At 39.3% G+C, this 72,089-nt stretch overlaps 1 protein-coding gene and 1 long non-coding RNA gene across 2 annotated transcripts; one reads left to right on the forward strand and one right to left on the reverse strand.

The window, feature by feature from the left end:
- Positions 1-13,667: 13,667 nt before the first annotated feature.
- KBTBD8 (kelch repeat and BTB domain containing 8) lies at positions 13,668-25,426 on the reverse strand. Its single transcript, XM_007102156.3, has 4 exons — positions 25,326-25,426; positions 24,459-24,669; positions 19,718-20,832; positions 13,668-17,017 (listed from the first exon to the last, which is right to left on the reverse strand). Exons 1-4 carry the CDS (start codon positions 25,339-25,341, stop codon positions 16,554-16,556), a joined length of 1,806 nt encoding a protein of 601 aa, XP_007102218.1. The 5' UTR covers positions 25,342-25,426; the 3' UTR covers positions 13,668-16,553.
- Positions 25,427-42,588: 17,162 nt separating this feature from the next.
- On the forward strand, positions 42,589-47,522 carry LOC129391535 (uncharacterized). Its single transcript, XR_008615798.1, has 3 exons — positions 42,589-42,678; positions 44,098-44,377; positions 47,355-47,522. It is a non-coding gene; the product is annotated as an uncharacterized lncRNA (long non-coding RNA).
- Positions 47,523-72,089: the final 24,567 nt, after the last annotated feature.

The following is a 72,089-nucleotide window of genomic DNA, read 5'->3' on the forward strand; positions in this document are numbered from 1 at the left end:
CGTGAACACTCACATGCCTCCGGGCTCCAGCTCTGCTTAGTCTTGGGATGGCTGCCAAATCCACATCTTCGCTTGACCTATCACCTTCATTCAGTTTCCTGTCTCCAGGCCCATCCTGACTGTTTCCCTGCACAGCAATCTATACATAGTTATCCCACCATCACTTGCAACTTGGCTCTTCCAAAAGTGAGCTCACTCGTTTTACATCTGACACTGGCTTCCTTTCCAACTGTCTGCTGTCCTAGCACCAACATGTTCTGATTTTCAATAGAACCCATTCTGGCCATCCTCCTGGGTCCCCACTCACGAGGGACTGGGAAGAAATTCATAAATCCACTTTCATTTACAGCTACATTCTTATCCCATAAGTTTAACAATTACCTTTCAGTTTCTTAGTTTCTTTGTTTCTTCAACAGTAAAAACGGAGGCAGCGACAGATGACAGCAAAACCAGAAGCAGGATCTAAAAAGATAACATATACAAACGCGTTTCGAAAAGTCGAAAATGTCACGCAAGAATAAGACATCAGCCGGTGGCTCATAAATGTTAAAATATTTTTCACGTAGGAGGCTATTGTCGTATACAAGTATGATCAAGAGGTTCCACAGCCTTAAAATATAGAGTATGCCATGCTGAACAGCAAATCAAACTTGTGCAGCTCCGTGCCCAGGCAAGTGTGGATAGTATTTTATTTTTGGAGGAGTGACATGTAGGTTTAAGAGAAAAACAGAATCATCTCTTAGAAACCTTCATGGAAGACATACAGATATAGATGCACATATTTTGCTGTATATCACATTTACGTATGACTATAAAAGTATATATCCACGTGCCAAAATTGCCTCCTGTCTCTCCTGCTCCAGCTATCATTCTCTTGTTATTTTATCAACTGTGGACTACAAATGCTCCAGGATTAAACCCTCAGGCACGTACTGCACAACCTGGGGTTGAAATTAGAGAAAGTGCCCATTCACTGGGGGCTGGGCCTAGTGCTGGGTACCATCTCCTAGCCTCCCCGGCTGCTGCCCAGACGTGCTGTACAAACACTGTGTGAGAGGAGCTAGGTCCTCCACACCTTCACACATGCAGGCTCTGATTAGCTCATCAACTCTTCTGCCTGTGACTTGTGCCAACACCACAACCATCAAATTCTTTAGAAAACACAGGCTATTCGAGAACTTATCACAAACCAGATGTTTTGGGTCAGGGGTGGGAACCAGATTTGGCTCTCAACTGAATTTCATCTGGCCCGGGGCGAGGGGGGGGTGGGCAAAGTAGCAAGAAGTTGCAAAAACGGTTAACACTTGTATTCTCTGGCAGAGATGTGAGGCCACAAAAAGTGTGTCTGTTTCTTCTGGGTCAGTAGTTTTTTCCGTGGTTTTTCACTCCACTCCTATTTCTAGGAGTTTGTCTTGCGCCGATCCAGAGCTCAGCCTGCAGGTTTGTGTGTGTCCACGTCCTGTAGTTTTCATTACTTTGAGAGGGAACAGGAGTACTGCAGAACTCTCACCTGGGAACAGTCTAGAAATGGGATAGAGTATGATTTAAATGGGTATGGCTCATTCCCTGTTTTTATTGAAAAGGCATGGAGTGCTCTGATTTTTTAAACTCCATGTGTCCAGCGCCTCTGTTTCTGAGTCTTGCCACCTCCAGGCTTCCTGGGCTGAGCGCTTGCACCCTTACCCACTCACACCTTGAACCTGAACCTTGATTCACAGCAGTCCGATTTCTGTCCCTAACACTCTGCTGAAACTGCTGCCTCCTTTCCAGTCTTTAAACTGCCAGAGCCAGGAGCCTCTTTTTAGTCTTCCTTTTTCCTTATTTTCTTCGGATCACATTCTTGAAATTCTCTCCTGCAGTACTACTCCTTCCTGAGTCCCTTTCTCCTCTGATAACTTCTCAGTTGCCTTTCTTCTGCCCTTTCAACTGAATTTCTCAGAGTTTTGTTCTTAGCGAATTTTTCTTCTCCTTTTACAGTTTGTTTGAGCCAGTGCATCCATTCACTCAAATTTAACTAAAACCAGCTCTACAGATGTCAGGCTCCTAAGTTCCATTGCTAACCTTGTCCTAAGCTTTCAACCAATTGTCAGAGAGCATCTGTGGATTTCTTGTCATCTCAGAGGCTCACTGGTTACAAGGAAATGCCCCCCTGTGTTGTGTAGGCTCCTCTTGGCAGTGACCTTTAAAACTTGCCTTTGGCCACCAGACTCATGGAGAGGCCTCAGACATCCTAATTAAGTGTTGGTATACAGTACTTTGACCTTATCTTGTTATCCTTAAAGGAGCTTTAGAATCACCTATTTCAAGAACTGAACTATGTAACCTGAACTCTACAGATCCCTATCTATAAATGAGAACAAAGGACAGGATAAACTCTCAGGACAGACTCTTTTCTGTTCTTAGAAACAGACAAACAAACAAAAAACCCTAATTTTTATTATGCATACAGAAGTTACAAGCCTTGTATAAATTGCTTTAAGTACCGTTGGTTTAATTTCAATCCTTTACAAATGCACAGTGCAGAAGTGAAAGTGAGAACTGTGTGACTATAAAACTGTGCAAATTGTTTTCATGCGTGGATTGTGGGCACAGTCTCATTAATAAGAGTCCAAATGGTTACCCTTCTTTTTAGCATGTACCTTATATTAGCTATTGAGGAAATACTGTTCTACTAAGGGTGTGGTTTAAGTATATCTAAAAGACAGCAGTATAGCTGTGAATAATACTAACAACAATGACCATTTACAGTGTTTATTATGTGCCAGGCACTGGGATAAGAATTTTTCATGCTTATTTGATCCTCAAAAAAACTCTGTAAGGTGGATTATATTATTAGCCCTACTGTATATATGAGAAAATTAAAGTTCTGAGAGTTTAAGTAATCTGCCCAAAGTCACTCAAAACACTGTAATTCCTGTTCATAAGACCAATATAAAATACTTAGAAAATATATTACACATGTTCTGTTGGTTAATATTTATATCTAGTTTTTTTTTTTCCACCAAAACATACAGTTGTGCATATATTTGCAGAAGGGGAAAGAAAGGAAGAAAAGGATCTATTAATCTCATTTATTTCTAACAAAGTAATCAATAGAAAGTGTTCTGTATGTACATGATAAGGATAATTTTAAATGATTATGTTGTAATGTTCAATTTAGTTTTAATAGTATAATTAAAATATATCTCAATATGATTGAAAATTTTAATTAAATTATATAATTTTGATTTGGCCCTGGAAAGCTGGGCTATTAAGTACTCAAGAGTCAACAATCACTGAACTATATATTAAATAATTCTGTGACCATATAAATTACAAACAAAAGATACCTAAATAAGATTAAGTATATGAACATGTTTACTAAGTAAGACTAACTTTTTAGCTTATTTTTTATTACGAAATATATCATACATGTAAAAGAGGGCATATGATATTTATGTATGAGGTAAAGAATAACTCATTCACTTAGTAAACATATAGAAGCTTATTATAGGGACCTCCAGATTTAGCACTGAAATGTAAAGAGTTTGGAAGTTGTCACTCGCAATGTTACAATAAGAAAAAGCTATTCAACTGAGAATTAATGACTTTTCTTGGACCCATCAAATTAGGTTGCAGGGCAGTCACCCTGAAATCTAGAGTACAAGTGAATTCAGACAATTATAGTCAAGATCTGCTTACCTACACCAGAAGTCCCAAGAGCCATAAAGTAATAAGAACACTTATATGGTAATTTTGATGAACTCCTGGAAGCTGAGTGTGGAGTAGCAGGAGAGTGAGAAACTCCTGGGCCCCTGCACTTTTGTGGGCTTTACCAACAGGAACCAGGTTCTCATGGTGAAGAGCTGAGAAAGATTCCCTAGAGGCTCTGGCATGAGGGGAGGGGTAATAATTGTGAAATACGCCCAGAGCCTTTTCCATAACAAAGGCCTCCTCTCCAGGGAAAAATACTTTGACAGAGCTTGATTAAAAACTGGAAGAGGGCTTCCCTGGTGGGCAGTGGTTGAGAGTCCGCCTGCCGTTGCAGGGGACACAGGTTCGTGCCCCGGTCCAAGAGGATCCCGCTTGCCGCAGAGCCGCTGGGCCCGTGAGCCATGGCCGCTGAGCCTGCGCGTCCGAACCCTATGCTCCGCAACGGGAGAGGCCACGGCAGTGAGAGGCCCGCGTACCACCAGAAAAAAAAAAAAAAACTGGAAGAAGAGCTAGCCTTCCCGTCTCATCTAAGGGGAAGAGGAATTAACACAGTCAACAGGGGTCAGAGCTTCAAGGAAATAGATTAGGAACACTGCACCAGGGAAGGGAGGATGGGGCAAGGGAAAATAAAATCCTGTACCACCGGAGAAGGTCACAGCCCAAGATACAGACCCACTAAAATACTGAGATTTAATCATAAAACTTTAAAATGTTCTCCCTCACCCATACCACCACACCAGCAGGGCTGCAGATAATAAGAGTGGATTATAGCTGAAAGAGCCACAAGACACAAACTCTTTCAAAGAAGTACTTAAACAAGCCACCCCAAAAAAGAGGGGAGACAAAACATGGGAGCTATAGGAATTTGATGCCTCTGGTACCAATAGCTAGAGCAGTCATTAAATACAGCCCAAACTCCTAGCCATATTAACATAAATCCTCACATTAAAGGTCTGTTTACCTCAGTTCCTATTACCTGATGCATCATGTCTGGCTTTCAACAATAATTATGACATGCTAAAATAAGGCAAGAAAAACACAATCTGAAGAGAAAAATCAAACATCAGAACAAGACTCAGATATGTCAAAGATTTTGGAATTGTCCATGTGGGAATTTAAAATAACTCTGATTAACATGTAAGGGTCCTAATGTAAAGGGCAGACAACAGGCAAGAACAGATGGGTAATGTAAGCAGGGAGATGGAAATGCTAAGAAAGAATCAAAAGTAAATACTAGAAGTCAAAAACACTATAAAAGAAATGAAAAATGCCATTGATGGGCTCGTCAGTAGACTGGATATGGCTGATGAAACAATCACTGAACTTGAAGGTATGTCAGTAGAAACTTTGTAAACTGACATGAAGAGATAAAAAAGAATGAAAGCAATGGAACAGAATACCCAAGAACTGTGGGACAATTACAGAAGGTGTAACATGCACATAATTGGAATACCAGAAGGAGAAGAGAGAAAGGAGCAGAAGAAATATTTAGCAATGACTGAGAATTTCTCTACATTAATGAGAAACACCAACTTACAGAGCTAGGAAGCTCAGAGAACATCAAGCAAGATAAATAACAAAAACCATCATGTAAAGATATCATATACAAACTGAAGAAAACCAAAGAGAAAGAGAAAATCTTTCTTTTAGATGAGATGAAGAAAACACCCTACTTATGAAGGAACAAAAATAAGAATTACATTATACTTCTCTTTGGAAGCTATGCAAACAGTAAGAGAGTGGAATGAAATATTTAAAAGGTTGAAGCAAACAAACAAACAAGCAAAACCAGCAACCTAGAATTCTAGGTCCAGTAAAATTATCCTTAAAAACGAAGGAGAAATTTTTTCAGACAATCAAAATCTGAAGGAATTCATCACCTACAGATCTGCCCTGCAAGCCATGTTAGAAGTTCTTCAGAAACTGGTAAAACGATATAGGTCAGAAATTCAGATCTACGTAAAGAGATGAACAATGTCAGAGAAGGAATAAATGAAGGTAAAATAAAATATTTTACTTTTCTTATATTAATTGATCTAAAAGAATAACTGTTTGAAGTCAAAATAGTACCAATGTATTGAGTGGTTATAGCATAAGGTTCAGTGAAATGAATGGCATTGTTACAAGGACTGGAAGGGAAGAATCGGGAACTTTGTTGTAAGGTATCTGAACTCTACATGAAGCAGTACGGTGTTATTTAAAGGTAAACTTAGCTTTAAAATATATATTGTAAATCTAGGCAACAACTAGAAAAAAATGTTAAAGATGTATAATTGCTGTGCTAAAAGAGTAGACAAAATAGAATCTGTAAAATACTCAAAACCGAGAAGGCAGGAAAATAGATGAAAAAAAGAAACAAAGCATAAGGATAACAAAGAGAAAAAAACAGTAACAAATATGGTAGATATTAATCCAACTATATCGATAGTCACATTAAATGTGAATGGTCTAAATATACCAATGAATAGACAGAGGTTCTCACAGTGGATATCAAAACAAGTCCCAAGTATAAGTCATCTACAATAAATCCATTTGGGTTTAAAGATTCAGATAGTTAAAAGAAAAGGGATGGAGAAAGATATATCACAGTAACACTAGTTAAAAGAAAACTGGAGTGGCTGAATTAATTTCAGACAGGAAGTCTCTAGAACAAGGAAGATTATCAGGGATTACATAATTATGAAAGGGTTACTTCTCCAAGAAGACATGATAAAGATACTTTGTACTAAACAAAGTGAAAATGCAGCAACATATCAAAATATGTGAAATGTTACAAAAGTAGTGTTTAGAGGGAAATTAATAGGGTTAAGTGCATGTATTAGAAAAAGAAGAAAGATTTAAAATGAGTAACATAAGCTTCCACCTTAAGTAATTAGAGAAAGAGCAATTAAAGCATAAAGCAAACAGAAGAAAATAATATATATTAGAACAGAAATCAGTGAAATTAAAACCAGAAAACAATAGAGAAAACTGGTCAACCAGAATTTGGTTCTTTGACAAGACCAATAAAACTGATAAGCCTCTAGATGGGTAAATCAAGAAAAAAAGAGGAAGACACAAATTACCAACATCAGAATTTCATCAGAAATGAAAGAGGGTCAATCGCTACTGATTTAGAAGAATAATAAAGGAATACTCTGAACAACTGTATGCCCACAAATTTGATAATGTAGACGAAATGGACCAATTTCTTGAAAGACATAAACAAAATTCACTCAAGGAGAAATATATAACCTGAGTAATCTAATATCTATTTAAGAAGTTGAATTAATTAAAAAAAAAAACTCTCAAAAGGTAAAGCGTCAGGTTCATATCGTTTCAACTGTAAATCCTACCACACATTTAAGGGAGGAATTATACCAGTTTTCCACTATCTGTTCCAGAAAATAGGATCGGAGGGAAAATTTCTTCTTTTTACAATTCCAGCGTTACCCTAACACCAAACCCAGATAAAGACATTACAAGAAAGGAAAACAATTGACAAATATTTCTTATTAACATAGACATAAGAATCCTGAACAAAATATTAGGAAATCAAATCCAACAATGTATAAAAAGAATTATATGTCATGACCAAGTGGGTTTTATTCTAGGTATGTAAGCCTGGTTTAACATTTAGAAATCAGTCAGTATAATCCACCATATCATAGGCTGAAGAAGAAAAAGTATAGCATCACGTAAATTATTTAAAATGTATTTAAAAAAAAAAAAAAAAAAAGAAAAGCAGGGGAATTCCCTGGCCGTCTAGTTGTTAGGACTTGGTGCTTTCACTGCAGTGGCCCGGGTTCAATCCCTGGTCTGGGAAGTAAGATCCCACAAGCTGTGTGGCGTGGCCAAAAATAAATAAATAAATAAATGTAAAATAAGATAAAATAAAATGTATGAAACAAGTTCACCGAAGTGGGTGGGAGGGAAAGGCGCTGACCTAAACAACTCTAGAAATGAGTGGAATCTGTAAGAGAAGGGCCCAAGAACTGTAAATAAGCACTTTGCTCTCATTAATAAAGTTGTATGGGAGTGTGGGTTAACAATTCTGACACCACTGTATGCGTACACTAGAATTGAACAATTTAGTAAATGGATGGCTGATGCTTGGAGCTAGGCTTCTCACTGTCAGAGTGGGAGAGAAGGCAAGGAGTTTCCATGTAGCAATAGATTAGAGTAGGAGACATCAGTAAGAACTAAAATTTAGCCTCATATTGATGTAGTTACGTATAGGAATTTTTTAGACATGTGCATATAAAGCAGTTAGAGGACACACACATTCTTCCTTTTTCAGTCAGGTGAGAGGGTCTAGAAACAAAGACTTCCCAGTAACAATGAGCGCACCAAGTGCCCAGATCTCCAGTGAAAAGAACTAGAGATCTTTGGAGAAATGGCTGATCCCAGGCCTGGGGAAGGAAACATATGAATTAAGCCTGGAGCATCTTATAGGGTGGGAAAATAGGAACAGCTCATAAAATATTTAAAAAAGAAAAATGAAAACACTCACACTAATGGGAGTATGTCCAAGGGGAACAGGAGCCAACTGAAAGAGCTCCCGGTGGCCAAAGCTGGAACGATTTGAGCCACAAAGTAAAGTAGTAGTAGATCACAATCCAAAGTGTAAAAAGATATATAAAAAATAACCCAAAGTATAAAATGATTCCACACTGATATAAATAAATGATTGATCAATAAATAAGGGAGAAGAGAAAACTCTTTGCATTAGCATCCCGAATAACTTATGTAGATAACTCTGCCTTCAAGGAGGTGGTGCATAATTCTGCACTCCTTAAGTGGGAGCTGCACACAGTGACTTCCTTTCAAAGGCAAGAGGGGGAAATAACTTTACAGAGAAGTAACCTAACAAACACTGTCTCAGCCAGGTGATCAAGGCTAACATCAACAGAGACAAGTCATATTGAGAGTATATACCCTTGACATGATGATGTGGATGGCACTTTAGCTCTGTGGTCTTCCTTCCTCAAACACATAACCCCAGTCTAATCATGAGAAAAACATCAGACAAATCCCAGTTGCGGGATATTCTAAAAAATGTCTGACGATTACCCCTCAAAACTGTCAAAATCATCCAAAACAAGAAAGCTTGAGAAACTGTCACAGCCAAAAGGAGCCTAAGGAGACGTGACAACTAGTTGTTATGTATCCTGCATAAGATCCTGGGGCATAAATAGGACATTATGTAAAACCTAAGGATTTCTTAGTAAAGTATAGAATTTAGTTAATAATAATGACTCTATATTGGCTTATTAATATAAGATGTTAATAATAAGGGAAACTAGGTGTGGGATATATGAGAACTCTCTGTTCTATCTTCTCAATTTTTCTGGAAACTTAAATTATTATTTTTTTAACATCTTTATTGGAGTATAATAGCTTTACAATGGTGTGTTAGTTTCTGCTTTACAACAAAGTGAATCAGTTATACATATACATATGTTCCCATATCTCTTCCCTCTTGCGTCTCCCTCCCTCCCACCCTCCCTATCCCACCCCTCTAGGTGGTCACAAAGCACCTAGCTGATCTCCCTGTGCTATGCGGCTGCTTCCCACTAGCTATCCACCCTACGTTTGGTAGTGTATATATGTCCATGCCACTCTCTCACTTCGTCACAGCTTACCCTTCCCTGTCCCCATATCCTCAAGTCCATGCCCTAGTAGGTCTGTGTTTTATTCCCGTCCTACCCCTAGTCTCTTCATGACATTTTTTTTCCTTATATGCGAGACACTTTTCCAGGTACGGGCAAACATTGGATGGCAAATAGGCCTGGGCTCTGCCTTCATAGAGCTTTCTGTTTAGTGGGGAGACACCAAAAGTTGTGGGGAAAAAAACCACTTTGGGTGGTAAGATCTAGCATGACAGGGGCTTTTACTTTAGCTAGGATTGTTTAAACAAAAGTTTAAATACTGCAATAGGATTTAGTTAGGAAGATCTCTTTGAGACCTGAAAGATAAGAATGAAGTGGTCGTGCAAAGAGCAGAGGTGAAGGAGAGGCCGTGTTTCCAGGTATAAGAAACAGCATGAGCAAATCTCATCATATAGGAGCCTTGAGGAGTTGAAAAAATGGCCAGTGTCTTAGGTTGAGTTTTTGCAGAAACCAGTCATGAGCAAGGATTTCAGTGCAAGAACAAGGATTTGCATGCAAGTAGTTCATTAGGGGGAGGGAAAGTGGTCCCAAGAAGCATTGGTTGGAGAGTAGGAAAGTGAATTAGGGAAGATGTGGTTATCAAGCAGATATAATGGGCAACTAGGGCTTATCCACTTTGGGGAGCTCTAGGAGACAGTGTAGAATATGTCTTGCTTATCCCACCTGTGGGAAGAAGCTGGGGTCTTTATCAACCAACTCCCATCAGCTCCCATCAGGAACTGGCTGTAAGCTGCTCCTCAGGGGTAACTACCTGTAACTGGAATACCTGTATGGCAACTGGAAGCCATAAAGGTCAATACACATGGAAACAATGAGTGCCAAGTGTGTATGGGAGGAGCACCCACAAGGTCTTTAGATATAGCCAGTATATCTAAAGAATAGGTAGCAACAGGGAAAGTGGCACTGGACAAGGTTGGAGAGGTAAGCAAGGGGCCATTTATGTAGCACCTGACGATAAGCAATTGCTGCGTTCTACCCCTGGCAGTAACACAATACCATTTGTTGTCAGATCACTCCGGCTATTGTACTGGGAATGGATTACTGAGAATGTGGACACAAGTTGAAATAGGCAGAACAGTTATGCTGCTGCTATAGCAGTCCAGGCAGTAGAAGCTTGGCTTCAGCATAGGTGGGGTAGTGGAAATGGAGAGAAGTGGACAGATAAAAAATGCATTTTGCAGGTGGAGCTTTCAGGGGATGATGGAAAAGGAGGATTTAAAGATTTTAAGTTTGAGATGTCACCACCAACTCAACAGGAGCTATCTAGTAGGCAGTCGGATGGGAGCCTGGAGCCAAGAATAGAGATACGGTTTGAAAATATAAATTTGAAAGTCATCAGTATGCAAATGACATTCAATGCCAAAGAAATAGATGAGGTCAAATGAGAAGAGATGACAGAAGAGGACCCAGGGAGAGAAGGAGCCAGTAAAGGCAGGTTAGTAAGGAGAGGCCGGTAACAAGAGAATTTTCAGAACATGGTATCCCAGGAGCCCAGCGAGGAAAGGGCTTCAGAAAAGATATAATGTTCAACTGTGCCAAACATGTCTGTGAAGTCAACGAAGATAAGGACAGAAATGTGAAGAATGAATTTAGAGCTTAGTGTTGTTGGAGACCTTGACAACAGCAGTTTTGGTTATGAGGAGAATGGAGTGACTGGAGTGGTTGAAGAGTGAATGAAAGCTGCGAAATAGAAACAGCTTGTAGAAACAACCGATTACAAAAGTTTGGCTTTCATGGAGTCCAAGAAAAGGGGCACTAAGTGGAGGGAGGTGCTGGACCAAAGGACAATTTGTTATTGTTTGGTTTTGTTTTGCTCTGTTTTGCTAAGTGGGAGAAAATTACATTTTTTGTTTTATTAGAACGATCTGAGAGGGAATGGTAAAGGACCTGGAGCACAAAGCAACCACAGGTAGAAACAGCACACTTCTTCCACATATTTTAAGAGGAAGAGCAGAGAAGATTCAGGTAGATGGTGGGAGGAAAAGGGAACACCTGTGCAATGGCTGCTATCTTCTTGACACATCATGAAGAAAAGTAGAGAACTAAGAACCAAGAGGGATAAAAGATATATGTGGCAGTTTGAGAAAAGGTAAAAACTGCTCCATTATGTTGAGAACGCATGGGAGGTACATCATGTCAAAGAGAGTCAGCTTGACCATGGAATTTCTCCAGCGGTATTCCTCCACTCAGGGCCAGACACAGAGGTGGCTCATAGCTGGGATTTTCAGGGTTGGGGTGTTTTCAGGCGAGTATGGCAGTAGTAAAGAGAGGGAACTGAGGAAATGTAAAATGACATTATTTTGAATGGATCATGGAATTTAAGATGGGTAATTTCAGAAAAGTCCCCAGGAGGGGCTGATGGATAGTGGAAAAAGTCATGGGGTCAGTGGATTGGCATCTCAATGAAATCCAAAAAACTTAACTGCAGGATTCTTGGGCAAGTGAGTTTAAATAATAGAGGCGGTAGCTGGTAGGAGGCTTAAAGCAGGTTACAAAAAAAGGAAGGAAAAATCAGCAGACCCATGAACCGGATGCCCAACTCTCCAGGTTCTGGGATCTTTTACCAAAGAGATATAGGTTGTCAAAATGAAGTGTGGAGAATGAGAATGATGGACACATTCACTTGATATTTACTAGAACTGGTAGTAGTTAATGCTACCTCTTCATGTTTACTATTGAGAGCCATTTAAGTTCTGTCTACCAAAGTTCCAATTCAAGAAACTTTAGTATACCCTGGACACATTAAATGAGGGAAAATACTTTTTTCCCTACTTAAATCCATTATATAAAATTCCAAATTTCACTTCAAAAGACTAGCAGGTGTCATTTACAGCATTCTTCTGATGAGTTAGAGATCCCAGACCACTTATTTTTAATTTCCGTTTTTGTTCAAATAATTTTTCAATAAAAAAGTCGTACAGCCAAGATTTTAGAATGGCAAGTCATTTTAACTTCACAGAACCAAAATAACAGTACTCTAAATCAGTATTTCTCAAGGCTTTTCTTTTTTTCTTCAACTTGTTTGCGGGACAGAACTCAGAACAGTGGTATATTAGCATAATGATGGGGGTGCAGGATGAATAACTGAAGATATTTTCCTACCTCATCTACTCCCTTGTTGAGAATCAATCAGTTACAAATTACAGTAGATATTATAAGTAATAGTGTTGGGAAAAAGGTGGGACTCAGAAAAGGCAACCATTAAACACAAAATACAGAGCATCTGCCTTTGTATCAGCTTTGTTTAGAACTAATGTAGCACATAGAAACTAGGTTGAGGTCAAAGTGGAAAGCTTGGTTTTAATCCCGGCTGAGCCCCTCATTAGTTAGATGACCTTCAGCAATTCACTTGGTCTTTGTTTCTCATCTAATAAAATAGAGGCAATAGCACTGGTTCTACCACTTCTCAGGGTGCTCTAAGACTTAAACGAAAATCCAGTTTTTACAAACATTAAATGCCTAGGATGTCCGAGGCACTGAGCTGAGGGGAACAAGAAATAAAATAAATCCCTTGCCTTCATGGAACTTACATTTCAATGGGGGGAGATAGATGAAAAATAAAGTGGGAAAAGATGGGTGGTACTGGTGGGGGTGGAGTTGGAAGGCATCCTGTCTTACACGAGGTGGTCAGGGAAGGCCTCTCTGGAGCTTTAATAGAAACTTAAATAAAATAAATGAGTGGTCAGGGCTTCCTTGGCAAAAGACATGGCAAGAGCAAAGGCCCTGATGTCGGAGGGGCTTGGTGTGTCTGAGGAACAGCAGTCAGTGTGGCTGGAATGGAGTGAGCGGGTGGAATGGCAGCACGGTCCAAGCAGTGTGATTTAGGTTGATGGTGGAAGGAAGGGGTAAGGCTCTCATATGAAAGGAAATGGGAAGCCACTGGAGGGATCTGAGCAGAAGATTGTAACCTGACTTACGTTTTAATAGGATCACTCTGGCTACTGTGTGGAGGACAGAATAGATTACAAGGGGTCAAAGGTGACTGAAAGGAGACCAGTTCAGTGGCACAGCATTAAGGCAGACAGGGTAGGCTAGTTTAGACTAGGGTGATAGTGGTGCAAGCGGTATGTGGTCAGAGTCTAGGTGTATTTTGAAGGAAGAGGCAACAGCATTTTCTGATGGATTAGACATGAATTGTGAGAGAGAGGAGTGGGATACCAAGAGTTGTGGGCAGAGCCAACTCAACAAAGGAGCTACCGATATGAGTGAGCTTGCTTTAGAATTTCAAGAGCATTATATAAGGTGACGTTAACTAGTTCATTTTGTACCACAGACCAGGCATTTGATAGAATAAAATCTCCTTCTATTCTTGGTATAAGGTATTTCATGATTTTCACCCAGTGTTAATTCTGCAAAACTCACTAGTCAGAGGTCAATTTACGACAATGGAAGTTTTCAGTCAGAAAAGGTTTTATTATAAGAAACAATGCCATCCGATAAAAATGCAAAAAATTGTGCAATCATGGCAAAATGTTTAAAAATATCTACACGTTTGCCCCCAAAGGACTACAGTACTTACTACATACCTGAGCACTGAACATTTAATGCCATTTTAAACTGCTTCACGTAGGGAATCTGATTCCTTGCAGGTCACGTCCACTTTTTCTCATGCACCAATGAAACCAGCTTGATGCTTAAGCATCAACTTTGTAGGATAACAGAAAACAAAGATGGATAAGAAAGAATACAATTTCTACTTTCCTGAAACAGTTATACCACGTCCAGTTTTCAGTGTGTAAAAAATATATAGGAAAGTGCTACATACTTTCTTCAAATGCAAAAACAAAGGTCAAGTGGGACTGGCATCTGTCACCCCATATTTTAATTCTGTAGTACCCATTGTGCCTTTTACTTATATTCTCATCATACTATGCAAATGTACCTTAAATATCTAAACAAAGACCCACGCATATTACTAACCTTAGTTTTCGAGGACCTCTTCTGAAATCATTTGAAAAGTGGCAAAATATCCCAGCTATATAATTTAAACAAATAGTTCTTCATAGAAAATTCAATATATATTCTACTTCCGTAGCAAATTCTAAACCTTGGCTTTGACACACTATACTTAGACCACACCCTCAATATAGCAAAAGGATCAACTGTTGTGCAGATCAATAGAATAAATCGCCTGCAGAGTTAACCACAGTACGTTGTACTCCTATGCATCACACGGCACATTGTAAATTAACTCAATATTCTAACGTCATGGTTTCAAGTAACACGTTCTTCTAAATAAATACAGGAGATTGTCAAAAAGCGGCAGGAAGTCTTAGATATGCAACAAAGCTTTCAAAAATAAGTTACATGAACATCTCTTGTAAAACTTAGCTTTGTTTTTTTCCTCCCTTTGCAATGCAGCACAGTAAAGATGCTTCCAAATGCTCACAGAAATAGCCCCAAACCAGCAGGAAGACAAAGAAAAAATGGGGAGAAAAAACATAGGTGATTAGTTGACAAAGTTGATAAGGAGACTATAGACACACTACCAAGGCCAGCAAGAAGACAGCACGTATCCAGCTTCCCAAGACTAGATTTTTAAATGTGAATTCTCTAAATGCTGTCCGCTTTAAATTCGGCTTCAGGAAACGTTCCCTACTTGTATAGGGCTATGACAAGCAGTTTGGAAAGTTTCTGAAAAACGAGGTATGTGATGCAAAGAGGCAATGTTTTACATTTGTTTCACAGTATCACATTACCATTTGTGCAAGAGTTTTTAATACAAACCATGCCAGTTTGTTTTAACAGAATCAAAATGTTCCAGTTAAGGACAGACTCTGGGCTATACTTATATCCTTTATTAATTATTCCAGGCAGAGTAAAAAATAAGTTACTGATCCAAATAACTGCCTTATGTATAACACATGAGTTGATTTGTCCTCTGTTAATATTTCTAGCTAACTGTTAGAAATTCATCAGTTAAATATGAAAAACTATTTAGTACCTATAATGCTATGGTTCTATTCACTCACTATTTTCCTCCTCATTCACCTTCAGCTAGAACAAGGTTTTCAATGCAAAATTATTCATAACTGTTAAGTGCAAAAATTTAAAAAAATGAGGTTTTATTTGTTATAGTTAACGTAAAAGCCATTAAATGAGACTACCGCAGGAGTTTTACGTTTCTGGAAAACAGAATTTTTAAAATGGGAGTAAAACTTCACATTACGCTCTGTGCAGAAGAGAAATAAGTTACCTTTCATTGTACTGATACTGAATGGACAGGTAGAGGATAGGAAAGGGGGTTAGGCGACAAAATGGCCCATGTTAGTGCAAAATGAGTATAATATTCTTCTCACTATTCTAAGATTGAATCCAGTTAGACCAGTAACTGGCCATACCTTGCCATCATGCTAGTAGAGAACCCTGTGAAATCACAAGAGTTCAACAGGTAAAGGACTATGGCCATGAAACTAACATACCAGTTTGAAAGGTAAGCATAGGCTCAGACAATTTAAATCTACCTAACTATACACATGAATTAACTTATACTAGCACCAGCCACCTGTGATTTTGAGCCCTTTTCAGGATTTAAAAAAATGAGACAGTGTTAGCACTTGAAAAAATTGTCAACAGAAAACTGCTACTTTAAAACTTTAGCTTAACTTAAAGCAACATGGGAAATATAAAACAATCAAACTAAAAGCTCTTTCTGAGACTGATCTGTTTTCCCTTCAATCTACTCTAATAACAGAACACATTTAAATCCAGTACACTTGAAAACAGTACACAAATATACATATATTCAGAATGAGGATCTAAGTTAGTGCGTCTCTGTGGTAGAGAGGTCACAGCTAAAGTCCTAGTGATATTGCCTCAGATTTTTACCCGTATTTAAAATAAAAAGTCACATCAAACTATGTTGGATGTCTCTAACCCATAATTCCCCAACCACTCTTCTAAGAGTGCATAGTTGTCGATTCATCTGGTATCTCAGTGACTATTCATCACAGAATTCTAGAATGATGTGATTACGTTTATACCAGAAAAAAAAAATGCTGATAATTGCACTTTGTTACCTTTTGCTTACTGAAATGAAAACATCACAAGGATGAACAGAAATCCCCCTACACTCATCTTTAAGAGCACCCATCTCCATGTATAAACTCTCTCAGCTTTCTTAAATACTGACAGCACTTCTTGTATCATTGAAAGACTAAGTTTCCTCGAGCACAAGGTGCCAGTGAGCTCACTAAGGCCTGCCATTCATTAAAGTACTTTCTGAAGACACTGAGGATAGAGTTTAGCAACAGCACATTCAAAATGCCGGCCAAGGTCCCAGAGCCGATCTGGGGTCTCATACACTTTCATCCATTGGTCAGTGATGTCATCATATTGGTAAAGGGAATTTTTTCTGCTGGTTCTGAAGACATGTTCTTCAACGGTCACTTGAGTAGCTCGAACAAATAAATGGAGTTTATTCTGGAAAAGTACCAGTTTAAGGTATGGGTTTATGGACTCATCACAAGGAAAGTCCTTCTTACGAGTCCATTTATTGAGCTCAATATCATAGGCTTCTACAGTAAACATCCGCTGATGATTTCCACAGGTTCCAGCTATGTAGTAGATAGAGTTCTTGTATACAGCTGCTAAGCCCTGGATTCTAGGCACAGTCATGGGGGTTAAGAAACCCCAGTAGTCTTTCTGAGGCTCATAGAAGAGGAAAAATTCTCCTAAAGAAAGAAAAAGGGGGAAAAAAAAAGAAAAAACAATAATATGTACATTTACATGTCTCTTTTTGGTTGTATGTTCAAGACTCAAAGGTGTAATTCTCCAAATCTTTTACTTTCTAAAATATTTCTTTTATAATCTCCATAGATACATTAAATATTATGGTAGCTTAAAACATCTTCATTCCATGCACAACATAACAAAACATTAGAGTGAACCTGAATTGGGGTGTTCAAAATGGGGAAGTATGAGGCATTAGTTTGGCTTGATGGCAGTATAACAGTTAAGAGCTTGGTTTCATTTACTCTATCCAGTTGGGTATTTCAGAAAATTTATTTGAAGCCAGCTCTAAAAAAAGAGCATTATTACTAATGGTTAACCAGTAAGATGAAAATATGTATATAGCTTCAATCATGAGTAAGCCACTATAAATTTAAGTGCTAATTATTTAATTAGAAGATAGTACATAGAATTGTTCAGATTTGTGTCTATGGGCCACTAATGTGTTTACTTTAGCGTTGGTGTAATGCAAAGACAAATACTCAAGAGGAGAAAACATGACCTTAAGATGATAGAAAACATGCACATTATTTATGGGAATTGACTCTGAGTCGGTTTCAATTCTGTTTTGACAATGAAAGGGTGTGCTGAGTCAGACTGCCAATACAAAAATGTCTAAAAGAATTAAACTAGTGAAGATTTACAAGAGCTTGGTAATTATGACATTTGTAGAAAATCCTTGATATGAAAATCTGAATCCTTTATGAACAGATTAAATGATACTCCAATAGCCACTGACAGTAGAGCATAAGCTTCTGACTATTCATGTCAAGTTTATTTATATAAAGAGGCTTTGTTTAGATTATAAGTACCTACTTCCAGATTGAGCTTCCCCTTGAAAACTGTTTTGAACTAGGTTAACTCCTATCAACAAATATAACTGCCTACTTAATAAAAGTGATGCTGTAATTTCAATTTTTCACAAAAGAGCTTGTTAAAGTCCTAGCTTTTGCCTGCATATTACGTACGCTTATTGACTAACATATAACAGGATTCTTAATAAAGACAGGAATTAACACTTTCTACCATGTACTACCTCTCTACAAATTTCTTATAAAAAGGAAAGATAATACATTTTAAAAGTTGATTTTTAAAATCTAAAGTCTTCTTAATAAATTTAAACCAGTGGTGGGCAATTAAGAAAACCCTCAGTGCCTCAGATTTCTCTTTTATAAAATACGATCTCAGATTAAACGATGTTCATTCCAGCTCTGAAATTCTATTAATTCATTGTTACTTTGCCTTAGTATTTTACATTAATACACAACCTTTACATTCCCTTTGGGAGTCATCTAATTAATTCTGTCTCTATCAACTAACTGGTTAGCCAGTAAAACCCAAATATATAAAGAGAGAGCTTCATCATATGGGATGATATAACCTATTCAACCACACCTGATAGATTTTACATCCATTCAGGTACTCCATTTTTTGGCAAGACCAACAAACCTAAATCATGTCCATGCTTCTAGTCAACTAAAATAAGGCACTAGAGAGTACTACTCCCTCTGGAGAATTAACTTTACATTGAAGTTTAAACAAATGGGTTTAGGCATTTCTAGGAAATTTTAAGTCAGATAAAGGATTAGAGCAAAGAATATTTAAAAAAAAAAAAAACCAGAATGGGCAAAGACCTAAAAAATCACCTGTGTCTACACAGAAGTTGCCTCCTTTTCCTTGTTTTATTTGAGTAGAGTAGTCAGTGTAAGGAAAACATTTATATATAAGCAGTTAAGAAACACAAAAGAATAAGGATGTTGGTACTGTCAACACTGCATTCAGCATTTAAGCAACTAAGATAAGAATCCAAACACAAGGAAAACATTAGTTAGCACAAATCAGAACCTTGAATCAAATATCTTATTTGCTTTTACTAAGTTCCTCTTTCTACTTCTACTAGATCATCTTTGCCAGGATAATAGTCTTCAATCGTTTAAACAAAAATTTTTAAGCTAAGTATATTATCGTCCCTCTCATAATGTTAACAGTAAGAAAAAGGAGACATCTCAAAGTTTTTCAGTGGAAAAAAACTGAAAACAATGTTACGGATGACAACATCAACTGCAGTGAAATTAAAATCTTGAAGACTGTAATTGAAAACCCTTGGTAATTAAGTTTCATAACCTTTGCGATCGTAAGGCTTATACAAAATTCTTTGGCAACTGAATAGTACAACTGCAGTTGATGCTTTGTTCTTTTTTCTCTTTTAAACTAATCCAGTAAGTTCCATAAGAAAAGTAGGTGCTACGTTTCTTGATTATATATTACTGAAGAGCAAAAAAGTCATGTATCCAACTTGCTTTCTTGTTGGAAGTCTTAAAAATGGCTCTGAAAGAGTTTTTCCCAAATCCTGAACTGTTATTTATGAAAAAATATTTTCAGAAATACTTATTCCGCATGATGGCAAAACACAGTAAGAACATAGAACACAGGATCATTTTAGGAACCTGCCTTTTCTGATTGAAAAGTTTATTTTCTTTACTGGTCCTTTAAAGAACAGACTGTTCCAACAAATAGTTTATGATAAGAAAGCCAGAGGCATTCCTCAATGAACAGGAACAACTTATGTTTTACTATGAGTGGGTGAACCACAATTTGACCTGTTACCCTTTCATGAAGAACTAAATCACTTAGGCACCTACCCTGTAAAACATAGATCTTCTCTTTGTACTCCACAGCATTATGAAACTCCATCGCAACAGGCATGGCACAAACGGTCGTCCAGCAGTTCTCTCTGCTGTCGTAGCACTCCACAGATTTTAGGGAGTTTCTCCCATCGCCTTCATAAACTCGCCCTCCGATTGCATACATCTTACCACAGCAATACACCAGTTTGCAGCCTATTCTGGCTCGAAGCAAGGATGGTTTGGATAGCCACCTATTAGTGGAATGGTCATACATCCAGAAATCATTTTCTGCCTTGTGGTCGATGGATACCTCACTACTGCTTGGCCTGTACCCTCCTGCTATGTAAATATCATTATCTGGTGATACGAGAATCCCAACTTCTCTTAGATCATTTGGTGGTTTGCATAGTTTGAACACTCTTCCTGTGAATATATCTAGACAAGGCACTGTTTGCTTCTTTCCTGAGTGTTTGTGGGCAGCATCAAAACATATGATCATTTCCGATGCAGTCATTCCAAGTCTCTGTGTACAGCCATTGGTACTGGATGGTCCCTTTTCCACATAGCTTTTGGCTATAGCCTGTGCAAACTGAGGTGGAATTTTCTCTATAAAGGTGTCTTCCATCAGAGGAAAACGTATGCATTTGGCAAAAATTTCTGGAAGGTGCACTTCTCTTTCATTCTGTTCATGTTCAAACCACCGTACAATGCTCTCATAAACATGCTCTTCCCGGTCTACGTTTAAATCGTCACTGTCTAGGATACTTATCAGTTGGTCTTTCGTCAACTGAAGAAACTCTTGTTCTTTGGTGACACACAGGAACTTTTTACGAATGTATTCTTTAGATCGATCTCCGAGTTCCTGATGACCATAATGATCAGCAAAGATGAAGACTCCAATAGAATTCTGTGGGTCCAGATGACTGATCATGTACTTAGCACACTGGTCTTGGATGGAGGGAATCTGGAAGATGCTAGCTGCAGTGAACAAGGCTTGAACATTGGCCTCTGTCAGAACAACTCTGGAGGTATAGGCATAGTTCAACACTAAATCCATCGACTCAGCTTCAACACCGACGATTCGAACTTCTTTTTGAGTGCTTTCTGTAAGGCCGCTAGTGAACATGGATCTAGGAAGGAAAGAGTGGTGAATTTATGTGTGCTATAAATAAAAATTACTGTGGCAAATTTTTAAAAACATAAAGTTACCACAGAGATAACATTTTGAAACTGTAAAATATTTCCTAATGTGTTTCCCGATATCCTAAATATCAGGAAAACGGATAAAAGTTGATCATCTAGCAGAAGAATTTAGTCTGGCTAATCTTAAAAAACTCTATTCTCAGGACCAGTCAGTCCACTTTGTGCCAACTCTGAGAAAAGGAGCGTATACCTAATTAAAGCCCACCAGAAGGTGGCATGGAATATTCCAGGACATCTTATTTCCCTCGGAGCCCGATCGAGTCTTCTGGTCAAGATGCCTTAGGGACTTGAGATCTTCAATCACCAGGTCAGTCAGAAAGTTTAAGAATACCCTTAGAGTGTCAATGTGACACATTAGCATATAGAGACTGTCTAATAAACCTTCTCATGACCCAGTGGAAATTTACAAGGCAACCTGTGCTCAAAACATATCTTTAAAAATTTCAACTTAGAAAAACAAGATGTTCTTCAGAAGTTCATATTTTCTATCTACTCGTTTTTAAAATAATTATCCTTTGAATGCTTCCTTAATGATTATAAAGAATATAAAGAACATCAATTCACTTATCCTTGGATATTTTGAAAACCTTTGCTTGACTCAAAGTTACCATATTTTTACCTATTTATATTTGTGTATAAATAAAGATTACAGTAGGGTTAATATAATACCTACTTCTAAAGAGAGTTTAAGAATTAACTGATTCTTTGGAGAAGATAATGGTTTTCAAAATTCCAAACTTTTGTCTTTGAGACCAAGCTTTTTTCTTTCCTTTTTTTTCTTTTAAATTATCTGTGCATTTATGGTACTTTCTTGGCCAAAACATTAAGTAGCCAAAAGCCTGGCTCTTTATTTAAAGTGCTAGTCATTTATAAACATCATTTGCCTTTCTTTTCCCTCCTTTAAGATTTCTTTCTAGTCTGTTCTTAAAGTTAAATAAAAAAATAAAATCAAAAGGTCTTTTAAAATCCTCTTGAGAAAAGGACTGTGTGCCCTAGGTTGCTTAATAGATGTCTGTTGAAGACACCGACCTAACACTGCTGATAAACTTCATCATTCAGATCCAGACCCCTCCTATTTTATTTTTAAGTGTGATGTTATGAAAAAAATATCCTTGAAAGGGAAGATTTCCGGTCACTTTTAAAGTTTTCATCAAAAACATGAAATTAATTCAAAAATGCAATATGGAATATTGGAGGTATACAAGGGTACCTGGACCCAGCTTGTTGCCTGGACTAACCATCCTCTGAGTCCTATTTTTACTTCTACTATGTAAATTTTAAGTTTAATATCATGCAGACTTTTTTTTCTTAAATGACTAGAAACTAGATGTACCATTGTATGAGCTGGTTTTCAATTCCGGTGCTGAAAAACTCAGTTATACAGTTCCCAATTAAAAAGAAAAATAAAGCCCTTCATCAGGCAAAGATTAACTCCCAAAGGAGAACAGTACCACATAGCCCTTTATCATGCGAGCTACTACTGACTCGAACAAGCTGGTCTCACACACAGGAGCAGCGTGACACTCAAGTTCTCCTCTGTTCTAATAGGTTCTTTATGTAAACTCGATATGAAGTGGGAGTACTTCCCCACACAAAACCCTGAGCAGCAAAAAGTTTCTATTAATCATACGGATTTTACTTCTGACAAGTCACTGGGAGCAGGAAACAGCCATGCCAGATTTCAAGCTATTCTATTCTTCCACCAGTGATGCAAGACTTAGAAACTATTAAGTATGACTTTCTACAACTCACATAAGGAGCAACAATGGTACCAAGAAAGTTCTGTACAAACAGCTCTAGCAAAAGAGAGAAGAACCTAATCCTTAAGTCTTCTTGCCAAATATCTTCATTTGAATCCACATATCTTATGCTTAGAAAGTTTTTCAAGCATTTCCTTAACTGCTTGGAAATTAAGAAAATCTACTGTAGCCTACTTCTTTCCAAGTGATTTGTCAGGTCTTCAAAACTAATTTTAAGTAAGTATGATAGTTAAATGATATAAGCCAGAATATAGAATTACAGTGAGATATAGACATTTTCACTTTATTTCTTTTTACTATCCAAATCTAATATACAGTGAACACTTCTGTATATTAAACTTTAAAGAGAACCCACCCTTGTTCCTTAAAAGTCAGACAGTGACTAAGAAGCCTGGCTCTGGAATCAAACCCAGCCTCTGCCACTTACTAGTTAGATAGATGATTTAGGCAGGTCACTTAACCTCCTTGAGCCTCAGTTTTCTCACACGTAAAATGGGAATAACAACTATGTAGAGACAGGATTGTAAAGATTACGTAAAACAATGTATGTAGAGTGAGCCTTGCCCAGAGCTTGATAAGCAGTAATTGTGACAAATATTTAAACACATAAATGACCTAACCATATCTAATGGATAGCCTAGATAAATGAATCTCACCAGCAGTTTCCATTAGAGGCCCAACTTCATACCTTCTGTGTATACCAGTTTCTTCTTTTTTCTTTCCAGCTCACTGCCTCGTTATGGTTAATACTTAATAGTCCAATGACCTACCCTACGCAAGTCTAAATGGTTACATCACGAGCAGCAAACTGAAGTGACTATATTTAACACAGTATCCTGAGAAAGAGGAACCAGAAACTACTGTCTGGAACACTACACTGCTATATGCCCTATAAAGGTTGAGAAAATTATTTCACAGTCATTTCATGCACCATTTTTGAATACAGAAAGGCTTAAAGTGAGCACTTGAAGCAAAAGGAGAAGTTAAACTACTCAAACAGGAAATTGCCTTTATCACTGATCTTAGAGTATGAAATTATTTTTTAGACCCAAGTTTTGAAATTTTACTTTACAAAGTTTTATGATGTATAAAGATGAATGTAAATGAAAATGAAAACTTAGCTTAAAAATACTTCTGGAAATCTTAAGAAATAATCACTAGTCTGGGGCCTAAGACACATAGAAACTGTATTTCATTCATTTTCATTCCACTGCTCTTATCCCCAGGGCATTAAAACAATCCATTAAGTGGGTAATTTGTTTTAAACTCTAAAAGAGTTAATGTGCACGAACGAAATCCTGGATAAATTTTTGGAACAAATTTCAGATTAGCACTGTCCAATAAAACTTTCAGTGATGGAAAGGTTCTGTATCTGGGCTGTGCAATGTGGCAGCCACTACCTACATGTGGCTCCTGAGCACTTTAAATGTGGTTAGTGTACATGAGGAAGTGAATTTTTAATTTTATTTAATTTTAGGGAAGTGAAGTTTAAATAGCCACATGCGGCTAGTGGCTGCCATATTGGGCAGTGCAATTTTAGATTTTCTGAAACATACAAACAAAAGCATGTTCACTAACTTAAAAAACAACCACCTGAATTCTAGAAGAATCTGTCAAATAAAAAAAGGGGCGGGGGGGCGCTTAATAAAATAGGGCCTGTTATTTATTCTCAGGAAACAAATGCATTGGTTTCATCTCATTCTTGCATCTCAGTATAAAAATCAAGTGGGCAATACCGAGGGAGAAAGGGAACTTGGTGAGGATATCAATAGAGGTTTCCACCATCATCATACCTGAAGTAAGGGCTGATTGCAGCAAGAACGTTTCTATGACAGGAAAATGTTTTCCCGTGATCCACTTCCACTACAATGTCTGTCAGCTGTCCTTCATCGTACATTGTTTTGAGTTGCTTTAGAATACTGCAAGCATGGAAGGGGTCCATGGCATCGTTGGCTGTGTCTGAAGATGGAATCCCATTCGGTGTTGGGGAAGACTTACTTAAATCTAGGAGGAGAGAAATCGTACAACCACAAGAAGTTCGGAGCCAGTTTCGGCGTCGCGGGTTTTATTTTTTGGTTTGGGTGGTGTTGTTTTTTTTTCCTTAGTGTGTGTGGGATGGGGCGGGGAGTTGTTTGTTTCTTCGCTTGGCTTGTTTTTTCCCCGCTACAGAAATGCATATATGTACACAGACACCCCCAGTGGGACCGCGAGGTAGGATCTGGGAAAGAGCGAGCTGCGATGCAAGTTCACACACCAGCCTGCTCCTCTGGGAGCCCGGCGAGCCCGAAGCCCCGTGCTCGCAGAGGGACCGTGCGGGCAGAACAGGCGAGGTGTCTGCGGCGACTCCGCCGACAGCCAGAACGTCCCAGCTGAGAGCGAAGGGCAGGAGCCTCACGAGGGAAGCTCGATGGATGGCGGCCGCCAGTGCCCCCTCAACCGCCTTGAGAACAGGTCGCAGCGGCGGCGGGTACCCGGCCTCCCCATCCCTGTCCGGCCGGACCGCCCACCTCCCTCCACGCCATTCATCCTCCCTCCCCTCATCCCTGCCCACCTCTCCATCCTTCTCTCCGGCTCCTCATCGCCACCGCCTCAGCTCGCAGCCTGAGCCTCGTCCCCGGCCCACCTCCCCTCCACACCTCCCAAGCCACCACACGACCCACCTGCCGACGCGGCCATTTCTCGACGGGGCCCGGGCTCCAGCTATTTAAAGAGGAAATGTCATTTCGCTTCTCTCTCTCCCGGGTTCCGGCTCTTCTAAGCCGCCCCTAGCCAATGGGGTGGCCTATGCATCCGGCTCCGCCCCTAAGCTCTGAACTCCGGGCGCCGATTGGCCACGAGGAGCGCACAGGTGAGTCGGGAAATGTAGTTTTATTGCCCCCGCTCCCGCGTGGTCCGGGTAGGGCGGAGGCCCAAGCCGGGGATTCCTATTGGCTGGTCCGGGAGGAGGCGGAGCGCAGGGAGCCCGCCAGCCTGTGTCTGTGGAGCGCGCAGTGCCTGCAGGGAGAGGTAGTCTTCTGGCTAAGGAGAGCTGTCATTCTGAGAGGCTGGGGTAGGGGAAGCTCTTGAAGTGCAAATTTCCCCATTTTAGGCCTCTCTCCAGGCCCCCGGATCTTTTTTTTTTTTTTTTTTTTTTCCACCTTGTTCTTCGTTTCCTAAATCTCCTGCCAATGACTAGCTTCCGGTATGAAAGCGGGGGTCCGCGTGAGGGCTGTGAAACCAGAAAAATTTGGAAATGGACAAGAAGGCTGTTGTCCAAAAATGCGAAGGAAATCTGACACCCCACCCCGAAGAAAAATATCAGGAGGCCGAAAAGCAAGCCATCTCTGATGAATCACCTGTGACACCCAATTGAAATAGCATCGCCTTGGCCGAGTGCTCCGGTTGCCACAGATTAACTTGGTCTGGTTACAACGGCTGCTCAGGATCTTTAACTCCCACTCAATGCCTTGCTTTTCTCGAGCACCCAGGGAACACCTGTTCCACTTTTAAGAGTACAAGAACATTATAAAGGGATTCAGACGCTTTCCTTTTTGCTCCTGGTAAATGGAGTGGTTAAGATACTAAGTAGACTGGGATTTCCTTTGACGAAATACTGGAAAGTGCCCTGAATCTGGAGCCAGGGACAATTATTGAATCCCTGGCTCTTTACTTCTTAATGTGGATAAGACCCTTAGATAAGACCCTTTAATTCTTGGACACTTAGCTCCTTCACCTGTAGTGTGTGAATAATAATTCCTATTCTATCTGCCTCATGGGCTGCAAGCCTTTTGAAAGAAAGGAGAAATTTTACGGTGGACATGTTTTGATTTTCTTGTCTCGTGTTTGCAGCATGTAACAGGGTGGCTGGCACATTATAGATACTTAATATTTTAAAAATAAATGTAAGACACAAGTGAGCTAACATTGGAAATGCTATTTCTAAATGTTTGAAATGTAAGGAAGTCTTAACAGTGAATAGGAAGGAATTTTTAGTAGAGATATAGTTAGCCAATGAGCATAGCTTTTCTAACTCTGAAAAGATCAAACAACTGAATTTCCTGATGAAGGATCTTGGAATTTGTGATTGTGAAACAGAGAGAATGGTGAAAAACAATCCAATTCTGTCCGCTAGGTCTGCTGAATAACTTAGATCTCAAAGGTATTATAATTCTGTGCAAGTTAGCAAGAATTGGTGTTTCCTCGGGGCTAGGATATGTGGACATCGATATGCACTTATAAATTCATGTTATGAAAACCCTATCTGCACAGTTCTGCATGGATGAAATTGATTTAACTTTTGTTATTCAGAACTTTAAATTTCCATTTGTTATGAGCCAAACGCTGTTGCTTTCTACCTTATGGAAATATTGGGAGTTTCACTCACAGTATTCATGGTATTAAGAAAAAAAAATGGCATCAATCCTTATGGTTGCCAGATTTTAGCAAATAAAAACACAGGACACACAATACTAGGGACATACTTAGAGTAAAATATCACTTGTTATTTGAATCAAATTTAATTGGGTGTTCTGTATTTTACCTGGCAACCTTTTCAAACCTGTTAAAATGGGGGTTTTATTGTTTGTGTTTTGTTTTTGGTCGCCACCTGTCTAAGACTTAAGAAATTTGGCCAATTTTCTTTTTCATTTAATTCTCACCTAATTAACAAAGAGACTTGGCAACCTTGTTTAGTTTTTTTTTTTTTTTTAAGTTTTCTGATTCTTTGATCCCCAAGAATTTCTGAATTTGGAGGTGGGCAGAATACAAAGAACAAAAGCCAATTTAAATATAAATAGGGGAAAAATGAAGATTTATAATTACAAGGGTGCCATTTATATGACGCTGTAAATAGACTCCATTCTACTGGGCAAATGACATTACATGATAAAGATTCCATCATCATTACAAATACACTTTTTAAAAATACAGAATAAGTGAGAAGATGTAAAAATTGAGCCAATGGTCCCACAATATTCATTCTCAATGATTTATAAGACTACAAAGGAGGTTTTATGTCAGGGTTGATACTAAACAGCCAAAGACTACAGCTTGTTTTCAAATAGTTCTAATTTGAAATTTAGTAAGAACTCACTGCTAATCTAGAAAGGCAGCAGCAACAGTAAACCAGTTTTCTTCTTTACGTATTAAGTACTATATTCTCCTCTGAAGCAATCTTCTCAAATAGTTACAGTTTAAATTTTAGTAAGGATGAAAATTGAAAAAGCAACCCAGAATAGTTGAAGGACCCATATTTAGTTCAAAGTAGACATTTAGAGCTTTATTATTTTAATGTTTCTTACCTAGGAAGCAAAGGCAAAGAAGATTGCTATAACCATGGTTGTTTGAGAGTAGAAAAGTTTTCACATTTAAATTCTAAAAAGATGAAGGCTTATGAAAGCAGCAAATTTAGAAAATGAGAAAAATGCACAGTTGCCTTGGTTTTTTTCTGCCTCCACTTCAAGAGAACGACTTTCGCAATTATCAGCTGAGCCCAGGCTCCTGTTGATAATAATACCACACAACACAAGAATGATAGCAACTCTGATGAAGAAAGTGTAAAAGAAAATAGGAATTCACTTCTGCAAATCTATTCTGCAGTTTTCCAATTTCCTTGTTCAGTATGGCTTCAGGCTGTGAAATTGACCAGAGCTACATAAAATGAAAGTAAAGAGAAAATATCTGTGACTCTTAACACTTTAGCAAATGACATCCTTATGGTATATTTATTCTTTTCAGGCTACGGCTACAGCAAACTGTGACATTTTTCCTTTCTGAAGACTTTTGTGTTGGCTGGATTAATGCCTGCTGTACAGCAACAGAAATGATTATTTGAATATAAATTTGATATAATATTACGTATTGAAAAAGGATTTTAGGGGGTAATTTCTAGAACCTTATATATTGTATATGATTTAGTTTCTTTGGAATACAAAACTCTAAATAGATACTAACATTCAGGTTTACTGATTAAACGTTACTGGCCTTGGTTGTATTTTAATTTTTATTCCCTCTAAGGTGATGTGAGGATTCAACATGGTAATAACTAGAAGATTGCATTTTGTGAATCACCGAATTTAATCATACTGGAGGATGTTAAAACACATTAATTTGTCTTTTAAGTATTTGAAATTTAGCATATATGTGGAAAAAAAGAGACTGTAAAATTTGCAGCAGGGATATTCAATTCCTCAAAAATATTTATTACCTCCATACTCCACCCTGAATCTACATTCTGGGCAGGCACTGTATAAAGCAATGTTCCTGATACCAAAAAAATAGGTATAGATGATAGAGATAGAGTTAGCAATTCAGATAGAGACTGAATGTGTTCCTGCAAAATTGATGTGGAAACCTGTTCCCCATTGTGATGGTATTTGGAGGTGGGACCTTTGGAAGGTGATTAGATTATGAGGGTGAAGCCCTCATGGATGGGATTAGTGCCCTTGTAAAAGAGACCCCAGAGAATTTCAGCATGTGAGGACACAGTGAGAAAACAGACATCTGTGAACCAGGAAGCAAGTCCTCACTGGAAACCAAATCTGCCATTGCCTTGAGCTTTGATTTTCCAGCCTCCAGAATTGTGAGGAATGAATTTCGGCTGTTTATAAGCCACCCAGTCTATGGTATTCTGTTATAGCAGCTTGAATAGACTAAGGTGTAGATATGGATGGATGGATGGATAGAGAGATAGATAGGTAGATACAAATGATGTAAGGTGGTATATTCTCTCTCTCTGTGTCTCTCTGTCTCTGTCTCTCTCTCTCTATCTATATATGTATATGTATATATATATATATATTTCCTAACCTCAAGGATCTTATGGTTCTTATGATTCATCCATGGAGATAAAACACATTCACATAATAATCAATTAAAAATCGAGGGTTGAGGGCAGCCCCTAGTTAGCAGAAAATGAGTATTTAAAAAAGCTAATGTTGAGGACTTCAGAAGAGAGAAAAGTTTCTGTTCAGCTGGTGTGGGATTTAAGCTAGGCATGAAAAGATACACCATAGAAACAGTCATAAAAGCGGTAGAGTATGTTCTTACCTATTTGCTTTATCTTGGCTTGACCTGGAAAGCAAAGCATTAACACATTCATACTTCAGTATTGATGGGGATTAATTCAGGACTCGAACAAGGAAGGGAAGTTAATGGCTATGTGTTACTTACATTATTTCACTTAATTTCATGTTTTAATTAAACTTTATAAGAACAGTGTTACAAATGAAGAGGCTAAAACTTGGAGAATTTAAATACCTTGCCCATAGTCATATAGAGATCTGTGGCTCCAAAGCCAACTTTCTTTTGCTTACAGTATATAAAGGTCCCTGGGAACAAGACAGACTATTGAAAATGAGAGGTTGTAGGACTTTTTTCTCCATTAAACATGTCTTGTTCTATGTCAAACACATGGTCAATTGGTATCTACTAATATCTATCATGAATGGACAATACTATTGGTATAGGTTTGAGATATTTTTATGCACCAAGAAAAGGGGAAAAAGGAAAAGCTAGAAAGGTAATAGTCATACTGTTAAGTAATTTGACTTTGTCAGACTAAATTGATAGTTTTAGATGTATAGTAATTTAGCATTTTTTAATCTTTCCACTAAATAATTAAATGAAATGGCATATATATATGCCACACACACACACACCATGGTTATATATACATGGTTAATCATACATATATAAATGGTTAATCATATATATAATTATATATTATATATATCATATATGTCATGTATATACATGATTAACAATTGATATTTGTCAAGCTGACCATACTTCACTCTTCTCCTACAAGACTGAGTTATGGTACGAGAATGGAGACCCTGAATAGAATTACTCCACTGGACCCTTTACAATATTTAAACTTAGAATGCCAAAGCAGCTATGAAAATATGGGACATCAACACCCTTCCTTGTATGAAGATTTAGTTTACAACCCAAATGGAACTACTAGAATTAAACAGTGATTGTTGTTTCTTTCTAACCTCAATCATGATCCAAATTTTTTTAAGCTCGTGGTATCACTAAAAAACCTGAAGAGAAGAAACATCAGTGTCTTCAGCATTTAGACATAGGAACCTAGATTCACGGAGAACAGGCATACGGTATTAGGAAAGAAGTATATTAAACACAGCAGAGAGAACACAGACGATGAGGAGTTGATGGTACTTTAATCCCTAAAATAATCAAACAGTTATAAAGCAAATCTGCTGGCATACCACAGTAATTTCAGCGATATTTAATTTTTATTTCTGGTTAGTCTATCACAGGATTTCTTCATCTCAGCAGTATTCATGTTTGCAGCCAGATAATTCTTTGTCGTGCCGGGCGTGGGAGGGGGAGCGGTGAGGAGTTTGTCCTGTGCGCTATCAAATACTACTCAACAGCATCCGTGGTCTCTACCCACCAGATGCCAGTAGCACCTCCCACCAAGACTTGACAACCAAAGATGTCCCCAGAGATGGTCAGATGTTCCATAGGGGAAAATCATCCCCAGGTGAGAACCAGTGTTCTACAATATGCTCCTGTCTGTTCTGTGCCCTCCTGCTTTGTTAACAGCTCTATTACACTTCACATCAATCTACTATGTGTATTATTTAAAACTGTTTTGTTTATCTTCCTTTGAAATATTCATTGCAAGTATTTGAGTTAATCATTTTGCGTGTTCATAACACAATATTATCTTTGGTCCAGAAGTCCCATCTCTTGTGTTATAGATGTACTACTTCCTTTACCCCCCATTCTCTACTCCCATCCTCTCCTACTTCATATACGACCATTATAATGGTTTGATGTGGATCCTTGTGTACATATCTGTTCTTGTAAAATATGTATTGAGGTTCTGTGTATCCTTGTGGTTTATATAATGGTATTATGCTATGGATCTCTTCTGTTTCTTAGTTATTTCACTCAGTACTATGTTTTTAAGGTTTGTGTATATTGCTTTGTATACATCTGGTCAGTTCTTCCTCTTTACTTTCCCATCAACTACCTCAGTGTCTGATATATGTTAGGTGCTGAATAAATGTTCACATAAGTAATTACATAAGTGCATATGTCAAATGGTGAATGGGTGTAGTAGACAGAATAGTGGCTGCCCAAAGATGTCCGCGTTCTGATCCCCAGAATCTGTGAATGTATTACCTTATAAAGCAAAAGAGACTGCAGATGTGCTGAAATTAAGAATTTCGAGATGGGGAGATGATCCTGGATTATCCAGGTGGACCCAGTGTCATCACAAGGATCCCTATAAGGGGAAAAAATAGGGTCAAAGCCAGAAAAAGGAGACGTGATGACAGAAACAGAGGGTGAGTGATGTGCTTTGAAGATGAGTAAGGGAGTGTGAGCCAAGGAATGCAGGCGGCCTTGAGAAGTTAGTAAAGGCAAGGTAACGGATTTTCCCCTAGAGCCTACATGAGGCAGGCTGTCCTGCCAACACTTTGGTCTTAGGATTTCTGACATCCGGGACTGTAAGATAATTTCTGTTGTGTTAAGCCACTAAGCTGGTGGTAATTTGTTACAGCAGCGATAACACAGGAAAGTAACACAGTGGACGAATTAATACATGGATGAGTGTGCAAAGCTATCCAACAGTTGAACTTTTCTCTTCCTCCTTTTTTCTCCATTAAGTGTTTAATATTCATAAAAGTAGAATCTCAAAATATAAAGGACCTCAAATAAGTAATACTGTAAAGGGAAGACTTATAAAGGGAAAATTATGAGGTAAACAATCACCCCAAGTCTATCTGTTAACTGGATAGTCAGCTTGACTGCACTGGGGGCTCACTGGGTCATCTTGTAAGGAGAGTGAGATTCAGATTGGATGAGGGCTTGAATACCTGGGAAGTATGGTTCCTTCGGGGCCATCTTTGGAGCTTAGCTGCTTTACTGGGTTTCGGTCTTAAACAGGTTACTATGATAGAGACATCAAGCCTCATAATTGTGGCAGGATGCTTTCTATGGATCTGGAACCAAAATTATAACACTCAGTACATTACATGTGACGCAAAGCCAAAGATGTCTTACGTGCAGCTTTCTTGCTTGGCCAGATCCATCCCTAAGAAAGAAATGTATTCACTTAAATACATAAGTTTGATCAATTCAGTTACCATAATCCACAGAGAAGTATCAGGTTTTAATGGATCTTGCCTCATTTCAACTATATGGCTATTTTTTCCAGCCATTTCTTAAGTCCTCCTTGTTAGAGCACATGTAGCCCTAACTTGTGGGGCACATGTCTGCACATGCACCAGGACGTGGTTTTCTGGGGAATCAGAGTGAGAATCGTTCTTTAGCAGGTAGATTATCATAGCTGTCAACAAGCACAGGCTGTGAGATGAGACTGCCCCAATGCAAATTCTTGTTGAACCACTTTCTAGCTGTGACCTCAAACAAACCAATAACTTCTTGAAGGCTTTGTTTCCTCAGCTCTAAAATTGGGCTAATAAGAGCATTTACCTCAGAGAACTGTTATAAGGGACAAAGGAGATAATTCATGTAGATTAATGCAAATTATTTAGTCCATTGACTGGCACAAAGAAAGCACTCAGTGCATATTAGTTAGGAGGAGGAGGAGGAGGAGGACTCTGATAGTGAAAATTCAGTTTACTTTTCCAGATAATTATGGCAATTAATTTTTTATTCTTCATGGAATATTAACCAGTTTTACAGCTTAATCAAAGTTAAACTTGATCAGGACCCTGAGATGCAGCTATTTTCCCAACTCAAGGCTCACCATCAGTGACCTCTAGCCTTGCTAAGGGTGAGAGAAGAGGAACCAAGCCATCCTCATAGGTGCTCTGAATCTAAATGTCCATGACATTAAAACCAGCATGCATATATTAGAATAGGCTAAAATAAGCTGTGGTGACAAACAATCCCATACTTCCAGTAGTGTAAGTCACCAAAATTTTACTTTTTACTCTTGCTTATGTCCAACCCAGGCCAGCAAAAGGCTCTGGTCACTCAGACACACAGACTGATGCAGGGACCACCGTCATACGTGGTGACGGTCGCCATGTCAGACAGAAAGCAAGCATGTGGTGAATTATGCACTGGCTCTTCAAGTTTCCGCCTCGAGAGACATGCACCACTTTTCTTCCCATTTCACTGGCCAAGAAAGTCAGGTGGCCACCCCTCACTGCAAATAGGACGGGAAGTTCAATTCTACCATTCTCAATAGGAAGAAAACCAGAAATATTTGGGAATCGACGTCAATGACAAACATACTCTACGAAGATTACGCTAGCCACTTTTAGTGATATGGGAGTAAACAAAACCTAGAACCTACTCTCAGCAACCTGGCAGATAAGAGGCAATCTGTGCATAAGCATGTATGACTTTAAAATTACTTAGCAGTTGCTAAGATTACTTTACCGCAATCATGTGGCAAAAGTAAACCAAAGCCACTGACGGCAGGACTGCTGTGCCAGGGTGAATTTGACCCCCCAGGGGATAGTTTTGGTTGTTATCTTTTAGAGTGTGGGTGTTGCTACTGGCACCTAGCAGCTTAGAGGCCGGGGGGCTGCTAAGTACCCTACAATTCACAGGACAGCTCCCCACAAAAAGTTATTATCTGACCCCAAATGTCAGTAGTGCTGACGTTGAGAAACTCTGGGTCGTTGTGATATTCACGCTTTGTCACACATACTTCTAAATCCACCAAAATGAAAATTATACCTTTGAAATGTCTTCAGTTGAGACTGTGCACACCAATGCTCATGACAGGACACCTGAGTATACTCCACCATCGTACATTTCACATCCAGGTATATGGTATTTTTATCCGGAAGTGCGAATCTGGTACAACCCTTTTGAAATACACATAGGAGAGTTGACTGCGTTTTCGATTTTTTTCATAAGGACTTTGAAATTCAAATTTGAAACAATTCTCTTCAAAACAGACAGTTCCACAAATATATTGGCCAACTTGATTAAGCAAGGTTTAGTCCCAATGAGAAAAAAAAAAAGTGGCATGACATAATTCGACGCTGACTGTGGATAATAAGACGAGGGCTATGGTGAGACCTTCTTGCCAGAAACACCTTTCTCTAAGAAGAGTCTAGCATGATAAGAGCAGTCAGGAAGTGATCAATGGTTAGAGACCAAGGAAAGGGGGTGTGGGAAAGCTCCATGGCACTAACAGAGTTTGTGAGACCAGCTTTGTCAGACACAAATGAATGCAGAGACAAGGAAGGCAGTGGAAAGAATTGTTATAATACTTAAAGGTCAGGAGCTGTAAGTAAACTACACCAAGGGAATTTTGACCTCCCAGCATCAACCTGTGTTTGAATTTGGGTTTAAAGTTGGATCCCAGGTGGCAAGTTTTGTTTCCTAGTCTGAGCCTCAAGCCTGAGGCTTGCAGAATGACTGGCTCCAGAACGGATGATGTGATGCCTGGCAAAAGGAGATCTGTGGGTTGTTAATCTGTGGATCAAAAAGCAAACCCTGGCCCAGCAGTGTGTTAATCCTAACGGCTGAGAGGGAGCCAGTACAATCATTTAAACGAATGCATCCAGCGTGGGGTCTCAGAAATAGTTTAAGGAAGCTTCAACTATGTTTAGAATGGACCAAATCAATGAATTGCTGATTTTTCCACCTGTGTTAGCCCACTGACTCCTCAGGGGTTTGAAGCCTGTAGTGCATATAGAATCCAAACACTTTTTAAAAATTTATTTATTTTTGACTGTGTTGGGTCTTCACTGCTGCGCGCGGGCTTTCTCTAGGTGTGGCGAGCGGGGGCTACTCTTCATTGCGCTGCACGGGCTTCTCATTGCGGTGGCTTCTCTTGTTGCAGAGCACGGGCTCTAGGCTCACAAGCTTCAGTCGTTGTGGCTCGCAGGCTGTAGATCACAGGCTCAGTAGTTGTGGTGCACGGGCTTAGTTGCTCTGCGGGATGTGGAATCTTCCCGGACCAGGGTTCGAACCCGTGTCCCCTGCATTGGCAGGCGGATTCCTAACTACTGCGCCACCAGGGAAGTCCCCCGAACACTTTATTAATGATTCAGGTCAAAGGAGCAGGCCTAAACTCAGTTTGGAATCCCTTAATTTACCGGGTTCCTGCAGTCATAGGGGAAATTTAATTGCTCTGCAAATTCTTCATTAAAAAATTGGTCCCTTTCACACCTGTCCTTGGTGAAGATCAGCATTTTCTTCCTTTCATCCTCTGGTTTCTGTTTATTGAGTGAATGCTTTTGTTCTAAGAGAATATAAGTTCAAGTCTTTAGAATATAGATTCAAGCCTTTGTTCTAAGAGAATATAGGTTGAAGGTTCATGATTCCTGCAACATATTTTCAAATGGTTTGGCATAAATAATCAGTATAAAAGTATACACATACAGCAAGGACCTACAGTATAGCACAGGGAACTATACTCAATATTTTGTAATAACCTATAAGGGAAAAGAATCTGAAAATCTAAGAGAATATAAGTTCAAGTCTTTAGAATATAGATTCAAGCCTTTGTTCTAAGAGAATATAGGTTGAAGGTTCATGATTCCTGCAACATATTTTCAAATGGTTTGGCATAAATAATCAGTATAAAAGTATACACATACAGCAAGGACCTACAGTATAGCACAGGGAACTATACTCAATATTTTGTAATAACCTATAAGGGAAAAAACTGAAAAAGAATATATATATATATATATATATATATATATCTATCTGAATCAGTGTACTGTATACCTGAAACTAACACACCATTATAAATCAACTATACTTCAATTAAAAATAAATAAATAAATAAATGTATGCACCCACAGGAATAAAGCAAAAATGGCAAAATGTTAACGTTTTGGTAAATCAAAGTGAAACATTTACGGGAATTTACTGTTCTACTCTTGCAGATTTACACTTTTTCAAATAAAAAAGTAAAAACAAACAAAGAAAACCCCTGATATGTGAGGTAGTAGAAAGAAGGAGGTTCTACTATCAAAGTATGAAATCTTAAAATGAGATGGCAATAAAAATTGTTTTGAATTTTTCCTTAAAGAAAATGTGGTAGACATAAGGCTGTAGCGTGAGTCATTAAGAAAGAGTATTTGGATATGATGGAACGCACTATTTACATCTTTGTTAAATGAAGTGGATGATGCTTCTCTCCTCAGGGTGTTTTTCCATCAGTGATGATGCATGATTCCAGATTTAGCCACACAATGTCAGCTGATGCCTCTGGTTACCAAAAAAGAAAAAGAAAAAAGGAGAGAGGGGCATAATCAGGATGGTGACAATAAAGGTATGCTTTTTCATAATGACTTAGTCTGAGTTGACTGATTCATCAGCACTGGGCTCTAAGCTGCTTGGCTAACTAGTCCCATACTGTGCTGGGAGAAAAAAAAATGCTTCAGTGGCACTCAGTGCTTATGAGACCTAATAGTTCATTGTAGTGGATCGTACCTTGGAGACCTCCTTGTTGATTGCTGCTTCGGACTGAGCTGCGTCTTCCCCAAATTCCTATGTCAAAGCCCTTCCCCTGCCCCAGTATGATGGTATGTAGAGATGGGGCGTTTGGGAGGTAATCAGGTTTAGGTGCATTCATGAGAGTGGGGCCCTCATGATGGGACTAGTGCCCTTTTAAGAAGAGACACCAGAGAGCTTACTCTCTTTCTCCCCTCCATGTGAGGACACAGTGACAAAGCAGATAAATTCAAAATAATGTGAAAGTGATGACATATGACTATAATTATGTAATATTTATTTATTTATTTATTTATTTTGGCTGCACTGGGTCTTAGTTGCAGCACACAGGATCTTCGTTGCGTCATGCAGGATCTTTAGCTGTGGCATGCACACTTCTTAGTTGCAGCATGCAGACTCTTAGTTGCGGCATGCATGCAGGATGATCTAGTTCCCCAACCAGGGATCAAACCCGGGTGCCCTGCATTGGGAGCACGAAGTCTTACCCACTGGACCACCAGGGAAGTCCCGGTTATAATTATTCAGCACATAATATACCTTGCTAATATGAATTAATGTTCTGTAGACTTCAGTAATAAAAGAAAATAATTGCACATGTGGGCTCTTTATTTATTTATTTAACATCTTTATCGGAGTATAATTGCTTTACAATGGTGTGTTAGTTTCTGCTTTATAACAAAGTGAATCAGTTACACATATACATATGTCCCCATAGCTCTTCCCTCTTGCATCTCCCTCCCTCCCACCCTCCCTATCCCACCCCTCTAGGTGGTCACAAAGCTCCGAGCTGATCTCCCTGTGCTATGCAGCTTCTTCCATGTGGACTCTTTAAAAGACCCCGCATGCCAGCAACGAAGATCCCGCGTGCTGCAACTAAGACCCGGCGCAGCCAAATCAGTAAATAAATAAATATATATATATATATATATATATTTTTTTAAAGTATACGGGAGGATGTGTGTAGGTTATATGTAAATACTACTCTCATTTTTTAAAAAAAGTTAAAACTAAAACTATTATATTACGTGAAGAAGGGGTGACTTGCATAGGATATTACACATGTACGCACGTATATCAGCCTTTCTGTACTCAGAAAGGTAGGAACAGTTTTATCTTTTGAATCTTTTGCTATACTGTATTACCAAGAAGATGGTGATACATAAAATTACAATATAAACTAAAGTCACGCCACAGTATATTTTAACACTTTCACTTTAGAAAAACATAACACAGTTTGGCTACATAGGAAGAATAACACTGTATGCTAAATCTCATAAGAAGGCTGAATATCTCCATGTTATTCTGAGAATTGTCAATTCTATGCCTATTTCTTGTACTAGACGGGAAAAGAAAAGGAGTATTAAAGATAATAGCATGGGCTTCCCTGGTGGCGCAGTGGTTGAGAGTCCGCCTGCCGATGCAGGGGACACGGGTTCGTGCCCCGGTCCGGGAATGTCCCACATGCCGCGGAGCGGCTGGGCCCGTGAGCCATGGCCGCTGAGCCTGCGCGTCCGGAGCCTGCGCTCCGCAAAGGGAGAGGCCAAAACAGTGAGAGGCCCGCATATAGCGCAAAAAAAAAAAAAAAAAAAAAAAAAAGATAATAGCAATAAACATCTTTCAAAAATTTCTAAATGATTTCTTAAGAAAATGATTTTAATTAGTATAAGATTCTCAGTTTATGATTGAAGTGGTTTTCATGTTATGTTTTATATTACACTGAACTATGCAACTTATCAGTATATCTTCCAATCCAATTTCAACCTTCCCTACATCTCTGAAGCTGCCATTGAATTGGTCCTGACTCTACCTAATGGATAATGGTCTGAAATGGATGGATAGATTAAGGAATGAGGTCAGATATTGTCAACTGGGGAAAAAAACCAAAAAACAAAACACAACATAAGAGCTGTGAGTTATGTTTTATTTGGGGCAAAATGAGGACTATAGCCTGGGAGACAGCCTCTCAGATAGCTCTGAGGAACTGCTCCAAAGAGGTAGGAGGGAAGGTCAGTATACATGTTATTTTAGTGAAGGAGGTACGTGCAGTCAAGCACACACTTTGACAGGTTACTGCTAGTCACAAGAAGATTGCTGCTAGTCATGAGGAGCATATGTCTTCATTAATGATTTTAGGGCTTTTCTAGATAGGAGAAGATGCAAGAATTTGGGCTCATAAAATCTCCTGAAAAATATCTAACTGTCTGAAGGCCTGTTCTGCCAGTTTTTCCCAGAGCCCAGAGCGTCTCATTCCTGATCTCCACCCTGAACTCCTTTAGGGCGTGTTGAATGTCAGTGACTACAGTGGCTGGTGACCTAATCCTCGAGAGGGAGATGGCGAGTGATTATCTTTCACCCGCAATATAAAACTTCCGTTGCATTTTCACTTGCCACACAGAGTAATCAAATGGATTCAGTGAGTTTAGGCATAGATTAAGCAAGAAATTTAAACACCTAATTGAAATAGTCTCTCCTATTTTGTCATACGTTGTCACCGAATTATCCCAATGTTTTGCCCTACTGAAATATATCCATTAATTATATGTATAAATGATATATGAGAGATATAACTCATATTTTATGTCAAGACAAGAAAAATTTAAACAAAAAACTCTTCTCTGCCCTTTGGCCTCGTCTCTCCCCCAACTGCATTGTGCATCTGCATTATGCATCAACCAAACCTTCCCCACTGGGAGCTGCTCAACCATAAAGAGCAATATTCTCCTAGTATCAGTAAAATGACTCCTGAAAGATAATATTCCTTCTTGATCTCATATGGGGTCACATGGTGCTTAGATCTGGATTGTGTAAACTGTCAATTATATGTAATGTATAGTCCTCTGTCTCAAAAAATATATAACTGTGCCTTGACTCCTAACAGGTGGAACAGTTCTCAGAGCTTTCTGAGATGTTCTTCCTGGATTATAATCCTCAAATTTGGCTTGTATAAAATTTTCCATTCCTTTCTTAGATCAACTGATTAATTTTTTGTCAACATATACGTATATCTATTATATGTATATGAAAGCTTGAATAGATTTATAACAAATATTTTAAATAAATTTGATTGATATGTCTTTTGCCATATTTGTGGGTACATACTAGTTAATTATTTTATCTTTCCAGAAAATTCAACCTTTTTCATTACAAAGTGACATTCCATATTTTAGTATGAAATTTTTAGTATTTCGTGTTAAGGTCTATTTTCCTGGATTTTAAGAAAGCCACATGGGTTTCTTTTTTTAAAATAAGTTTATTTTATTTATTTATTTTTGGCTGCTTGCATCTTTGTTGCCGTGCGTGGGCTTTCTCTAGTTGCGGTGAGCGGGGACTTTTCTTAGTTGCAGTGGGTGGGCTTCTCATTGCGGTGGCTTCTCTTGTTGCACAGCACGGGCTCTGGGCGCGTGGGGCTTCAGTAGCTGTGGCACGCAGACTCAGTAGTTGTGGCACAAAGGCTCTAGAGCTCAAGCTCAGCAGTTGTGGAGCACGGCCTTTGTTGCTCCGCGGCATGTGGGATATTCCCGGACCAGGGCTCGAACCCGTGTCCCCCGCATGGGCAGACGATTCCCAACCACTGCACCACTAAGGAAGCCCACATGGGTTTCTTTTTAACTAGTGTTTACATGGTCTTTTTCTTCCTTTTTCTTTCTTTCCTTATATTTAAGTTGGTACATATTTTTAATATAAATAGGACATTTTAAAATATTTTAAAAGTTAAATTAATATAATATTTATATAGTTAAATATTATATATTAGATATTCTATTTAATGTTTTAATATAATAATTTATATAAATTTTTAATATTTTAAATTATTTTAATAATCTGAAAAACTTTAGTTTAGAACAGTTTAGTTCTTCTAGATTTAAAGTAATTACTAGGGAGTGCTACCGGCATCTAGTAGATGAAGGCCAGGGATGCTGCTACATATCCTACTCTAAGCAGACAGGGTAGGGAGTCTCCAGAGGAAAAGAACCAGATATAGCTTTCTGACGTAAGAGAGGCCATTTTAGGCCTAAGCCATTTGTGATCTAAGCCTGCCCACATGGTTGTCCTTGAATAGGTCTCAGTAATAATGACCTTAAGGGTCAAGGGCAAGAGAAGGAACAATAGCAAAGATAATAAATCAGATAATAAAGACTCCCAGTTCCCCCCCCCCCAATGGTACAGATTATCCTGAAGCACTTTTTTGAGCTGTTTTGCAGACTTTAAACCCCCTCAGGTGCTCAACCACTAGATCAATTGGAACCTAAGGGATGAGGATGTTGACCTTTTCTGACCCTCCTGACTCCAATCAATTAAAGCTTGGACTCTGTTGACCTTTGCCCTCATTCTGTGCTCAATTCTTCTCAGCTCAAGCTCCTTCGTGAACATGCAGGTACCCTTAACTTAAATCTTCCTCAATTTTGCTGTTTGCAGAGACCTTGCTTGGGAAGGGACCCCGGTGTTCTCCTTTCTTGCTGCAAGTAATAAATCCTCCTTCTCCCACTCTTTGGCTTGGTTGTGTTTTTGGTGGCTCGACACCCACCAAGAGGTGAACCCAGTTTTCTGGTAACGACACCATGCTCATGACAGCCTCCCACAACAAAGAATTACCTGCCCCCAAATGTCAAAAGTGCTGGAGATTGAGAAGCTCTGGATTAGAGAGCATTCGTTGATCCCCAAAACATGGAAAAGCTATGTGACCCCAAATACTCATTCCTACTTGATTGATAATATCAAATGACTGGATAAAAGCATTCATGTCCACCTTTAGAAAAACTATTAAGTCAGTTGTGATGCGGGCCTGTAAGGGAACATTGTACAACCAATGAACGTTATATAAAGGTTAACTTAAAAAATGGAAATGCTAATCATATAATGTTGAGTAGATAAGTCGAATTTGCAGATGTTAGTGCAGTGCACTCTGATAATAAGCATGGGAAAATATGTCTAAGATAAAAATACTGTGAATAAACTCACCAGAATGCTATTATTATTCCTGTGTTAGGGTGGTGAGATCATAGAAGATTTTCAGAAACTATTTTTCTCTATTGAAGATGAGTATATAGATTTTTAGAATAATTTTCCTAAAGATTTACGTCTCTCAAACTTGTTCTTGTCCTCATTTTTCTTTCTAATGTAGGATCTAGATCTATTCCAAATTTGTGGAATTAATTAGATAATTAAGAGGAACCTCAGAACTACGAGGAATGATTAAAAAAGGCATCTGAGGGCTTCCCTGATGGCGCAGTGGTTGAGAATCTGCCTGCTAATGCAGGGGACACGGGTTCGAGCCCTGGTCTGGGAGGATCCCACATGCCGTGGAGCAACTAGGCCCATGAGCCACAACTACTGAGCCTGCGCGTCTGGAGCCTGTGCTCCGCAGCAAGAGAGGCCACGATAATGAGAGGCCCGCGCACCGCGATGACGAGTGGCCCCCGCTCACCGCAACTAGAGAAAGCCCTCGCACAGAAACGAAGACGGAAGACAGCCAAAAAAATAAATTAATTAATAAACTCCTACCCCCAGCATCTTCTTTAAAAAAAAAAAAAGAAGGCATCTGACACATCCTACGAAGAAAAGGAGGATTCCCAAAGATATGAAAGAAAAAAAGGTGTGAAGGTAACTGCGACATGATAACATTATTTTATGGGCTTGGAATGAGGAAAGCGTGCTCTGTTTTACATCTGGCTTTGGAGAAGCAAATAGCTCTAAGAAAAGGAACGCTCTGGGTGGGCATAACTGTCCAGCAATGCTGTGAGCAGATTTCCTTGGGTTCTCAGAGTACAAAATGCAGAAATGTGTTGCAGTGGAAAGTTGCGAGACCTGGGTCCTTGCTCTGACTGAAAGAGCTCAGCAGCCTCCCGCATATGGCTCTATCTGTCTGAACAGGATTCTAAAATGAGGACTGTGTCATCTCTGTGTCTTTCCCAGCTCTGCAATTCATTCATTCATTCAACAAATTTTTATTGAGCATGCACTGCATTCTAGGCACTGCTCTAGGTACTTGTGGAGGTAAAACCAAAACAGAATAAATTGAAACAAAATCAGAATAGGACATGGTTCCCGATCCCCAAATAAGCATGTGAACCCTATTTTAGGGGTGGGGGTAGGAGCAAGACAACAGTCGAAAGGCTTTGTTTTGAAGTCACCTTTACAAATAGGTACGTGAAATATACTTTAAAAAAATAACCATGCCCCTTACTAAGAGAGTCAAAAGGAAAATCATCATTCTGTCCATTAGTGCTGATACTATGTTCAGTAAATTAAAAAGCAGTTACAGAATTTTGGTCTCTGCCTAAGAGAACACATGTTCTAAGGATTCAGGTGAGATAATTAATATGAAACAAAAAATGGCATGATGACCTAGTTGAGAGAGAAATACCCTGTATCTTGAATTTAGATCCTTTATTAGATCTTGGTTCTATCCCTTCCCTGTTATCATTATTTCCATGTTCATTCCCCAAATGGACAAGAGTGTCATTCCAACATTCTCAAATTACCTTCTCATAAGAGGGAGTGAAGAATGTTCACAGTCTGGCCGAGACTTCCTACTAGGTGCCAAAACCCAAACCTTTATTTAAGGTTGACATAAGGCTAGACCAAGACACCCACTAGTCAAATACCATAATGTAAACTTTGTCAGTGACATGCTCAGTGCTTTAAGTCAGTCTGTAAGTTTTAGAATTCTAACATAGTTTCCTTTTCTCCATTTATTACTGAGTCCTTCTATATTCCTAGACCTTCTCTTAATTAAAAAAAAACAACAACAGCTAACACATACCAGACATTTGCTGCATGCCAGGAACTTTGCAAGGTACCTTACATACATTCTGTGATTTTTAGTCTTCACCAAAATGCTATGAGATAGACACTGAAAGTAGATAAGAAATTAAGAAGTAGCTAAAAGTAACATAATAGTAGTAACAGGGAACACACACAGTAAGGTAGCAATGTATATAGTTTTGAAATTATGTCACTTAAAAATATAACCTTTCACTTACTGTACGACATCTGAAATCATGGCAATCACTCCTGTAGTGGATGGGCTGCTACACTGCCGAGATCCCCACTTCAGGACTTAATTCACCCGCTTGCTGGGAGTGAAATGGGCTGACAGACCTCAGATCAGTGTCTCTCCGGAGATCACCTCATATGAAGAGAGCTGCCCTACCCAAGACCATACGCCCTTCCCTCCAAGGACTGGTTACAACAGGCGGATGAAAGCCCCAACATTGGACGACCTAGAAGAGCCATCTCAGCCTCGCAGCATCCTGGAGGGTTGACTGGGGACTTCTTACAACGGCTTCCTTCCCTTCTTGTAAGTATTGATTCCGACACCATTCCTTAACGAACCTCTCAAATGCTCATCTCCACCCAGAGTCTGCCTCCCAGGAACTAAATCCAACCCAACCCAACCCAAAATGTGTCAAGAATCCCATAATTTCAAAGCTTGGTCAGCCAAGTGATTATAAACTGGGTGAATGAATGAATGAATGAATGAACTAGCTACAAGGAAGCCCCTCTGTGGCCAGTAGATAGAAATGCCCTCCATCCTTTGCCTGGGTCAGTCTTAGATTATCTGAGGGCTTAAGGAACATATTCCTTGCATAAAACATATTCACAGCGCTAAGTGCCTTACATGAGCAATCTCGTTTTATTCTTCTAACAACCCTACGAGGCAGATACTATTTTGTTCCCATTTTGAATGTGAAGAAACTGAGGATTAGAGTTGTTAATATCATGTCAAAGGTAAGTAAGTGGGATGCAGAGCTGGAATATGAATCCATATCTTTCTGACCCTAGAACCTGTGTTCTAAAGCTGCCTTGCTATAGTAGCTCACTGGCTAGTATATCTTGGTTTCCTCCACAGTTCCTTATGCATAAAAATAAATTAATGCTTTTTCCTTGATTTGTTGATTTGGCAGTACTTAAAACAGGCCTTTCCATAACGGTGGTCAAGCATTTGAAAATGACCTTAAGCTGACTTGAACTGTGCACATAAACTCTACTCTGTTGCTCTGCCTTATAGGGATTTAACTGGCTACCTAATAAGCTGGGGAACCCCAATTCCTTATTTGTATCTGAGGCCACAGGCTAGGAGCCAGCACATAGTACGCTAAGCTGCATTTGCTGGTTGAATGAATGAATAAATTAATGAATAAGAAACACTTCTTCATTTCAAAATTTTAACAGAGAGGGGAAGAATGCTCCTTTACATTTTACAGAGGATTATCGTGTGTGCAGATTTGCCAATCAATATTTTAGTAGACTGACCTTATGTGTCACGAGAAGAATAATTACTAAGCACACAGAAAACTGATGTTCAATTTTGAACTGAGACGAGTAGTAAATGTAGATTAGTACTGTACAGAATCATAGGTTTTAATCAGTTCAACTCAATACATGCTGAGCTTACATATAAGATAACGTGAAGATCCAAACTTGATGTCAAGGAAATTACATTGTAAAATTATGAGGATGCACACACACAGATCTTTAATACAGATAACATGTGATAAATGCTAGAAGGCAGACAAAGGACTGTGGGAGGAGCCATGAGAAGGAGACTGATTTGCTAAGGGAGAGGAGATAAAGCCTTCATTTTGTAGACTGCCTGAAACACACTTCTGAACAGTTACTCCCCTACTCAAGAACTTTCAGGAGCTCCCTGTTGCCTACAAATACAGCGAAAACCCCTTGACATGGCCTGGAAGACCCTGGTTTGCTAGGCCACCATCCTCTAAGTGTAGGGTCATCATTCATCCTGGTTTTCCCGGGACTTACCCATTTTAGTATTGCGAGTCCTGCTTCCCTGGAGAGCACCTCAGTCCCAGGCAAAACCAGGACAGGTGGTCACCCTAACAACACATTTCAGTGTTTGATGAAGCCAAAGTGAGCCTCTCTCAGGTGCCTGCAAACTTCCCCTGCTTTCTCAATTCCAAGTTTTTCTCCTTGCCTCATTTCCTTTTCCCAGCCTTGTATTCCAATCCACCTCATAATTCAAGAATCATATTCAGTGTCTCCATCACTAAGTCTTGATGATGATATTACCTGTGTTAATACCACTACTACTAATAATAGCTAACCTTTATTAAAATTTCTGTAGCATTTTAAGTGGATCTTCGTATTAATCTTCACCCTCGATCATGTAAGTTCTACAGTTATCCCTATTTTACAGAAGCATAAAGTGACGTTCAGAGAGAATACTGTAATTCATCCAAAGTGATCTAGCTGACAAGTGGCAAGGTGGAGATGTAACTCAGATCTAACACAGCACTCCATGCTTCTCATCACAATGGTACACATCGTCTCCCTTCCTAGATTCTTCCTGTGTGAAATTAACACCGTCTGTAAAATAAATGCTTCTTTGGCCACTTAACACTGCAATGCACTAGGAGCAATGTCCACTTGACTTGTTTCCGCTCCCATGCTAGGAGCTCCTTGATACCAGGAGCTAAATCCAAGTCATTTCTTAATCCCCAAGAGTATGAAAGAGACATAAGAATATGTTACATGAGAGACTAGATGTGTGGACAAGTGGAAGAGATTTTTAAACTGAGCCTTAAAGAAAAAGTAGGTTTTAGATGGAGAGGATATGCCAAGCAAAGTGAATACTAATACTAATTTTTATTACTAAGAATATCTGGTCAATTCTTACTCTGCATCAGACCGTATGGCATCCCATGCTCATAAATAATCTGTGGAGAGAATTGCTCTTACGATCCTTGTTTTTCCTGTGGGGAAATCGAGGCTCAGAAAAATGAAACCAGTTGCCCGAAGTTACATAGCTGGGAAACGGCAGAGGCAGATTTCAGAATCACCCTTATGTGACTCCCTAGCAAGAGCTGTGGATTCTGAACAGAGGGGAGAAATTACAGGGCGTGCCGGCAAAAGCGCCAAGTCAGCTGGTTTAGATGAAGCACGGAGGGCACGAAGAGAATGTTAATAACAATAAGAATGATAATGTTGGTTGGTCCTTGTTTTATCAACCCCTCGCATTCCCTGTGGCATTTTGATGGTGGGTGCACCCAGAGTTCACATTTATTGAGCACGTTATTGACAAAGTGCTTTTCATGCTTTTCACGGAAGCGGCCATGGCTCACGGGCCCAGCCGCTCGGCGGCATGTGGGATCCTCCCCGACCGGGGCACGAACCCGCGTCCCCTGCATCGGCAGGCGGACTCGCAACCACTGCGCCACCAGGGAAGCCCTATCCTCATTTTTGAAACAAAGATAATGAGGCTTAGAGGACTTGGGTGGCTACTGAAGCTTGATGCCTAGAAAAACATCTTCCAGGTTTGTGACCACCGCCGAAAGCCGATCCCAACAATAGCATCCCAGCACACACCGCACCCGCGCGCCTCCCCCACGTGCGCCTTCCAATCAAGCTTCTCAAAGAGGTTTCAGCTGAAGCCCATTCCAGCAGGCGGCGTTCCAGAGAGCAGGAACCGTCTCCACTCTTCCCCCGGAGATTCGGCATTTGTAAGTAATTCAGCGTTTTTTAGGGGGGAAGGGGCCCCCAACTGCCCTCTGGGTGTGTTCCTCTTACTGAGGCGGCCCTGTGTGGTGACACGTGATGTGCTAGACGGAGGAAAAGGGCGGTCTGGCTAGGTCCCCTCAATGCTGGCGTAATCCCCACCAGCCAAATAAGATGCAATGAAAGTTGCCAAGAGCACTGTTTAGCTCACAGCAGTGTCCCGTTGGTGAAGAGGCCGCTGTTGGAAACTCTGGTCAGCCGAAAGGCTTCTCTTTGAGACCAAAGAGAAGGTGAGGGTGAGGCCTCAGCTCGGATCAGAGCTGGCCGCCTACCCGACTGTCTTCTGCCACCTAAGCGCTGCTCGCGATGAAAGGTCGCGCTTTTGTTTTTTGATGTTGTTCTCTCTTCTGTGGGCTAGGAATCTAGTTATGTGTTGCAAGGTGTATTCTTTGTGGTACATGAAAGGCTCGTCATCTCCCGGTGCTTTCCCCTTCTTTTGAAATTTGGCAACGTCTCGATCTTTTGGAAGATGAGTTTTGATACGCCAGTGCGTGGAGAAATAAAAGTAAACCGAGGTGGGTTGCAGATATCTTGGTATGACTGTGAACTTCTTGGAATCAGTTTCAGTGTTAGAGTCAGCCCTTTGACGATACGATGCAGGCTTCTTTAGTAGAATCTCGCCTGTTGTCCCTGTCCTCTGGCTTCTCAGAAATTGGTCCTTTTATACAGTAAGTATTCGGTTTGACAAAAATGAAGTTGGAAGGCTCCAGAGCAATTTTTGAACTTTGGCCTTCAGTCTTAGAAAGCAGGTTTAGTGAACATTCTGAGGAAAAAGATGATACTCTGCACTTTAGAACTTGCTTGGGAGAAATAATGAGAATATAGCCGTTGTTCCTGTGTGCAGATACAGAAAAGCCCTTACCTTCCCGGTTTTATTTTCCTGGAGTCCCCTCTAGGTTCTGAGTGTCGTGTGTGTTATTCAAGTTTCTGGAGGCTTGTTTCCTTGACTTTTGAGCTTTGCAAAAGAAAAGGTTTCTCTGTATATGATTACTGTTATTTATTCATATGTATTCAGGAACTATGCCTATAAAGTTACAAATGTGTTGGAATGTAAATAGCGAAAGCACTATATAAATCCTTATATTTGAATCCATTTTTTCAAAGTCGTTTTAAATGGGTTCAGTTAACTTACTATTACAATGAGCTATTTTATGCACAAGCTTAAATTTATAGTAGCTTTAAAGATATCTTTGGGATTGTCACCTCACTTTCCTGTCTTGACTATAAACTCCTTGAAATATCCTAGTGCCTTTTCTGGTTACCCCACAGAGCACAATGGGTTTGAGAGTCTGATTGAAACAGAAAATCCTAATGGGCTATTGATTTTCGAATGTTAACAAATGTCACTTCTTACAAGTGGAAACAATTTTATTGAACAACTTTATTGAAACAGATGGTTATCTGTAGTATGGGGGGGGGAGAAAAGCTTTCCAAATTATTAAAATTTGATATTGAAGAAAATTTTAAAACCACATGCATATGTCTCCAGAAAGTTAATCTGAAAATGATAGCCTTCATAGATTCTAGTAGGGTCAACAGCAGTTGTAGTTTCAAGGATTCCGGCAGATTATGCTGAGTACTACGTAAATGACTACAGCTGGAAAGGATAGTCAACCTATGTTGGGGCAATGTCATCGTGTAATTTCTCTTCCTATGGATATATTGTGATTTTTATTAGGTGCATATTGTATTTATAAGAGCAGTAATTTTTAACTTATAAGTACTTTGAAGATAAATTGTTTTATAGAACCATTTGATACATTTGTATTAAAAGACAAAAATATATATGAATTTATTTGTGATTAGTTTTTTCTTATAGAATGCATTCACCTGTTTGCTGTATGGGGTTATTGCATGCACTGCCTCGGTTCAGCATGGCCCTAAAGAAACAGTCCCCATATAAATGTTGATGGTAGTGTTGATAATAAGAGAGGTTTACTAGATGCGTGGCACTCTGCCATAGTACCAGTGTGTATTATCTCCTTTAATTTGCACTCAATCCTCTGAGGTGGTATTGTTAATCTCTACTTGACAGATGCAAATTGAGCTTTTTAGACTTCAGTACTTGCAGGTGGTGATGAAACATTTAAATGAGGGCGATGCATTCATTCCCAGGACGTTCTGGATGGTTATGTTCTCTTTCATTTGACTTGCCTTTTCACCTTATGGTTAGTAACTCAGTGAATTAGAGCAGGTGATGATGAAGCCAGTCACTGTTTGAATCCTTAACTAGTTATTTTTTTGGTCTGTTTTCATAATTTCCTGAAGACATGGAGTCGGTGCTTGACCGGAGAGAATTAGGATGTGGCCAGCATTGGCTCAGTGTTTCCTCAGGCAACAATCAGCTGCCTGGATGAAATGCAGCTGCCTGCTGACCGCCTTTAGTCCCTCACATTACCTCCGTGGTCCCTGATGTCATTTGCCTTGTGCCCCTGCTTTATTCCAAGTTCTCCCGAGAAGCAAGTTAACTAAGCAGCAAATATTTGTCTATGAGAGGTTTTGAATGTGTTAAACTATGGTATCTAATACATTTAGTTCATGTGATTTGTTCCTTTACTTATTGTTTGAAAATAATGAAAATTATATAAGATAACATTTAAAAATGGTCATGGAATGCTGGAAGCACATGTGTGAACTCTAAAACTTGGATTCAAAACTACTTTGAGATAAATAGTAAAATTCTCCCTTCCAACCTTAAGTAAAGCAGACATTTTGAAGAGTTTAATTTGCCCTCAATATAGAGGGAAACACAAGGTTGCAGACACGTGTGGACCCTACCCCCCATCCCCACACGGGCACAGGTACGCACACATAGGCCGCATTCCAATCTGGATTCTGATACTTATTTGAAATAGGACCTTAAACCACCTGAGTTTTCTCATCAACATAATAAGGGAATTTGGTTGAAGTTCCCTTCGTACGACAAGGTGCTATTAATCTGAAGTTATGACATCTGTTTTCTTTTTTTTTTTTACATCTCAAATAGAAGAGGCAGCAAGATTCTTTTCCTCATCAGAATTTTAGATGATAAGCAAAATGCTAAACCTTCTTCCAAGGAAGGTCATGTTAAAATGAACTATAATAAATTCAGATACTCAGAGTTAAATCTACAGGGTTTAAAAAAGCACCATCGGTACCTGAAGAGTATGGTTGTCATTCTTCATAACGTCACATACAAGATCAAGTCTTCTACCTAGTGTCTTAAAAATATAGTTAAAAGAAAAACCCTAAATAAATTTTAAAATGCATGAACACTTCCAATGAAGATTAATATTTTATTTTACCCAACAACCCCGGTAACAAAAAAAATTGTGTTATTCTATAAACTACTGATAATTGCCTTAACTGCGTTTGATTTTAATTCCATGAACTTGGTTTTTTTATACCTAAGAGGGAATAGCTTAGCGTGTATGTACTTTATTCTTTTTCTTTCTGTGAGCTTTGTTGTTTTGAATATAAAATCTAGTTTTCCCTAAGGCAGTAAAAATGTTACTCCTTTTTTTTTAATGTTTTAAGTTGTAAGGAAATTGGATGAACACTGAGAATAGGCTAGGAACTTGATAACAAAATTGCATATACACTTATTCTCAATAGAGATAACTTCATTAACTAACAAAATTATTTTAGCTTTTGTTTTGAAGTGAATTTTTTATTAAATAACTTGTTAAATTTAATAGAGGAAAAGGGTTTTTCGCTGTCATATTTTTATGGCCAGTATTCGGTGAATGGAAAATCAAGGAATAAGGAATGCAAATAAGGGAGAAAACAGAATGATTTGTTTACCTATAAATTGTCAGTCTTTCCCAGACATTATTCCAGTTAGTCTTGAGAAGAATTCTCTACGGCGGGTTTCACAATTCCTGTTTTGCTAAAAAATAAGCATGCTAAAGTGTGGTCACAAGCTCACTGCTAGGCAGGATCTGATTTCAGGTTTGTCTGGCTCCAAACCTTGAGAGCTTTCTCTTTCACCATCTTGTGTGGAAGAAATATATTTTTGTGCAAATATTATTTCCTATCTGTCTTCCCCATTAGACTGTATAAACTCCTTGAGAACAGAGATGGAATTTGCCTTGTTCACTGCCCCGTTCTCTGTCCTACGCAGTTCCTGACTCCTGAGTAAGTGCTCAAGAAATATGAACTGAATGAACAAACTGGAAATGCCCTAGAAACGTAAATCATACAAACTTATTTCACTTCCTGTATCTTGAAACACTTATTTTTCGGCCACTAATCTTTGTTTAACTAGGGAGAATAGCTGTAGGTGTTTCGTGTTCAAGATGGATTTTAGTGAACATATTGAGAGGAATATGTGACTAGAATTTCAAATAATTATCTTCCCTCTAGATCCTGAATTTTTAAAATGAAATATCAATAGCAAAGTGTGTTACAACATCCCTTATTAAAAAGGTTTACAGATAAGACCTGTTGAACCAGTCTGTTCTGATTGGATCTCATCAAATTAACTCCTAATAAAGTAATTTGCAACAGAATGTCTTCCAAAAATGGAGCATTAACTACCTGGTAATTGTTTTGTTGGCGTTACCCCTGAAACCAAGTGTCTTGTTTAGTCTTAGTGAACAAAATCAGTTAAGTGGAAAAGTTTACTCGCCATTCTGAATGCACTTATTTTATAAACATTGCACATATGCCAGTGCCTTCAGGTCAGAAGCTGTGTTCATTATACAAAGGTTCTTGAACTCTCTTTGGATAAAATACTGTGACGTCCTCTTTTGTATATTTCAGTCTCATTCATTTTATAGTAATTAGCTCAGGGACTTAGTGTCTCAGTAAACATATTCCTTTTTTCGTGCTTGGGTACTTTTAAGATGCAGATTCTTGAAATCAACTGATTAAAATATATGCAAGATTAAAATGATCTTCCTAGATTCTTTTACTCTTTAAATGCAAAATAACTTTACAAATTATCACCTTAAAGTTCTTCTGTAAATAGATCTTGTTTTGTGGTCAACAGCATTTCCTTTTTCTAACTACTGGACCACTGTTCATAAACTTCTGAAACTGACAGTTGTGCTTTTCTCTGAGAATTGCTGGTTTCTATTTTATGCTTAATGCAAGCAGTGGAAAGACAGAGTACTGAAATTTGGATGATACCCATGTAATAATTACATTTTAGTGTTTCAATTTGACATTAATTAGCTTTGCAGTGCTATAGTATTTTATACAAATGTACACAGAGAAAACTGAACGAATTTTGTTACAACCACGGCTCACATTATGTTGAGGAGAATAAACAAATTTTACTCCAGCCCTCAGAAAGAAGTGATTTTATTCCACGCCTTTCATGTGAGATCTTATTAATGCTATTCACTCTGTATTTCTAATACACAACTGTTAAAATATTTTCTCCTTTTCCCTTTTAATTCTAGATTAGAACACTAAAAATAACAATTTTAGACCCTAATTGTGTCAGTTTTGCTAATTTTTGTTAATCTCAATCACCATAAAGATAATATATAACCACTATAAGCTACTTTTAAAAATTCTTATTTGAGCTGTAGAGTTTTAGAGATGTCACCTTGGATCTTACATGTTGATCTTACATGTTAATCTTTCTCTTAGTCTTCTATTTTCACCGGTTCCTCATCTTTATTTTATCTTTTTGCTTATATAAAAATAATTCATCTTGCTGCTAACCCTTTTTTAACTTAATTCAGGGTATTTTATGTTTCAGGTCAATTTTGGAACCATTATGGCCTGATGTACTTCTTGTCACTATTTTTAATAGTATTTTCATTAAATGTTATTTTTTGCTGCCATTTTAGCCCATCTTTTATTCCTAGTATCTTTTATTCCCGGATGTATATATGGCACATCCCATTATTTGGCATGACTAGGTAGTACTGGTTAGAAGCTTTCCTACCAGGCAAAGCATATTTTTTTTCCGTTCCATAGATGGTGGTGGGACAGTCTAAGAAATTCCTCCCTCCCTCCCTCCCTCCCTCCCTCCCTCCCTCCCTCCCTCCCTCCCTCCCTCCTTCCATCAAATAGGATAGAGCATCTTAAACTTACCAGGCCCTGTGCAAGAGCTAAGGATCCAAGATGAATAATATACCTTCAGTCCTGGTCCCCAAAGTGTCCTGCAGTTAGTAATTGCAGACGGTCACAAATGCAGGTAAAAAGGATGGCAAGTGATAAGAACTGTGACAACAAGGCATTGAAGGAGCTCTGGGTTCTGAGGGAGACAAGGGACCAACCCTGTTGACTCTAGCCATGGAAGAGTTGGGGGAGATGAAAATCCAGCCTTTGCTTTGAGAAAGCAGAGGGCTCTACCAGGTAGAAAGGTGGGAAAGAACATTGTGAGGAGGGCTTTGCCAGTAGCAGCTCTGAACCTTGGAGGTCACGCTGTGTCAGAAAGGCTGGACCCTGCTCAGCAGCTTCTCTACCACTTCCTGGCTCTCAACGCTTGGAAAAGCCACTTAACATGTTTGAGCCTCAGTGTCCTTGTTGATCGTGTAGATTAAATGAAATATACACCAGACTCCAGGCACAGCGAGTGACACATCATAGATGCTCATTAATTTTAGTTTCTTCTGCTATTTGGGTGTTCAGGGATGATCAGTAGCTCCATGAAGCTGGAACAGAGACAGATGATTGGTGAGGAACAAGTGAGAGACCAAAGGTAAAGCTAGAAAGATAGGCTGGAGGCAGGATTGTGAAGAGTCATCTATTTCATGCTTCTGTTTTATCTTAACATCAGCAAACGTTAATGAAGTAGCAGAAGACTGATGTGATCAGAACTCTTGTTAAAATTGGATTTCTTGAGGCATTCTGGAAGACCGACTGGGAGAAAATATTGCATGTTCCTCCCATCTGTCTGGAATCCACTGAGAATCCATTTGAGGTATCAGCCAGAGATGGTGAGAAGGGGGTTCCAGCTACTTAGAAGGGGAAAAAGGTTGCTGGGACAGCATATGGTGATGGCCTGACTCACACTGTATCCCAAGAGGGACTGACCTGGGAGGAGTAGCTGTGGGGTGGTCCCTGAGGCCTTGGGAGCCTCATCATAGCTCTGAACTAAGACACAAGATATCTACCTCCAAAAGGACCATCATACTCTGGGGAAGGAGCGCCTGCTTGGGCAATGCCCAGGGTCAGAAAAGCAGGATTAGCCCATCCTCCTACACTGTTTGTCTGGCTACCACTACCCCCAGGGAATAAAGAGTTCTCCTTTTCTTTCATCTTCCAGATCTTATTACTCGTGCTTCTTGATGGCCAACTCTAATCTAGAACTATATGGGGACAGAGATTGTGGATACAGTCCCTGACATCTTCTCTGTGAAACAGAAGAGACCTTTGAAAGATGGTAGTGGTTAATTCCCTATTAAACACCGTATTAAAATAGTGTGACAAAGTTGTGGGAAGGTGGTTATTTTATACCAAGCTGACAACAGACACTCATTCATTTGCAGGTAGCAACTAGAGGAAACCCACAGTACTGAAGATAATATGTGTGTCCCTCTCTCTACCTCATTCCTTTTTGAGTGAGGCCGTAAGGGTGACGTTTGATATTACTAACTTGAATGATAAAATGTGTTCTAGCACTAGTTTGAACTAAGTTGTAATCTTCTCTTAATCAGCTTTTCATAAATTCTGAAAACCACAAGGTCACAAGGAAAACAGGGATACTGTCTACTCCTTACCTGAACTCTCAAAGAGTTAAAACGTCTTTTTATGAGGCTAAGTCTTAATACATGTGAAGCAATAGTGTTTAGTATAGATTTTCTATAACTGTTAGGAAACGTCATACCGAAAGGCACAGAGAAATAAACATCTGGATGAGGAGCTATCATATTTGGAGCTCCAAAGAATAGAAAAACACCTGCGTTTTTTAGACTATAAAATGGTAAAATGTGGTATCTATTTTTTGCCTGCAGTTCACACAGGGAAACAGAAACCACTCTTCGTATTTCAGGTATAAAAGATGTGAGATAGGAGTTAGGGACTAATACAAAGTTTAGAAGCTCTGGGGAGTAAAGGTCAAAGACACCACTACTGAAGCCAGGAGAGCCCACACAGGGATGTTGACCAAAAGCTTCAAAGCAGGTGCGAGCCTGCTATTAAGGAGGCAAAATAACTGTTAATGAAGTAAACTAGTTGGCAACGCAGTAAACTAGCTATTAACGAGATAAGATACTAGCACTGAGCTAGTATCATGGAAGACCCACTGCAACAGGAACAGTGGCATTCTGCCAATTCTGAAATAATCGCAGGGACCCCCTATTTTTAGATTATTTTATTATTGTGTTTAATAGGAAATATCTCCAAGGCCTCCTCTTGGATTGCTTATAACTGTCCCTGCGTTTGGACATAACTTCCCTAAGAGGTCAGGAATGGCTAAAGTTTTTCTCTAGCATGGCAGCTTGAGATCGCCAGTGGCTTCCTGGCCGACCGCGTTGAGGAGGATTCTGAGCTGCGTTTGAGCTCAGCATGGAAGACTGCTTGGTTTGATGTACAGCGGTTACTATGGTGTAGAAGGGGCTACTCTGACTTGCCTTCTGCGTATTTGCCCTCGGTGACTTCCCATTTTAATCTCCCTACCTTCCAAGTAGAAATGATTCTTTCCTGCTAGGTTCTATGTGACGTGTTAATTTAACATCTCTGTTCCTATGTCTGCAGTATGATAGCCTGCATATTAATATGTGTATGTGCCTGTAAAACACAAAATATAATATGATTGCCAAGACAAATAAGAGATTGCTTTGTTTCTTAGATCTTTGAAGTCTTTTCTTCTCTTGCACACATGGCAAATCCTACCGATTCCAACAGGGACCCCTGGGATCTTATCAAGATGGCCGAGTAAAGGTCTCGCCCCCCCGTGACACTCCGTCTGATGAAAGTGGAGTCAATTTCAAACACACGGTATTATTACGTTTGAGGCCGGGATCTCTTACCCTCCCCATGCTGACATTTATTATCTGCTAAAATCACAGCAAGCTGCAATACCAAAGTGGCTGATTGGAGTTACTCAGTAAATAACATTTGATGAAAAGAAAATTAGGTGGTAAAGAGACCCTTGAGAAATTAGAAAATAGCCTTCTAGGCTTTCAACCTATTTATCCTTTGCGAAGGCACTGAATAATACAGCACGCCTAAGAACCAGCGACAACCTGCTTCGCATTGCCTGAAATACTGAATCCAGTAGTGGAGCAATCCAGCTTGAGGAATTGTTCAAAGCTGAGTCAAAATAAGCTTTGATTAAGGAAGTAAAAAAAAGAAAAAAGCTAATCTTCGCGTTTAACAGAAAGGCTTAAAAGAGCCATTACAAACACCATGAATTATTCAGGCTGGGGATATTGTGACTTGCCTTTTATACACAAAAGGCTCAAATGTCTGATCTCAAGCCCAGTGCTAATAAATTGATTTATACCGGTTGAGCCATGCTTGGACGAGGAAAAAAGATGAGCCTATTTTCCTTAGTGCCCTGACTCACAACATGTAGTGAACTTTGAGCCCCTGGCACTTTTGGTGCTGGGTTAGGATAGGAGAGAAGAGGCCTCATGCAACAGACTTTTGTTGGGGCAAATAAATTCCTCCAGAAATGTCACCCCTAAATCACTTCTACATATAACCTCGGGCACCCAAGTGGAACAAACCAGTAAAATTGCACCTGTGTGCTGCTTCAAGTACATATCAGGATAGGTGAAAAATACTGTCACTAGATCTTGGTATTAAACATTTTTTCATTAGAGCAAATAACAACAGGCCTCCTGTAGCTTTTCTGCTGTAAAACCCCATCTTTTCCAGGAAGATTTCCCTAATTTTCTCCCCAGGTATCCCTTGTTCTAAGTTCTCATAACACTTTGTACATCCTTCTCTGTACTGTTCTGAGAGGCATCGTGTAGTAAACAGAGCATGAGCTCTGAAATCATCCCCAAGTCCAGCTGGGCAAGTTGCCTGTCTTCTCTGCATCTCAGTTTCTTTGTCTGTATAAAGGCTTTATGTGAGGATTTATGGGATACTGGCAGTTGCCCAATAAATGAGAGTATTTTTCTAGTAATCAAACTAAGAGGTCTTAGGAACAGGGTGTACATCTCACACAGGATACCTCCAGCTATGTGACTGGCACATAGGAGGTGACATTTTTTGAGTGAATGATCTGTGTGGCTCACATGTCATTCCAGGCAACTCGTTCTTTTCACTGTGTTTCCGTATAACTTTAGGCATTCTTCTCTCAAATCCTTCTTTGCAGTATATTTCAGAGTTTGTTTACACGTCTTGTTGATTCACACAAGTAGCTTCCTGAGGCCTTATTCTTTATGTCCGTTGTATCTGATACACTACAAGTCAACAGGACTGGTTAGCTGAGTGAGAGAAGGGATAATTGATGGATAAAAGATGGATAAATGAGGGATTGGATGGTTAGAGGGAAAGCCTAAAAGCTAAAGACATTCTACTACTAAGTGGAACTTGTATTTTTTGTAGTAGTTTAATGTCTTTGCTCACTGCTCCTTTATATATGCGCCTCTATCTTCTTTATCCATTTATCAAACATGTACTGAATACCAATGTGCTGGGTAACATGCTGGGGAATACGGAGAAGAATCAAGGAGAGAGGGAAGAAGGGAGGGAGAGAGGGAGGGAAGGGGAGAGGGAGAGAAGGATTGCCCGGGGATGGATACCCTTCTCCAGGAAAGGTAGAATGCGGGATACAACAGAACAGATTATAAATTCAAATGATGTTACTCCAACTGCGAAATGTTTACCGCGTTCTCAGGGCTTCTCTCTTCAAATCAAACTCCTTTCTCTAAACTCATGACTCTCCATGATTTCTACCTTAATCTCTTCTTCCATTCTGTTCTAGCCGGTTCAGCTAAGTCTCCTCCTCCTGAAACATGGCCTCTTTGCCTCTTTCATCCTATGAAAACGCTCCCCAACCCTTTACCTCCACCTGACATAATCTCCACGTCTTTTAAAGGCCACCCCCAAAGCCACTTCTTCCTTGGAGCCTCCCCTGAGTCCCCCAACCCAAAATAATCTTTCTTTCCTTTAGATGCTTTAAGGACTGGCTACTTGTTGTTGACAGCAGAAATGAAAGTAGAAAAGATATTTAAGTTTTGTAAACTGAGCTGAGTAGGATACTTGAGTCAATAAGCAGAAAGGAGGTATAGGGGCAGACTGGGTTTACCGAGAGGTGGTGGCTTTGACAAGATTCCTGACCAGCGCTGGGGGTTCCTATCTGCAGCTCAGGAAAGGCCATGCCAGTGGCATGGATTTGGGTCTCATGAAGAGAGGTGAAAATGGAAATTTGAGGTGAATGGGATTGACAAGAAGGCATAGCAAGAGACTGAGCAAAGAGACTTGAGGAACAGCTATGTTTAAAGGTTAAAAAAGGAGAGAAACCTCTGAAAGAAATTGGGAGGGAGCTCTCTGCCACATAGAATAGAAAACAGCTTATAGAGAAACCAAAGGAGGAATTCAAGAAGAAGTTAGGTAAAATGGAAGATAGTAAAGCAAGGGAAAGATGAGGATACCATCTACTTTCTGGGCAGTCAGTCATCTGTGTCCCTGAGGCTTAGGACATGTGCAAATTTATATTGTCACATGACAGTATAATCACCGTTGGGTCATTGTTGCAACACAGCCTTAAGGCCATAGTAAAGAAAGAGCAAGTGTTGACCGGAAGAAGCTGTCAAAGGGCAGCTCAGTCCAGAATTTTATATGCCCAAATTAATATTTCTTAGAAGAATATTTTGCAGTTTCTTAGAGGAACTCATCAGTGCTAAATGGAAAAGAATTTATCATGAGGATATGAGATTTCTTCATTAATTCTTTATCTATGCTAGGTTTCTAGTGAATGCACATGAGCATGTTCCAGATTTTACTGAATTACTAATAAATATGGATTATTAATATGGATCATATATACAAGATAAATTAAGTCAATGACTGCAAGTAACTCTTTAAAGCTAAGATGTTGCAAGGTTGACAAGAGAAAAAAAAATGGAAATAGAAGGGAAAGAAACCTTGTTCTAGGTTAAACATCTGATTGGCAAGTGTTACATTAAAATTACATAAGTGAGTCAGCTGAGTGAGTCATCCACCCAGAGAGCTTCTGAAAGTCTCACCAATAAATGTCCTAATTTGAACATCTAATTGTTTACTCTTGTAACTTTGCTGTGAGATAATTGCCTACAGAAGCATAAAGAATGATGTTAGTGAGAGAAGGACAAAAATGGACTTTAATCCACAGGTTTCTATCTTGTTCTCAAATGCAGAAGGGTAGCCCCTTCCCTCACTGACCATCAAAGCCAGTGGTGTAAAGTCTGAAACAGAGATTCAAAGCCCCAAGGTAGAACAGACGGTAGGTATGAGAGATGGATATTGATGTGACACTGCCTGGATAAGCCACAGACTCTTTTGATGAGGGCCCTAGAGGTTAAAAACAGCAATGATACACATGAAAAGAGGCCCCACATCACTAATCATTAAGGAAATGCAAGTCCAACCCACAGTGAGATACCACCTCACACCCGTTAAGATGGATACTATCAAAAACAAAACAAAACAAAACAACAGACAATAACAAGTGTTGGTGAGAGGGTGGAAAAATCGGAATCCTTGTGCACTGTTGGTGAGAATGTATTGGTGCAACCACTATGGAAAACAATACAGCACTTCCTCAAAAGACTAAAAATAGAATTACATCCCAGAATTCCATTTCTGTCTATTGATAGATGAATAGAAGTTTTGAAATGTGATATATACATATCATGAAATTTTATTCATGAGGGAAATAAAAATAAAAAAGGAGGGAAATTCTGACACATGGATGAAGAACCTTGAGGATATTACATTAAATAAGCCAGTTGCAGAAAGACAAATAGAGATGTGATTCCACTTATAAGAGGTACCTAAGGTAGTCAAATTCATAAAGAATAGTGGTTGTGAGGAACTGGGGAGAAGGGGGAATGGGGAGTTACTATTTAATGGATAAAGAGTTTCAGTTTTGCAAGATCAAAAGTGTTCTGGAGATGGATCGCACACCAGCGTGAATGTACTTAATACTGCTGACCTGTACACTTAAAAATGGTTAAGATGGTAAATTTTATGTTGTCCATTTTATCACCATTTTTAAAAACTTTTAAATGGTGATAATACCTCTATGCATTCCTTTAACTGCTATTTGAGTGTCTCCTGAGGGTCAGGCATTGGAGAACACAGTCAGTAACTCAGCATACAAAAATCCTACCCCTATGGATGTGACATTGTAGGGAAGGAAGACAAACAAAATAAATGAAATATACCGTATTAGATGGAGAAAAATGCTCTGGAGAAAATAGAGGGGGTAAGAAGTGTCAGAAATCGGGGGGGGGGTGGATTGGGAAGACCTAATCTCCAGGGTAACATCTGAGCAGTAGGGATGAGACAGGGAGATGACAGGAGGGAACGTAGTTCCCACAGAAGGAACAGCCACTGCAAAGGTGGGAACCTGCCTGCTGTGTGGCCGGGGCTACCAGGAGGTCACTATGTTTGGAACTGAATGAGAGTGGAGGTGAGGGCTAGGGCACGGGCAGACTGGCAAGGAGACTAAGGCCAAAGAGAGACGTCAGTGGCTTGGATGAAGGAGGTAAGAGCAGAGAGAATAAGAAAGGGTCCTCTTTAGAGTAACAGGGTTTGTTGATGGATCAGGTGGAAAAGTGTGCAAAAAAGAGAGGAGTCGAGAAGGACTCTAACACAGTGGTTCTCAACCAGGGGCGCTTTTGCCCCCAAGGGGACATATCTCAATATCTGGAGACAGTTTTGGTGGTCACAGCTGGGGAGAGGACACACTTTGCTACTGCCATCTAGTGGGTGGAGGCCAGGGATGCTGCTAATGCTAGCACAAGGCACCGGGCATGCCGCCACAACAAAGAACTGTCTGTTCCGAAATGTCAGTACATTGAGAAATCCTGCTCTAAGGTGTTTGACCTAAACAGTTAGACTAAATGAGAAAGAAACCTAGACTAAGGGGATTAATTTGAGGTCAGACTCCAGACTGGGAAACAAGGAGAATACTTATACCTAACTTTTATTAATATGCACAATACCTCAGGGACAGTGCGTAACACATTGGGTGATCCCATCTAATTGTCAGAATAATGCTGTGAGGGATGTTCTGACATCCCCCAATACATAGACAGGAACGTAGATGGTTTAACCGCTTGTAGTGCGGTTAAATCCAGAGAAACTTGGATTCAGTCAAGGTCTGTGGACTCTGCAGCTCGGAGCCCTAACTGTATGTCACAGAGGCTTCCTAAATTCACCGTGTTTCCAACTAAAGCCAACCAACAGAGGCAGTGCAATCAAAAGGCATATGTGCATATATGTACACACACACGTGTTTGTTTGTTTTTTTTTCAAAACATGAGGCCAGCAACATGAAATAATAATGTGCACTAAATTGATGCAACTAAGGTGCCAGATAACACTTTGAGCTGCCGAAAACAGTGAGAAGGGTGAGATTCCCACCATCAGAGACCCGTCACCTGGCAGCTGGCTTTCCTACTTAAAGAGCAGGTTGTGGAAAGATTTCAGACCTCCTCTCAGTGTCTGTCTTTCTGGCCTCGCAGTTAACCTCCTGACTCGCCAAAGCCTATAGCCACCAGGGTGATTTTTAGATTTGCAAGAGAAATGATGAACAAGCAGGTTGATGTCTCAGGAACTCAGGCATCTGTGTGTGTGTGGAGGGGTGGGTGTTGGTGGTGGTGTTTGTTGACTTCGCAGTGGTGGCAGCTGGAAATGGGTCGGAAGAGAGGAGAGGGCAGCGAGTTTAGCATTAGACTGACAGTGAAGGTCAGACGACCGTGCCTAATGTGTAACCAGCCTCCAGGCTGGAAAACAAAGGCCAAGGCAATCCCTTCCGCATGCAGTGACAAAGAAGGCAGCGTTTCTGTTTGTCTGCATTTCCACTCCTTCCCAGGACTTCCGAACCATGTTTAGCAAGAAATGAAACGAAATGGCAGGCAAGAAAGAAACTTTGTACCCTCTCCTTCTCTACCACTACGCCATTTGCTTTCGGAATACTGACTTTTTCTTAATTATTTCTCTCTTTGGCTTCTCCGTACATGTTTTGAATGCTAAGCGATATTTGGCAGACAGGGCTGGCTTTTAGCCTCTGAGTGAAACTCTCAGGATCATCCTAGATCAGTGATGGATTTGCTTTTTGCACTCCCCTCCCTGCCAGTACCCGGCATGTAGGAGACACTGAATAAATAAGACAATAAATTTAATAAGGCCACCTAACTCTATGTACTTTAAGGCTCACATGGCATCTCCCCTCCTCCATGGTGCCTTTGAGGACCTCTCCGTTCACACAGGTCTCTTCCCCTGAATCCCATGATACCTACTGCCTGTGCTGCTCATTCATTCAGAAAAAAATGGTTTTTTGAGCACTAAATATGTGCTTGTTGGGGCTTCCCTGGTGGCGCAGTGGTTGCGCGTCCGCCTGCCGTTGCAGCGGAACCGGGTTCGCGCCCCGGTCTGGGAGGATCCCACATGCCGCGGAGCGGCTGGGCCCGTGAGCCATGGCCTGTGCTCCGCAACGGGAGAGGCCACAACGGTGAGAGGCCCGCGTACCTCAAAAAAAAAAAAAAAAAAAAAAAAATGTGCTTGTTACTGTGTTAGGAGGTGAGGGTGCAGCAGTGACAGACAAAAATCCCTCCCCTCCTAGAGCTGACTTTCTAGTCTGTCATATTATTAAATATGTCTCCAAACACTGGTTACATTTTTGTGTATTTATTTGCCTCTACGAGTAGACTCTAAATTTTTTTAAAGCATAGACGTACATTCATTTTTTTGGTATCCTGTGCTTTGAATACTAGATCTTTGGAGCCGTAGGAGCTCATTAAATGTTTGTTTCAGAATTCAGGACCAGAGGCATTCTCAAATCCTGCCAGTAATAGACTTACAGGAAATCCATAGTTGGTGGTACCCACTCTGGATGGGTGATGATTTCCACCAGTTAGCAAGTTAAATTACCCACCAAGCGTGGGTTCATGAAATAAGTAGCATCTTCTCTAGCCTTAGAGAACACCATGGCTAGAGGGGAAAAATTTCACAATGAGATGAGCATCACTAGCTAATGGCGGACCAAGTTTGTGCTTATCATTGGTGTTTTTCATCTCCTGTAAACTCTGTAAGCTAGTTCTGTATCTGAAAAGTGGAGATTTGCCAAGTGGGCTGTGATGTTACTCATGTCCCAGGAGATCACGTGTGGTGCAAGGACAAGTTGCTGTGATTATCATGGGCAGTTACTCGTGGCTTTCAGCAGAGGGAAGCCAGTGGTTACGCAGTGGTTCAGGCAGCTTCTTGCATGGAGAACGCTTGGTCTAAGAGCTTCTGTTTTAGAAAAACAGAGAACCGTTTGGGAAGCCCAAATCTCAGTGGGACCTTGTTAGCATCTCTCTCTGAGATGTCAGTTAGGAGAAGGGTTGCAAGGGAGAGCCACCACTGCCATCCAAAACAAAGTCTCCATGTATCTGCTGATACTTTAGTTAGGGCATTGTTTTTTTACCCTAATTAAAGAAAGCTTTACAATGCACCTATCCCTATGAAAAGTCATAATCAGCTCTAAGAGGAAAAACAACTTCTTATGAAATCTCCTGCAGACTTTAAGGGCTTCATTTGTACCTAAGACCAGACCACCCTAGATGAATCCATGCTTTGTAATCTGGTCGCATTTGTGTAAAGAAGAAATATCTTAAATGCCAAATTCGTCTCATATCAGAGATTTCTACTTTTTAGTTATCTGATATGTATTTTCTGTTTAAAATAAATCCAAATGTGTATCAAGTGATGGAAATTGTAAGGTTACATTTTTAGTCCTAAAGAGTATATTTAATGTCAAGTTTGGGCGAATGACAATATGCAGGGTTTATTTAGCTATAATCTTCCTTTTCATTAGTACGTTATCCAGTTTTGCTTCGGATATTGCCAGTGAGTAAACTCTCTTTTTCCACTTCATCTGCCCCATGAGAACATATTCAACTTTAATTTAGCTCTAAAATTTTTTTTGAACGCTGGCCCGGTGTTAGGTGCTATGGAGGAACACCAAAATAAGATGAGAACTGTGTTTTTTGAGAGAAACTCCTATAGTGACTTAATACAACTGGAATCCCAAGTAGCCGTACAAACTACAGTTAACCCTTGAACAGCATGGGTTTAAACAATGCGGGTCCACTTAGGAGCGGATTTTTTTCCACTAGTCAACAGGCAGTAAGTACTACGCTGTCTGCGTTGGTTGAATCCGCAAATGCGGAACCACAGATTCAGAGATAGGGAGGGCCAACTATAAGTTATAGGTGGATTTTCCGCTGCTTGGAGGGTCGTCCCCCAACTCCCTCATTGTTCAAGGGTCAACTGTATATTATAGGGGCTGTCATTACAGAGAAATAATCATACTCAAAACTAATCCGAGGTTACAAAACAAGTTGCCTAACCTTTGTATGCTGATTTATTTTCAGATTAAACTGTTTTGAATAGGTACATACGTAAGATTATTTTTTTTCAGAAGTTGTCTCCTCTTAGTTCCCGTTCCTGTGGCAGTTTGCCCATACTTTGGCTTTTGCACTTATCATATTGTACTGTGATTGTTTATTAAATAAATGTGTTAAATTAGTTGTTCAGTCTCTTCCTCCAGACACTAAACTCCTCCAGGCCAGAGGCCATCTTTCTCTTTCCTGCTCGCTTTTTGCATCCACAGGACCCAGCACCGTAGCTGGCACAGAGGAGCATTCAGTGCGTTTTTATCGAGTATGTACTTCAAATGTCCTGAGTTCATACCTATCAATAAGAGCTCTGATCATAACTCACTTCTTTCTCACTACAAGGACAGAGTTAGAATGCAAAGATCTTTTTCCTACTTATTAAATCAGGATTAGGTTTTTGAATAAGAATTGGTTGCTTTATGTGTGTTGCATAGAGTTACTCTAAGTGAAAATAGAATTTTCCCAACTTATCTTCATACATTCAAAATAGAATGTCTAGCCCACATCTATTTTATATTTTCCTTGTAGTTTTTTTCTCATCATCTCTTTCTCAGTATTTCATATGTATAATCCTTTCTTATTCTCCTTCATATGGCTGCCTTAAGCTACACTGCCTTTAAGAGTATATTTGTATTCAGAGGCTCCAGTGGTAAATAATTTCAGCAGGATGAAGCTCTTTAATCCTGTTTTATATCTGAAAGGTATGCTCAACACTATCTTCTGCCATCTCTTGAGAATCCAGTTTCCTAACGTTATACTCCTGAGACTGAAAGGAAATTTTCAAAACCTAGAGTTCACAGTTAAGTATCAAATTCAAACAAAGCCCAGACAATCCAGGCTGAGACTGATTTGTGCGGCCATAAGCAGCAACAATCTTCCAGCGGCTATTGGTATAATAACTATGATTACAGCTTAGCAAAGTCAAGTTTCTCTCCTCTGGCCCCAAGCACTTGGAGCGGTACTTCATACACAGAATTTTTCGAGAATGTAACATTCACAATAAAAGCCACCAGAACATGATAGCAGATATCCATGTAACTACTAGGTAGCAAAACAGTAGGATGCAATTTGAGAATAAATTCAGTTATGAATCAAAATCCCGTTACTGAGACAGTAAACCAGCATCTAGGTGGAAACCTAGTGAGTGCAGCTAGTGGAGGAAGCTTCTAGTCACCAGCTCCTAACTTTCATGACCAACGTGCCGAAATCAAGTGGTCTTTTCTAAGCCTTTTTTTTTTTTTTTTTTGGTCCATGAAATACAGAGATGAAAAAATAATTGCGATTTGTTAGTAAATATAATGAAAATTTAAAAATAAAAGTAAATCGAGCAGGTAAGACACCCTTCAGCTGCTGGTTTACTGAAACTTCCAGCTAAGCGTTAATTCTAAAATCACTGATGGACCAAGACACAAGCACCCTCAGTACCTATTAGATTTTAAAAATACTTTGGGGAAATTGGGTCTTTCTTCTTATGCTCTTAGGAAGCATATCTGCGTGACTGACTAGCATAACTGAAAGATCTGCAAGCACTTTATCTGCCTCATTTCTGGGGGTTATTAATTAATTAACCTATATCTCTGTTTTTTATTTAGAATCTCCAGTGCTATAATGGTAATGGATTAGTGCACACCCTTGTTTCTGGACCATGTGGCAAGTTAGAATTAAAGTCACCTGCCCTGCACTGTAATCAGTAAAGATAAATGCAGGAATTACCTGCCATAAGGAGCCAGCTTTCATTCCTGAAAGTCCAGGATGAGATGTAGACCAAATAAATGTGAATCCACAAGATCAACTTATTCTAGTCCTACAGTCCCTTAGTCAGCCTTTAAACTTTAAATACAATGCAAAGAAGGAAATAAAAATCCAGATAAAATAAATACTTAATAAGGACTTTGAGGAACATAAAATAAACAGACTGATTTTTTTTTCAGAAAGGGTTGCTATAATACTCTGGCTTCCAATGTGCAGATTCCATTTCCTCAGAAGTTTGAATCATCTTTATAATTAGAGATGGAAGAAAATAAGCCATTTCTGTAAGTCCGATCCTAGACATAATAGGACTCATTAACTATTTTTCTCTGAAAGGGGCTTGCACAGTCCACAGACTGTTGGTCTTTGCTCAAAATGCATCCTGTGGAAAGGACTCTGCTGCCCTCTACTGTCACTAAAAGTAGGGGACACAAAGGAACAGACAACATTAGCCCCTGTGAATGAGAACCTCTGATGGGAACCTCTCATCACCCGAAGGCCAGGCAAGTCAACGCCCCTTCTGAGGGAGAAGACCCTTGTAAAGATCCTTGAGCTGCAAGCCAGTCCAGTCCTTCAACCTAACTGAAGGATGTGATACAAACAAAGAGGGAGCTAAGGCAGCTTTGAAATGCCACGCTTGGGAGATGAAATCATCCATCTAGGTGAGCAAACTATTTTTTTTTTAATTGGGCATTATCCCAGAAGTAGGTTATAAGAAAACACAAAAACTAATTCCACCCATCCATCCATGTGTTTCCACAGTAATAAAATAGAACAGCAGAGGACACGATACCAGTTTAACATGCTATGAAGAAAAATAAAACAGAGTAAGGGCATATAGAGTGGTAGAAATACACAGAGTAGTTAGGGGATATTCCTCTGAAGAAGTCAAGAATGAAATGAAGAAGCAAGCCATGGGAAAATGTGGGGCAAGAACGTTCTAGGCTGAGGAGACAGCCACTGCAAAGGCCCTGTGGTAGGAACATGTTGGGGTGTTTTAGGAAGAACAAGGCTGATAACTGAAGTGTGGTAACTGGGAAAGTGAGAATGAGGCTAGAGAAGGTGGCGGAGTTCAGATTGTCAAGGTCAACTCTAACTAATAAACATACAGTGTGAGCCACATAAGCAATTTTAAAGTTTCCAGTAGCCATGTTAAAGAATAAAAAGAAATAGATGAAATCAATTTTAATTATTTTATTTAACCCAGTATATCTAAAATATTATGTAATCAATATAAGAAACTGAGATATTTTATTTCTTTCTGTACTATATCTTTCAAATTCAATGTGTATCTTAAACTTACATCACACCTCATTTGAACTAGCTACAGGTCAAGTGCTCAATAGTCAAGGGTAGCTATCGCTCCATGTAAAAATTTTTGTTTTATTCTAGGTATGTTTACATTCTTTCTGTATTTAAGATCGTTTTCTTACCTTTTGGAAGTGACCCGGTGGTGATCACCGAATGATTTCGATAGAATTCAGTGGAGAATAAATGAGCAGGAAGCCTTGCAGCTGAAAGGGACTCTCAGCTAATCTTGAATCAGCAAGCTGGGTTTATTTCAGTTGTTTTACTTTGGCAACAAGGTGGGTGGAATTTAGTCAAGCACGATATTGGAATGTTTAAGACAGGAATAAATGTCTGTTTCCTTTTAAAGTCTCTTTTCTTCCAGTGGTCACTGTTCCTTTTATTAAGCAGTGAAGTATTCTACATGGAACAGTGTTATTTACATCACCAAATTTTCACTTGACAATTTCTTCCTTTTCAGATGGCAGTTTTGTGTTATAATCAGGAGTTTTGTTTCTTCAGACATCTTAGTGAAGTTTTCAAGGCTCTGCACCATTTACAACTAGCTGAAGTAGTCCCGATGAAAATTCAAGTGGATCTTTGCCTATCTCGTAGCATCTGAAAGTTAACCTTCTCTTCTGTAACTGAAAGTACACTAAATGAATGACTATCTTGGTTCAAACTCAACCTGGGTTTTCAGTGTGAAGCAACTGACTGCAGAGTAATAGTATATTTATATGAACTAATTTAAGAATTTCTTTGTTCCTCTTTTCCTAATTCTTCTCAGTAAGAAAGACAAAAGAATATTCTGTTATTGTGAATAGTGCTGCAAAGAACATTGGGGTGCATGTAGACAATGGAAGCAACCTAGTTGTGCATCACCAGATGAATGGGTGACGGAGATGTGATACATACATACAATGGAATATTACTCAGCCACCAAAAAAGAATGAAATAATGCTATTTGCAGCAACTTGGTTGGACCTAAAGATTATCATACTAAGTGAAGTAAGCCAGACAGAGAAAGGCAAATATCATATGATACCACTTATGTGTGGAATCTAAAAAAAAGATACAAATGAACTTATGTACAAAATAGAAACAGACCCACAGATGTGGAAAACAAACTTACGGTTATCAAAGGGTAAGGGGGTGGGAGGGATAAATGAAGAGTTTGGGATTAACATACACACTACTGTATGTAAAACAAATAACCAACAAGGACCTACAGTATAGCACAGAGAACTGTACTCAATATTTTATAATAACCTATAAGGGAAAAGAACCTGGAAGAATATGTATGTATGTGTATAACTGAATCACTTTGCTGCGTACCTGAAACTAAGACAACATTGTAAATCAACTGTACTTCAATAAAAAAATATAAATTAGTTAAATTCATTTTAAACCAAAAAAAAAAAGGGGGGGGGATATTTGGTTAGGGAAAAAAGCCCTTATTTGGCCCTAGGTAACAGGTTGCCTTCTCTAGGCATATCGATACATGCGTTCTACAAGTTAAGCATGAAAAACTACTGATAAAAAAGGTTGATAATTATTCTGTCAGTTGCAGGATGTTATCTACCAGCAGTTCAACCTCAGTTAACAAGCAGACAGAGTTCAGATTCCTTCACAGCTAATTTAAGTATCCCATTAATAAGTGAAAACATATTTAAATTAAAATACCCAGAAGATTTAAAAGAAGAAAAAAGGAGGGAGGTGGAAAAACTTTAAAGAGGACCAGAAAGAAATGCATCAGTAATTTCTCTGTCAGGTAACACTTTCTCAAACTGGCCTGAATGCCAAAGATGAAATAGAAATTTCTTTATCAAACGAGAATGAGAAAGAGGGCTGACCTTTGATCAAGTGTCCATTTGTAGTTTTGACAAGGAAATTTGCATGAAAAAAAAAGTACTCTGGACACTTACTACATGAAAAGTTAAGTTGCAGCAATGTAAAGGAAGCCAGAGGTCAAACTTCTCAACAGCCTGTCAGATAAAAGCTGGATTCCTTCCACTGTGCACGTGGGATGTTTTACAAGTCGCAAAGGGTTTTTAAGGAGGACAGATGTGGTATTTTTGTTCTGTGCGTCAACAGGAAGTACTTTCCATCTTTTTAGACCTGAGTTTGAGCTACTAATTTTTCATCTCACACATATTACAGATTGGGATGGAGAAAAGCAAAAACAGTAACATAAACATCGTCAACCATCTAGTTTGCATTCAGTAATTATTCTGCAAGATAATTAGTTGTAAGCCTATCAGTTTCTTTTTAGCGTCCCCTGTAAAATGCTATCAGAAGACCAATAGCTGTCTTTTAAGAGTTAACTAAAAATGCATGTGTATTATATAATGATCTGAGTGAATATAAGGTTATTTATATATAAACCATTGTGGTACAGATATGTGATTTTTCTTTTCATTCAGAGGATTTGTCTAATAGTTGGTAAGGAACCTATTTGTAAAGAGATCCTCAGCATGAAGTCCAGCTAAAGTGCTAACTCAAAATAATGGAAATGACGCAGTGCAGGACCCCTGCCCTGACTTCTCACCCTATGCATTTTTTTCATTCAACCACATTATAGCGTTTTAGAGACTATATTTCAGGCACGTAATAGGCACTTAGTACATATTTGTAGAATGACAGAATATTGTGTACAATATTGACAGTTATTTGGAAAAGGCAATCAACGGAAGAAAATTCTGCTTTTGTCCTAATAGAGCTCTTCACTGGATGAAATTCATTTTTACTTTGAGGAGGCAAATAGAATTATGATGAATTGTATGGGCTTTAGAATCTCACATCTTACTGCAAATCCCAGATAAATCTTAGCAACTTGTCACCAACTTGGAAATGTTCAGTAAGTGACAGCTGAATAGCTTTTCAGTTTTATGAATGAGTCCACATAAGTTCTCCACAAAACTCCCATCCTTATCACAAGCATCTTCCGAGTCATGCCTTTAGATATGTGCGTTTGTTTATGTGTCTCCCATCCATGTTAACACAAGGGAGTCTTTTTTTAGTTGGCATTGCTTATTGGTCCTCATTCCTGGTGGTATGCACCACAGCACTAACCTTAGCTGCTATAGATGGTATGCCTGACAATTCCATGTCTTCAGAGCTGACTTCTCTCTGTAAATAGACTGATACTGTTGACAGTTGTCCATGGGAGGGGGTTTGAGTGGATCATCTCAAGGTCAATACCATCTTTTATCAAGAGCTAAGATAAATATCTAGCTCCTAATTGTTGGTTTATTTCTACTATAAACTTCACTATGCAAAACACTTTTCCTTTCTTTAATATTCTCTCCAAAATACATAGGACACCTTACAAGTATCTTTAAGCATGTGACAACCAGTTTCTTCACATAGCCTTCGGCTTTTTTTCTTCTTCTTCTTTGTATCTACTTAACCTAAGAAGTCAAAAAAGAAGAAAGCAGGGAAATGGAATCTGAAATTAGAGTTAGTGATCTAGGCCTACAGCTCTCCATTCATGAAATATTTATTTCATACTTATCCTTGGTAGCTTGTTATCCTAGTGTTTTGAAAATCAGTAATCCATAATTTAGGAGTCCAGGTGAGCTGATCTTACAAAGGCCAACATCTGGCAGAGAAGAATAGGGAAAATGCTTGAATGTACTTCCTTGATTTTAACTAAGAGAGTGAAAAACCTGGATGTCTGGTCTTTGTCCAACAATTCTGACCCTCTGTTGATGAGCTTATACTACACATTGAACACTTTGCAAAATAAGACCTCTTATAGTTTTCATAAAGATCCTTAAAATCATAGTTCCGTTGAAGAACATTTGCAGGGCCAGTATTGATCACACCTGGTGAATGTTGCTCATTATGACCACATTGAAAAATTCTTAGAAACGCTCATTTCTGCAATGAGTAATTACTCTGAACTCAGATATTGAATATTATTTTCTGGAAAATAATTCTGGATCAATGATTCTACATAAAGCATAAATA

Source organism: Physeter macrocephalus, chromosome 18, assembly GCF_002837175.3.
Source record: "Physeter macrocephalus isolate SW-GA chromosome 18, ASM283717v5, whole genome shotgun sequence".
Taxonomy (NCBI): domain Eukaryota; kingdom Metazoa; phylum Chordata; class Mammalia; order Artiodactyla; family Physeteridae; genus Physeter; species Physeter macrocephalus.

Excerpts from the sequence above, each read along its gene's own strand:
- KBTBD8 (XM_007102156.3), bottom strand. Across the intron at positions 20,833-24,458 it reads GCAATCAGCCCTTACTTCAG|ATCCATGTTCACTAGCGGCC; the intron begins GTATGATGATGG and ends TTTCCTTCCTAG. Across the intron at positions 17,018-19,717 it reads GAAGATCTATGTTTTACAGG|GAGAATTTTTCCTCTTCTAT; the intron begins GTAGGTGCCTAA and ends TTCTTTCTTTAG.